Source organism: Acanthochromis polyacanthus, chromosome 16, assembly GCF_021347895.1.
Source record: "Acanthochromis polyacanthus isolate Apoly-LR-REF ecotype Palm Island chromosome 16, KAUST_Apoly_ChrSc, whole genome shotgun sequence".
Classification (NCBI taxonomy): domain Eukaryota; kingdom Metazoa; phylum Chordata; class Actinopteri; family Pomacentridae; genus Acanthochromis; species Acanthochromis polyacanthus.
In genome coordinates this window covers 26914623-26981065 of record NC_067128.1, presented here as the reverse complement: position 1 = coordinate 26981065, position 66443 = coordinate 26914623, and the positions used below count along the sequence as shown (strand labels likewise).

General features: G+C 39.9%; 1 pseudogene; it reads right to left on the bottom strand.

Moving 5' to 3' along the window:
• Positions 1 to 23441: 23441 nt before the first annotated feature.
• On the bottom strand, positions 23442 to 28136 carry LOC127530399 (putative nuclease HARBI1; annotated as a pseudogene).
• Between the last annotated feature and the right edge of the window lie 38307 nt (positions 28137 to 66443).

Below are 66443 nucleotides of genomic sequence, written 5' to 3'. Positions count from 1 at the left end.
AGGCAAGTACACAGCAAAACACAAAATACCTGGAATAATGATCACATGGCAATCTTCATGCAGACACAGGTGACTGGACATCACTGCAGTAAACTCATCTCCAGGTGAGCCAAAGCCAGTCTGCCCTTGAACTCTTAAGTCATGTCTGCATGATGCTGGAGTTAGAATGCAAATGCAACTAAAGTGCTTTATAGAGTGAAACTGCAGAACTGAAAGAATTTTGTGTGTTGCCACCAAATTAACGAACACTTACATGATTGATCAGTCGCCATCATTGTTATAGTTATTGTTGATATAGAAAATATTGACTAGTGCAGCTTTAAACTGTCAATTTTAAGCTCTTTGTGGTAATTAAAATTTTAAGACCTATTTCAGAAGTGTTCCACAATTGTCAATAATGTTACAAATCGAATCGAAGGCCCAGATGCAGGGCAACGAAGACACGGCAGGTAGGTGTAGGAGTACACAAAAATAGGAAGTACTATTACTCTGACCTGCAGCAAGGAAGCTGAAGCCTTGGAACGACAGAGTTCCCAAGAGGAGCGGAGTAACAAAAGCATGAAGGTGAGCACTAATAAACAGAGAAGCACGGAACTAACCTGAACACGGTACCAGCAAATCAGGAAAGCTAAGAAGAATAACAACAACTCTACAACACACAAGCTGTGGAAACAGCAAGGCTAGAAATACAAGCTACACAGAACCAGAATGACTATACTGCTCAGAAGCAAGCAGGGAACTTCACTGAGCAATGGTGTGTGGCAAAGTGGTGGGTGGTGCAGCTGGACAGGTGCTGCCAAAGAATGGAGGAAGACCAGTGATCCTTGTTGGTGCAACGTTGGGAAGAGCGATTTTGCAGGTGAGCAGGTAGGAATCGAGTACTGGAAGAAAGGAGAATGCGGTAAGTATGTTACATAAGCAGAGAGCTACATTGACTGGCAAACAATACTGACTGTGTATTGATAACGATCCGGCATCGAATGGTGGCAGCGTCTGACTTTTATGGGAGAAGAGAGTATTTAGAACATCGCTCCCACTTGCTCTTTGCGCTAGTTCGGCTGATAGCGATTGGCAGGACCTGTCCGCATGCCACACGCCAACACATATCAACCTGGGAGAGGGAGAGAGCGAGAGAGAGGAGGAAAAGGAAGGGAGGCTGCCACTCCCAGGCGTCAGGTGATGGCAGTGATGAGTAAAGCTTGTAGTATACCCACTAAATGAAAATTTTATCATTATCATTCTTACATTGTTTAATTTGTTACATAAGAACTTTTTCATCATATTTTATGATTTGAAGTAGAATGTTGGAGCAGTTTAGTGGAGGACTAACACCTTCGATGACCTTCCATCCCATTCTTGTTCAAAGGAGTCATTCAGTTCAAAGTGTTCTCTCTCATCTTCTTGCTCCTCTATTCACGCTAGTTTTTGCTATAGCTGCACATACATGAGTTACAGTAACTAAGCATAGACATAGCACAAAAGCTTGCCCATGTGCACCCACGCACGGACGAACAGATGGCATGTGAATGTGTTTGCATACCGTTGGTGAATATCTGTGAGAATATGCATGGGTTACCATGGTGACACACTATCTTCAGTCCCCCCAAACAAAGTCCTGATGTTGAGACTTGCAGTTAGATGAAGGGAATGTTCAGCTTACCATGAAGATGGAGCAAAGGAAACAAAGGAAGGAAAGAAAAAGAGAACAATAAAAAAAATCAAGGGAAGTTTTGCAGCCCACAACTGCTACAGGGCATAATATATTTGTGCAAATGCATGACATAATGTCTCCTTTTTCTAAATAATAACAATGATTTCTTAGACATAATCATAAAATAGCATCCATAATCAGCATTACTCATCTTGATTTTTTGCAGGGGATCTATCATCTGTGAAGGATCCCTGTGTAAAAGTCATTTTCTCTAACCTGGTGTTTGTCAAAATGGAGATCAAAGGGACTGCTGGAGAGTGAAGTTAAGCAGGCTGTTTATGGCATTAAAGAGAAGCAGCTTTCTGCAAGTCAGAGCTTAACACAGCAGGTCTACACGCTGACAGCTCTTGTCATTGTGGATCTTCGTGAAAAGCTGCGCATTTGTAAGCAGCAGGTTAAACTAAGGCAGGGATAATGGTACCTGTAAGCATCTACAAGTACAACAGCAGAAAAAAGACAACACATTAAAGGAATAAAGAAGTGGAGATCTGCAGCATGGGAGGTTGTTTGGCAATATGTCTGTTATATCTAAGCTGCTACGCTTTGTTAAAGGAGAAAATGGTGCCAGTAATTTTGGATCAAACCTGCCTGCTGTCTTGCTAAATTTTAGGGCTTTCTCAAGAGTGGAAAAGTTGTTGGTATCATGAACATATTATGTGCTACATCTGGACATCTGGACCACAGTCTCTGTAGGAGCGCAGGCAGCAGTAACATCGAAATGCAAAATGACTACAAAGAGACACAAAACGACAAAGATCCACAAAATGACGTTCCAAGTTCATATCCTGGACGAGCTCCTAAATATGATATATAATATACAAATTAAAGCAAAACTGAATCCGAGTTTTTTTAAGAAACAAAGTTGATCCAAGGTTTGCAAAACACACAGGCTATAGGTGCACCTGGCCACTCCTGCTGCTTTTCAGGGCAACACCTGGAAAGAGAAATAAAAAAAGAACCACACAACCTACCTACATACAAATGCAGCAATGAGGGCTGTAACACCACATAGAGATGTAAAATAACTCCGAGAGTCTTCAAGAGAGACAAAAGTTGACAAATTGATTCAAATGGATAAAGATACTGTAAAACCACTATAGAGGGAACCCGAATGAGCGCATAGAGACTCAACAAGCAAAACAATTTGTATAAATCTAAACACACTGAAGTCCTAGCATGTTTGGGTTAAGATTTAATGGAAAGCAACTGAACTCTTTTGATCACTGAAAACGTTAAATCTCGAATTGAAGATGGTAATCTTTGGCTTAACATGACCTGGATGACTGAGAATCTACACAGACATTAGTTTACTGTCTACTCATGGGTGTAGAAGAGTCCTTCAGCTGATGTTCCAAAGTCTTATTGCAAGAGAAGGGAAAAGAATGTCCCAAATGAGGCAACTGCCAACACCATAGCAAATTTCAAAGGGGGCTGAGATAGAGGCATTAAACCGGATGGTGCCTGGAATGTCAGTGTGGAAGGACTGGAGATTGTGGAAGACTTTTTGGGGGCAAACCTATCCATTCAAAAGAACTGCCACACAGATTTCAGTCAATGACCAGTTGATTGTTGAAAAGCAATGAAAAAAAAAACTTGAGGGAGTAAATATTTTTTATAGGCACTATAGAAAACCACACATGAAATATCACCATGCATTAGGTAGCAGTCATTCAGAAAATGTTGCAGGTTAAAAACTAGGACTGTCAGCAGTCCATTATCTCTCACATAACATGTTGAAAAAAACAACTAACACTGTCGTGCAGCAGTTTGACAAATCGCGAGGTTAGCAGTTTGCCTGAGATGCAGCTACCAGAGAGAGCCAATATCTTTGATGATATTTATTTGCAAGTCAAATCATCTTAATGGCTTTTGTTCATTTATTTATCTGTGCTTTATATAATGGCAGAGTGACTTCTCTGATGTATTAGCCAGCGCTGAGTGGGCAGCTCAGATCCATTACCCATCTACTAATGCAGGTCTTTCTTTTTTTATGCAGTCATTTATCTCAGCCTTCTTCTTCCACTGTATAACTCAACAGCATCCACGGCAAACCCGCCGCCAGCCTAAATGAGGAAAAGAGGGCATGCAGCAGATAATCTGACACAGCAACAGAGGGATGGGCACATTATGAGGAGCAGGGAGCCGTTTTATGAACTTTGCAATGTGCAAGCTGCGATTGAAACGCCAAATCAAATTCTCTCCTGTTATTTTGGAAGTTGTTTACTAGTCAAAACAAACGCCATACTGGTAATTCTCATGCATAAATGTGCAAGAGTCCTGTGGCACTGCCAAATTTATCTGCAATTTGCAAATGATTATTTTTGAAAAGTATACAGACACCATTTACAATGTAGTGTGCACAAACTGGTCTTGTGAAACAAGGACCTGTTCCTCCAAAACACTTAATATATATAGATCGAATAGTGTCAGTGTTCAATTGTACATTTGACTTTTACTTGCAAATTGCAGATAAACAATTCTTTGGTTTGCAGTGCAGCCATTGCAAATTTGGTGAAACAGGCCCCTTTATCCACCGCTGATGCCAAGATCTTAGAAATAACTCATTTATGAGATAAAACAACCCATAACTCAAAAAAGTCACTAAAAACTAAAACTTTTGCTATTATTAGTTGTTTAGAATTATCATATTTAGGCTTGTTTAGTTAAATGGATAGGTCACTATCATCAGGATATCTGTTTTATAAAGAAGGTTTGCAAAAGTGCCCTCTTTTTACATTAGAGGTCTTGATAATTGCTTGATAATTGAGACTTTTTTGAGTGGAAGGTACCAATGGAACAGTGATTTCTATAGATTATGCAAAATGAGGTCTTATGTGACTCGTTAACGTTACCGGGTTAGCAATTTTTTTCAATGTGTTCATGGCAAGTTTCTGAAACTGTTGCATGTTTTGTTGCCAGGGAGGAGATAAATGCATGACAGCTGGATAAGAGTTCATATTGTCTCCTTACGACTTCAGACATCATTATTCTTGTTGGGCAAATGATGTCACTTTTCCACTCATGTATATGTAGTTTCTTATTACAGATCTATATTTTAATTAGTTGTAATTCCAGTTTCATATGTCTGCAGTTTTATTCAAAATAATCCTGTTTGTAATTTAACAGATCTATATTTTTCCTCATTTCAAGACATTTAAATTGATATTTCGGTAGGAAACTAGTCAATAATGACATTGCTGATATCTCAGAACAGAATTCTGCCCCATCAAAATGTAATTACAGACATCTTGAAGTCACATTGTAGAAATAACAGAAGCTTTGGCAAGCATAATGCAAAAGCAGGGTGCTTTGCTTTTCAAACACCCTGAGGGTGAAGTTTTAGTAAATTTTGACTTCAAATATCCAAATGACCAAAGCCCGGCTTTTTAGCAGTAAAATAGTTTTCTGTACCAGTATGGAATACCTCCATGTACAAAAGTTTGGAAAAGTCAAAAGGCCATTTGAAAGATCTGCTACTATTAATTTACAGACATTTTTGTAGTTGTGACAAGTTGGTGTAGTTAGCTGTAGCTAGGTAGTCAAACAAAATGCTAATACATGTAGTGTTTATTCTGGATAAATAGCTTGGCAACAAATATTAAACTAGACCAGCCCTCAGTAGATGGCAAAACCACGCCCAGATATCTGAACGGACATACACACATACATACTTACCCAGCCAGCCAGATACCGAAGCGAATGCAGTAACCCCGCTGACGTGTACGTCAGGTGTGGTTAATAATTAGCCTTTATTTCTCACGAGTATATTACAGCACTGTGAAATGTTCCTTTTCGCCTTTCCCAATCAGGGTCGGCCATAGTGCAGCCCCCCTGGAGCAGGAAGGCTTAAGGGCCTTGCTCAAGGGCCCAAGAGCGGCCGCATCGAGGTTTGAATTTCTGACCTTCTGATCGGTAGTCTAGAGAATTAACCATTGCGCCACTACTGCCCATGCTATAAAGATGTGGCTTCATGTACTGTCAAAACTCAATCTGAAGACTCTTTTTCTTGGACTAGTGCTACTTTTACAACAGGAAGTGGTTTTCTTATAAACAGATGTGAGAAAAGGCAAAGATGTCATAAACTGAGGGTATTAAAGCCAATGTGTTAAATGCATAAGCTTCTTTTTAGGAAATGACACATTTGTGAATTAAAGTGCTTCCATTTTACATTGCAACATGAAGGTTCATATGGTGTTATCACATGCACACAACCCTTGAAGCACATAAAAAAAAATCCACAGCAGCGACATCAGTATCCTCAGTGGGGCTTGATGAGGAAGACCGAAGAAAATTGCTTCTGCAGAAAGTGACTTTGATTGGCAGCTGCCTCTGAGCACAGCACACATCGATTTAAAAAGTATGAATACTCTTCTCATTTCCATGCACTGATCAGGAAAGCTCTCAATCAGAGCCACATCACACAGCATGCCTTTCACTCTTATTTTGCACATTTTTCATCTGGAAGTTTGTAGTCGCAGCTGATTGCACCTGGTGCCCTGAAGCAGATACATGAAGAGCTTTAAAGTCAGTATGCTGCACTGGTGCCCAACAAAAAATTAAATAAATCAATATCAACATATCTGAATTACTGTAATGCCCTGCTCTCTGGTCTTCCCAAAAAAAGTATATCGAATCTTCAATTATTACAAAATTCAGCCGCACGAGTGCTGACGAGGGCCAGAGGGCGGGAGCATATTACACCAGTTTTAAAATCGCTGCATTGGCTCCCCGTGCACTTCAGGATCTATTTTAAGGTTCTTTTATTAGTTTATTACCTCCGCCAGGAGGTTATGTAATCATCGGAGTTTGTTTGTCTGTTAACAGCATAACTCAAAAAGTTATGGACGGATTTTCACCAAATTTTTACAGAATGTCCGGAAGAGCAAAAGTAACAATCAATTAGATTTTGGAGGTGATCTGGATCACCGTCTGGATCCAGGATTTTTTTGAAGGACTACGTACAATTGAGAGATGGCCGATCACCTCCAAAATCTAATCAATTGTTACTTTTACTCTTCCGGACATTCTGTAAAAATTTGGTGAAAATCCATCCATAACTTTTTGAATTATGCTGTTAACAGACAAACAGATGGCCTGGCGGAGGTCTGTGTTCTCCGAGTGCTTTTCTAGTTTATAAATGTTTTAATGGTCTTGGGCCTTCTTATTTATCAGACTTACTTTACCATGTCAACCCTCTCGAGCCCTGAGGTCCTCTGGCGCAGGCCTTTTATCTACACACGTGGACAAAATTGTTGGTACCCCTCAGTTAAAGAAGGAAAAACCCACAATTCTCACTGAAATCACTTGAAACTCACAAAAGTAACAATAAATAAAAATTTATTGAAAATTAAATAATCAAATCAGCCATCACTTTTGAATTGTTGATTAACATAATTATTTAAAAAAACAAACTAATGAAATAGGGCTGGACAAAAATGATGGTACCCATAACTTAATATTTTGTTGCCCAACCTTTTGAGGCAATCACTGCAATTAAACGATTTCTGTATTTGTCAATGAGCGTTCTGCAGCTGTCAACAGGTATTTTGGCCCACTCCTCATGAGCAAACAGCTCCAGTTGTCTCAGGTTTGATGGGTGTCTTCTCCAAATGGCATGTTTCAGCTCCTTCCACATATGTTCAATGGGATTCAGATCTGGGCTCATAGAAGGCCACTTTAGAATAGTCCAAGGCTTTTCTCTCAGCCATTCTTGGGTGTTTTTGGCTGTGTGTTTTGGATCGTTGTCCTGTTGGAAGACCCATGACCTGCGACTGAGACCAAGCTTTCTGACACTAGGCAGCACATTTCTCTCCAGAATGCCTTGATAGTCTTCAGATTTCATCGTACCTTGTACACTTTCAAGACACCCTGTGCCAGATGCAGCAAAGCAGCCCCAAAACATTACTGAGCCTCCTCCATGTTTCACCGTAGGGACAGTGTTCTTTTCTTCGTATGCTTGGTTTTTGAGTCTATGAACATAGAGTTGATGTGCCTTACCAAAAAGCTCCAGTTTGGTCTCATCTGTCCAAAGGACATTCTCCCAGAAGCTTTGTGGCTTGTCAACATGCATTTTTGCAAATTCCAGTCTCGCTTTTTTATGAGTTTTTTTCAGCAGTGGTGTCCTCCTTGGTCGTCTCCCATGAAGTCCACTTTGGCTCAAACAACGACGAATGGTGCGATCTGACACTGATGTACCTTGGCCTTGGAGTTCACCTTTAATTTCTTTGGAGGTTGCTCTGGGCTCTTTGGATACAATTCCAACGATCCGTCTCTTCAATTTGTCATCAATTTTCCTCTTGCGGCCACGTCCAGGGAGGTTGGCTACTGTCCCGTGGGTCTTGAACTTCTGAATAATATGAGCCACTGTTGTCACAGGAACTTCAAGCTGTTTAGAGATGGTCTTATAGCCTTTACCTTTAAGATGTTTGTCTATCATTTTTTTTCGGATGTCCTGGGACAATTCTCTCCTTCGCTTTCTGTTGTCCATGTTCAGTGTGGTACACACCTTTTCACCAAACAGCAGGGTGACTACTTGTCTCCCTTTAAATAGGCAGACTGACCGATTATGAGTTTGGAAACACCTGTGATGTCAATTAAATGACACACCTGAGTTAATCATGTCACTCTGGTCAAATAGTTTTCAATCTTTTATAGAGGTACCATCATTTTTGTCCAGGCCTGTTTCATTAGTTTGTTTTTTTAAATAATTATGTTAATCAACAATTCAAAAGTAATGGCTGTTTTTGATTATTTAATTTTCAATAAATTTTTATTTATTGTTACTTTTGTGAGTTTCAAGTGATTTCAGTGAGAATTGTGGGTTTTTCCTTCTTTAACTGAGGGGTACCAACAATTTTGTCCACGTGTGTATACCACAAGTTAGATCTAAAACACAACGGGGAGGCGGCATTTGGTTACTATGGTCCCCGTTTGTGGAACAGTCTGCCAGAGAACCTCAGGGCTGCAGAGACTGTCGATATTTTTAAGATTTTCAAGATTCATCTTTTTAACCAGGCTTTCAACTTGTTTTGATAATTCTTAACCCTTCTTCTTATGCTTTTATTATTATTATTATTATCATTATTATTATTTATTATTACTCGATCTTTAAACTTTTAGGGTTTTATGGTTTTATATATTTTAACCTTTATTTTAACTTATTTTTATATTTTTTTGTTTTATTTTATTCATTTATATCAGTTCTAGTGTTTTAATTCTCTAGTGTTTTCCCGGCGAGGGGCTCCCACACGGGGAGCTGTTCCTGTCCATGGGGGTGTTAACCCTTGGTCCCCATACCTCCTCACCCCCTTTTTTTTCTATCAATTTCATGTAACTGACTTCTTGTAATGTAGTCAATCTCTCACAAAAACATATAAGTAATTCAGTTGCAGCTGCTCGAAAACCAAAACTGTTTTTGTGAATTTACAAAACCTTCAGGACAAATGTGAAGACATTTGTTTTCTTAAAGACTGATTTAACTTTTGAAGTTCCTTCTTTTATTTCACCGTAAAATAATTTTTTTTTTTAAAAATCCCAATTTGTGTGACGTCATTGCTTATTTATTTCTATGCAATTACTGTTTAAAAATGATTGCTAAGCTACAATACACAATTCACAATTTCACTATTAATAAACATGATGAAAGATCATTCTGTTTTATTCCAAATGGGCCTTTATTTTTGTAATTTTGCCCATATTTCCTGTTGTAGTTATAACACTGCACACTTCACTTCTGAGATCTGGGACAATGGCACCATTGCTAAAATGAAGTCAATGTCATTGTGACCCCCATAAAAAATATGTTTTTTGCCCATACATCAAGAACATTTTCACAGCAAAATTTTGATAACTTTGATAAAATCAGGCTGACATTTAATAAGTAAAATCACATGGATCATTCAATCCATACTGAAACATACATGTAAAAACAGCTGCAGTTGTAGAGGTGCTGGTGGGTCATTTTTTAAAATTCTGAATAGATCAGGTTGAGCTGTTTCCCGCTGCTTTCAGTCGTAATACTAATCTAATATAATTTCCTGCGGGGTCTGTGTTCATATTTAATGTACTGAAATGAGAATGGAAAGAAAGGGAATAAGTGCAGTTCCAAAGATATTTCTTGTTTTAGACTATAACTCTACTTTTCCTCAAAATTCGGTAATTCACCTGATCTATCGCCCCTACTACGTGAGTGTGTCTTGTACTTATAGTGCTCCCAAACAAATCTTGAAATCACTACTGTCCTTAATGCACAGCTGGAGTTTGGGGCTCCTGAAGGACAATGGTCTAGGAGTAGATGCTGTTTTGCCTGTTTGAGAATCAAGCCTTGATGCCCTGATATCTCAGCTGGACATCTTTTCGCAATTTTGCAGTCAACTAGATGCTCAGAATGTTATCAATAATCCATCTTGGAAAAAAACTGGAGTAGCTCTTAATATATTTTCCTTTGATTAATGATTTATAGCTGCAGAATCTACTGTATGTGGAGCTGACAAAAAGTTTACAGTCTGTTTAAGCTTTAACCATCACACATGTGCAATGTATACAAGCAATTACTGTTACAAATGTTGCAAGATGTTGCAAGATGCCATACTGTCAATTTTGGGTTCTGGATAGACCAAATTTTTGATCACTGACTGATGTGCACAGAGGAAAAACATCATGTAGCTTGGATGTGTGTCTTTCAAGTTTGGGAACATCAGTGACGAATGGAGGTGGGTCTGCGGCTACCACTGAGAGAAGAAACAGCAGTTTTAACAGCTTTGACGGTGAAAAACTGCAGTTGCTAAGACTGGAGATTGTGCATCAGGATCACAGCAGAGACTTGCTTATCATTTTCTTCAATGTTCATGTGATTGTGCACCAGGAATTAGTCTCCCTATTTCAGGATGTCAACAATGAAAACTGAAAATACAAACTATCATCTTTAAATCTAAAAATAAGCATTGTATTCAGATATTACATCTCAGAGGACTTGGGCTGGACTGTGAACAACACCGACATCATCAAAAGGCCCAGCAGCGTCTCTTCTTTGTGAGAACTCTGAGGAGGAACAAACTCCCTTCACCTTCGCTGAAAACCTTCTACCACTGCACAACAGAGAGTGTCCTCACCTATGGCCTAGGCTGTCCAGTGTGGTACACCAGCTGCAGTGCATCTGAAAAGAAACAACTCCAGCGGGTGATCAACACGGCTCAGTGGATCATCGGCTCCCCATTTCCATGCATAGAGGATATCTATTCCAGCCGTCTCCTCCAGCAGTCCAAAAAGAACCGAGATAACTCTGCCCACTCTACAAGAGATGTCACCAAACGGAAATTCATTGTACCCCTTGCAATGACAATAAAGCTTCTTAATCATTAGAGTTTGTTCAGGCAAGTTATGATTCATATATACTTACTTGAGGTTACGACAAAAGGAGTAATTATATTTTCTTTATCTGTCATCCCTGCTGACAACAGCTGAATAAATTAAAACACCATGCATTCAAACAGTAATTATTGGCAACTCTTCCTTTTGGCCGCATATATTTCTGTCCTGCTGATTTGTGTGAAACTTCAAAAAGAGTCTATCAGTGTTTCTCACAGTGAAAGAGTTCTCTTCTCTGCTGTGCCTTTGAGCATTTCTTTTTGCTAAATGAACGAATCCTTCATGGTATGCTGCCTGTGATGAAAAATAATAGTAATCAAATTGGTAGGATGGTGAGTATTGGCCACAGGTGTCCTCATGGTGCACGGTAAGATTAAACTCTGTGTGTTGGCTCCATTTCATCATGTAGCCCAAAGCTTTTGTTTCCCTTGGTGTAGTTAAAACATCCTTCTTGACTTCAGCACAGGCGACAGAAAAGTAAGCAGTAACAGTCCTCCAGAAAGCATTAAACAGACTCATAGTCTTATTGTTGGCTGTGTGTGTGAGGCAAGAGCATTGTATCATTACATTTTCCCTGCATTCATTCTGCCCAGGATCTTGTGGTTTATAAAAGATGAGCACTTTGCTGCGGGTCCTCTGGAAGATGGAGATTAATCCTGCAGGTGTAATGACCTTTATTGTGTGGGGGACATCTGGTTTATAATTCTTACGTAATGTGGAGTGATGAGCCCTCACGTCTTTACAATAATTCCTCGTGGTCATTAGCAAAAAGGCAAAGCATCCTCCTTGGAGGTCACTCCCTACAATAAGAATGAATAGTGAGGGCTCGTCCTGGTGGGTCTTGTTGGTGGATGTGGCAAACCCAACATGAAAGGCAGAAAATTCTGATATATCTAAGTAGAAAATGGGATTTTTTCATTTGGCTGTGGGTTGATTAGACAGGAAGGGTTTTCCTTTAAGGCAATTCAGAAGCAAATATTTTCTGTTTGTTTTTTTTTTTTTAAACGAGAGTTGTTTGATTTACCCTCGTTATGAGTTATTTTACAGACACAAATTAATCATCTATCTATCTACCAAATACAACTGCTTTATTTTGTGGGAGGTTGTGGAATGTTGGAGCTTATTGCAGCTGACCTGACAAGAAGTGGACGACAGCTTCCATTACAATCCATAGCAGTCAATAGTGGAGCCAGTCAGTTTTTATAGTGGTGGCCAGGCTAAGACCATTGCTCACATTGCAGTGGTAGAATGTCTTATTAGATAATTTTTGAATAACTTGCTGGAGGCCAGATAGTCCTTTTTTGGAATGGAGACAAGACTGCCATATAGAAGTACATGAAAGCTAATGTACAGTAAAATAAGCTGTTTTTTTATATAACTCGCAGCTGATTTAAAGCTGGGGGGGCATAGCTCAGTGGGTAGAGAGGCCATCTCACAACCGGAGGGTTGCGGTTTGATCCCCGGCCCGTCAAGCTCATGTTGAGGTGTCCCTGAGCAAGACACCTAACCCCTAATTGCTCCTGATGGGTTGTGGTTAGTGCCTTGCATGGCAGCTTCCACCATCAGTGTGTGAATGGGTGAATGCGACGTATCATGTAAAGCACTTTGGATAAAAGTGCTATATAAATACAACCATTTACCATTTGGACTGCTTGCTGATGTTAAACAACAGCATTTTAAATCACAAAAGTACATGTAAGACCCTAAAGTGACCTTGTTCTGCACAAGACATCCTAATATCCTCGTAGAGGCATCGTTCTGTGACCATCCAGCTTTTCCTGTCTTACTGGCTCCAGGTTCTGGGTCAGTATTGCATTTTTCAGCAGTTTGTCGTTTTCAGAGCTCTTTGATGCAGTCTTTAAGAGTTTGGACAAGACCATCAATTAAATTTACTGCTAAACCTAAATCATACACACATTAACTAATGAAAACATGCACAGAGTTTTTCCATCCATCCATTCATTCTCTATACACCGCTTTATCCTCACTAGGGTTGCGGGGGGTGCTGGAGCCTATCCCAGCTGACTTGGGCGAAGGCAGGGGACACCCTGGACAGGTCGGCAGTCTGTCACAGGGCCACATATACAGATGAACAATCACACTCACATTCACCTACGGTCAATTTAGAGTACTCAGTTAACCTCAGCATATTTTTGGACTGTGGGAGGAAGCCGGAGTGCCCGGAGAAAACCAAACATGACAGCTAAATTCAGCAACCATGTACTTTTTACTCTTTAGTACTTTTTTTCTCTTATGATTTTTTCTTTTTAGTCTTGTACCATCGATGCCTGTCGAGTTCTCTCATATCTGTGTGAAATCGGTCAGCCCGATCTCACGAGGATTCGTGAAACTGTCACGTAAGTTTTAGTTTCGGTTTCGTGCGCACCAACACGATTTCGTCATGTTTTTCGTGCCGCTCACCACGAAATGCGCACCAATGTATTTTAAACGGCGGACTTTTCGTGCCACTCAGAACGTATTTCAAAAGAATGTGTATATTATATTTTTAATGTAAAACCGTGGCGAATCCAACGCTATATTTTGCATGACATCGTTCCTAAACATAACCCTAACCATAACCATAACCATAACCTAACCATAAGCCGGTGGTACACTTACCAATTTGCATAGGAATTTCAAGAATGTCCGGCGGCCGGCGGCCGCAAACGCGATCACACAAGCAGTATACGCCGATGAACAGCTTAGATCGTCATGAATCCGCCGGTATAAACCACTTTCAGATGTGATTACCACAGCGAAAAACATTTCGTGGTGAGCGGCACGAAAAACATGACGAAATCGTGTTGGTGCGCACGAAACCGAAACTAAAACTTACGTGACAGTTTCACGAATCCCCGTGAGACCGGGTTGAATCGGTAGGTGTTAAAAGACTAGAGTGATGAAAGTGTTCTTATTGTTCATACCTTCCTATTTTCCCATACAAAATGTCTGCACAAAAAGATTTAGACTCCCATAACCAACTTACATACACTCATGAAGAAATTTCACATTTTGAAATGCATCTTTTTCTTGCTTTCCACTGTATCTTCTCATTGCCCACTTTGCTTGTATTCATGAAGAGTACGACAATATAATTTTGTTATAGTAGGATTTTTCCATCTATCAGTTCCAGTATTTATAGAGAGAGGCCTACTATAGCAACATGTCTGCACACAGGAGAGTCCTTCTCTTTACATACTGTGCGCAGAGTTCAGCATGATCAATATCGTAATTTAGATCACAAACAAATCCAGTGGGTACTATTGGATTTACAAGTTGTGCTGTGACAGCCAAACTGCAATATCATGACATTTTCACTAAGGAAAGAAGACGACAACTAATAGAGAATTTAACAGAGATGGATGAGTGCTGGAACTGCTGAGCTCCAGCATTCACGAGGAGACATCCTCCACTCCGTTCCAACAATGAAATCAAAGTCGAGAAGATAAATGAGGGAGAAAGTGCCATGGGAGAGTCAGCCATTGATCCAACAGAGAAACAAATCTGTCTTCCTTTCTGTCTGCAGGGATCAGAATAATACAGTACAGATCACCTGCAGGTGATTGTCTGTTGCAGGGCGAGGTTTCTATAAACCTGCTGCCTTTTCATTTGTTCACATCACTCTTTATGCCTGTGTCAACTCGTGGACACTTCAATGGTGATTTAATTTATTTATTTATTTGTTGCTTGGCCAACTATATTCTTGATTAGTCTGACTTGCTGAATGTATACTGTGGGTAAAAGCCTGACAATAGTTTTTTATGTTACAAGGCATTTTCCTGGCCTTCTTCTCTCTGCGGGCATTCGCTTCAGAAAACAACTACAAGCAGCAACCTACACAATGAAAATTATGTCATTTAACAAAAATCTGGATCATGTAAAAAGGCAGGCCTTCTTGTTTTAATTCATAAACAGTAAACATCATTCCTGAAAGTAGCACAAACTATCAGAATAACTGCATGCAGAGCAGATTGGAAGATAAGAAGTTGAAGGGGGGTAGTAGGAATGCTGTGCTGAGGATTTAGGACAGTGAATGTAGAATGTTAAAACTTAAGAGAAAATGGTATCATGTGAGAAGTTTATTGTATGTGTACTGTTGTCCCTTCACTCTTGAGGCTTGAGTCCACTAGCTATAGATGTTAATGAAGTATGAGGGTATTTCAAAATGTTCTCAACTTCACCTAGAAACAAGCTGCGTGACCCCCATTTTGGGGCATAACTGTATACTCTGAAGCTTTATATCACTGTCCACAAAAACTCAAATGTTTGTCATCATTTCTTTGCAAGGAGAGGAAAACTTGAAGCTGGCATAATGTTGGGGCAACAGTTCAACGCCACTTTTGGCTGCTTCGGCCACATTGTCCTGGGGCAACAGTACATCAGCTAGGCTTGAGTTTTTGTGGACAGTGAAATAAGGCTTTATAGTATACAATTTTGCCCCAAAGTAGGAGGTAGACCACTTGTTTCCAGGTACCCTTGTACATTGAAGTATGTGTAGATGTGCAACCCATGAACACTATTTCCTCAATTGTTTCTTTCCAAGCTACAGGTGAATCTACTATGATGATTACTTCAGCCTAAAAATGTGAAAGGCCCTTTCTAGCATCATTGTGGTGGGTTTGTCTATTCTGAGGTACTGTAGAAACATCGCAGCTGGACTGACATGACAATATGTAGATGTTACGTGCTGATTCTAAGCAAACAAATGACACAGTTGGTTGTTGGATCTCATGAAAATCCAAAATCAAAGCAGAATTGTGAATATGATATTCCATTTCTGCTTATAGATCCCCTCCAAATCTACATCATCCCTTAAGATACAAGCAGTTATATAACTTTTGTATCCAAGCTGAGCATATCCCAGCTTCCTATGTTCTCTGTATTGCATACCTTATGGGAAAAAATAAGTTTGTTGATTTCTAGTTTAAAAGAAAAACAAAAATGAACAGAGGACAGGTATGTGAGTCTTCATTTTTTAAGAATTTAGTTAAGGCATGTGAACTGGTAGTATCTGACATATATGCCAGGATATTTTTACCATAATAATTCAGGAGACATGTTCTCTATGGACTGTTTATATATAATTCTGGCAGTATGTATTCAGTTGATGTCAGTCACTCCAGTGCATTTTTAGATTCCAAGTAAACTTGTTCTTTTCTGAAATTCACTGTTTTACTTGCAGCACATCAAGGACACGAGAAAGTCTGCAAACTAAGAAAGTCTGTCTTCCCATCTGTCTTCTTCTCTCCCAACATAAACTCATCCACACTGTCTTACTCACTAATCCTGTGTCTTTCTTGTTTTCAAATGTCTCTGGATACACTAAGAAGCATGCATCTTAATATCAGCGGCTAGCCGAAAGGAATTCATCTATCTGGTTTCCCTCTGCTCTGCATCTGGGCAGACACGAATCCACTGCTGAAGCCAATAAAGCAATTGGTTCTGCTGCAGCCTGAGGACAACAGGCAGAGGTATATCTGCTTCTAACAGGCGGCTGGACTGAGACTACAGTCCATTAACACTAGCAGCTCACACTGACAAATCACAATCAATTATATTTTGAAGTGAAACCTCATTCATCCAAACCTTGGACTTCAAAGCCTACTGTAATTCATGGTAAAGAAGCTCAGAGAGGGTCAGGATGCTCTGTATGCAAACCTGAAACTTTTAAATTAACAGTACTGCAGATTTAATTATAGTCCACTCACAGGAAAAACTCAGCCTCAGACTTCCAAACCTAATACATTACTGAATATATGGAAGATTTGGACTAACAGCATCACTACAGTCCATTAGCTGCTCAGAATCTAATTTATATAAATTTTATATATATAAAAGTTTCTATTAATAGTAGCTTGCTTATCTAAGCAGGCATTAGAGTGAAATCTTGCGTTACTGATAAGCCAGCCAAGTAGAATAATACAGTATTTACTAACATAATGAAGATGGGCTACAGTCATACTAAATAGCGCATTAACAACAAAACAATAATATGTTCTTTTAAAGTAAAAAAAACAATGAATCAGGACCTCAAATAATGTTTGATTAGATACATATCAGAACTCCTCATAAATGAATGAATAATGGGCATTGTCCCCTCAAAAATACTCAATATCTGAGATATATTAAACAGAAGGAAACCAATCAGCTGTCAAGTCAACATGGGGGATGTTGGATGGGAAGGTGTCAAGACTGAGCAACTTTGACAAAGTCCATATATTTACATGTCAGAGCTTCTTTGAAATGCTGGGGATTTGAGAGGCTCTGAGTTAGCAGTGGCTAGCACTTGTCATCAGTGGTCGGAGAGGGGACAAACCGTGAACTTGGCAAAAGGAAGGCATTTATGCAGCAGATCAATTCTAAACTAACCTTACAAAATGCAACTTACAGGATTTAAATCAACTTAAATTAATCATCTTGGTGCTGGATACCACAGAGCACATCTAGAGGTTTCATGTTTGTGTCTCGTAAGGTCTGAGTTATTTTGGCAGCAAGCAGGCTTAAGTTCTTTTTAATGTGCACCAATTTCCATTACTCTGACAGCATCTGAATGTGTTGACTTTTTGTCTAAAAGAGCAACCTGGTTGCTTTTCTGTTAAAGTGGTTATGTCAATGTTAGTTCAGACCTCGGCGTTCTGCATCATTTTCATTAAGTCTAAACAGCATATACAAACAAATTACTTCAAGTTATGTGTATAATTTCATCATAAATATTGATTGAAAAGTGCCAAAGACACATAGAATAGCGTTACTTTTAAAAACAATTAATAAATAAAGCATGGTTTTACCTTGCTGACATGTTTCGACTGCATCTGCAGTCTACCTCAGAGCGTTATCTGACGTGTGATAATGATGTGTCCTTTTTTATCAGGTGGCCAGTCTGACAGATCTGTCAGAATCTGTCAGACCGGCCATGCCCCATGCCTGGAATCCCAGGTATGCGAGAGGGTGTAGGCCCCCTTGTCCCGGTTCATGGAACTGCTTGCCTGCTTCCTGATCTCTATGACCTCCTTCATTCATCAGCTGGTCGATGGATTAAGGAGGCCTTGTTGACATTCGAAACATGTTAGCAAGGTAAAACCATACTTTCCTTATTTAGTTGTTGGTTTAAAAGTAGCACTATTCTATAGTAAGAAACAACAAAATGAACATAATCCAACAAACCAAAGATACAGTTGCATGCCATGAAAATATAACAGAACATGTCAGATTAATGAGACTCACCAGTTATAAATAGAAATCCAGACTGTTACAAGGAGCTGATGTTTAACTCGTTGTTGCCAGTTGTTTGTAGGAGACTTTTTTCTGAGTTTATTAAATACCTGCAGCAGTGGAATCCAAAAAAGTGTGTCTACAGTGAGAGAGTTGCAGGAACCTTCTTACAGTTTAAATTTTTGCCCAACATGGAAACATAATCATTGTCAATGACACAGAGTTGTAGTTTATAAGCGACAGTTAAATCATTTGTTGCATAACGGCTGTCATCCGTTGAGTTCTGAGCTCCACTGCAGCTGCAAGGATTTTTTTTACTGTTTTTAATAGTTGAGTTAGATTATCATCACACATTGATAAAACAAATCAGACACTTAGTGGGTTATTGGACCGGTTTCAAAAGTTAGTTTAGATTCAGTCTTTGTTCATTTTTATTTTACACAGTCCATTTAAGCTACTGTATAATCTTGCATGTATGACAAATATCTTGTGCATGCAGTGGTTCTCCCTGCTACTGCTGGGAGAATGAATCCTAGAGAAACAATTAATGTAAAAATGGGCTTCATCTGAATGACTTTATGCTGTCACTTTAACAGGCTGATGAAACAGCAATGTTACTTACCGCATGTCTAAAAAGGGCTATGGAAAGTGAGTTTACTGGTGTTTCAAGATTTTACATTTGCTAAAGTCTCCAACGAGGGAAAGAGCTGGGTCTTAGGAAAGTATCTAAGCAGAGGATAGACTGATCAGGGAACTTCTGCAAAGTATGTAAGATGCTTGAGCAGTGCTGTATTAAAGTCCAATGAGAAATAACAAAATTGTATTTATCATAAAAAGATGGAAATACTACTTTTAGGAGATGTTTCTGTGGTTATACGAGAAGGTATAAAACTTAGAAACAGATGGAAACAAACACCTTGGCAATGGCTGAATCATTTTTGTGTTTTTTTTCTGCATCCAACTACATCCTCAAAAGGAACTCTTTGTATTTCTGGCCACAAAAATTTACACGCAAGGTCTCATCCAAGTAGATGGAGCTTTAGGGCTTGGCATAACCTCACCCTTGTACACAAGACTCAAGAGATTTCGCTATGCCCCAAGGTTCCCATTCAGTTTTCTATCTCCGCAACTGTATCTTTTTAGATAAACACTCTCTCTGTTTCTTAATGTAAAAAGATTGTATCTAAAGTCAAATTAAGTTGATAGTAAAGGTGTGGAAAGGTGTTTTGCATAGCTGTCCTGAGAATATTCCACACTGCACCATGCAGTGATTGTAAACAACCCTGAATATATATTGTTTACAGCATATGAATATATCACAAGCTGCATCTTATCATCAAAACCACCTGCCTGAAAACCTTTTCATCCAAGTACATAAATTGTATATTGATTTTCCTTGTGCTTTACATCAGTGTGTTCCATGAAATGTTTTGTCAAACAGAGGAGCCATTTGATGTACTTACTCCACTCGTTCACCATAATTATGTGATTTATATCCAGGCGGGGGGCTGCAGCACAGGCCTGCATAATGTTCACAGAGCCTATTTATGGGACATGTGTGCAGTGTAATACTGAAACAAAATGAGAATGTAAATGCTGAGCAAAAGGCTGCTGCTGTTTTCTTTTAGTACTGAATATGCAGTAGAGTCTTTAAAGCTCAGCTACACTACTACCTGCAATCATTGCTTACTTTTCTGACTTCAAAGAAGACTTGCTCCACATATGCAGCTTACTGATGGGGATGAATTCATCATTTTTCCACTCAACGTCATCCCATCCTTTTGCGAGTTTATAACAGTGCATGCCTGGAGATTGAGCACTTGCAAGGAATTCAAACTTATCTGCCGTGAAGAATTAAGTGGTATCACAGTAGCAACTTATAAAACCACTCATTAAAAAGAAGTTGATGCTGCTTTATGGAACTGTGGATGGATGGTACCAATATCACAATTGCGATTTTAAGTTGATTACCTTACATGACAGCTGAGGCTGATGATACCCCCCGTATGGGACAGACCCAGATCTGGCGTGATCAAAAATGCTCTCATACTGCACCTATAAAAAGATTAGCCATTCCTGATTTAAATTAAGCGCTTTCAATGCTCTGTGAGCAGACATGTTGTCCTGATGGAGTGGTCAGCTACAATTGTGCCACAGTTAAAGTTCTCCCTCAGACATCCCTGGATGTTACAGTAGAACTCAACATGAACAATCTGACTCATGGGAGCAAATTCATGGTGCACAACCCTGTGAATGTTGAAGAACATGAGCATCATCTCGGTGTGCTCCTGCCCTGACGTGGCTTCTTCAGTCTTGGAGATTTGCAGCCATAGATCCAACACCTGTCATCAGTAATGATGCCAGACATAGACAAAGGTAGAGAACTTCTGCAGGTCTGTGTAGAAATTCCCAATGTGTATGTCCAAGTGTTCACAAAAATGCATGCCACAAAGGCCCCAATGTTGATGCCATGAAATCATGAGGGTTCTGGCTCAGCCATGTTGAATGTGCATGTCTGTGTTGTCCTTTGTACATCCACAACAGGAACAAATTTGAACTTTCTGACTGGACCTCATGTCTTTATCCGAAGTAAAGAAGTTTAGCAGAAGTGCCTATGCTAAACCAATCACTTAGTCTTTATCCTTGCATTCTTCACTCTTCTAAATTGAAAGAAGCTGTTTGACAGAACTTAGAAAAAGCACAAATCTAACTTTTGTTTGGCTTGTCCAAGTGAACACTTGAATTCAACTTCAAAAGTCATTATCACACAATCTACCCATGTATCCAAAGACATGGTGGATGTTGCCATTCTCCTTTATGAAACATGGACCAGTCAGCACGAAAGTAAGATTTATGCTTGGCCCATTTCTTCCAAAAAATATTGTCCAGGAACTTTGACAGTCTTAAAATTTCCTTCAGTGTATGGTATATTTCCAGACTAAGCAAATAAGTCCACTAATGTATCAAAGATGCAACAAATTCCTCCTGAATGTTCTCCTTTGCAAAAAGATACAAGTATTATTACTCTTGGGCGCCACAGACATCTTTAACAGTAGACATTTTGACTTGTGCCAGTAGGGAATGTATAGATACATTAACAGTGATATCCAACTTAAAGGAGGACCAGGTTTTCTGATTTCTAGTTCATGGATTTCAGGAACACTTAAAGGATCTTTAATACTTTTAATACTCTTACATACCCATTAAATGATCCCAAATGAAATCACAAATTTTAAAAAAATTATCACTGCATGACAACAAACAAGAGGAGATGTTGTGAGGAGATGTGTTCTTAGGACTGGAGAAGCAGCACATTAAAAGATGCATCAAGCGAAAACGGATCCAGGCTGATGAGGAGAAAGACAGTTTTCCTCCTCTCACTTTCCTCCCACACACATTCAGTCCATCATTATGAACAAAAAGAAACACTAACCAAGGCCTTGAATATTATTTCTCCCAAAAGAACATAATCAGTTATTCATTGGAGAGCTATATCTATGCCTGTGCAAATGCCCTTGTATGTTTAGAACTTTCGGTAACACACTCAGATTTTACGTTTGCATAAAAAATGCTCTATTAAACACTTCCAGAAGCTAAAATAATTCTCCACTTGCTGAAAGAGCAGAAGTCAGTGCTCCAGTTATTCCACAGAGAAATGGACAAAGACGGTTTGAGGCAGAGGTGAAAAAGAATGAAGAATCAGTGAAGTGAGCGAAGAAAAACAAATGAAAAGAAAGAAACTGAAAGAGACAGACAGTGATAGAAACAGTAACGCAAAAATCTGTCTCCCCCGTTAATTAGTTTCTTTGTGGAGACGAAAAGCAGTGAAGTGGATGACTAAGTCTGACCGAGGCTGTCAGGCAGCACTGAATCTTTTGATTTGTTGCTGTTCAGTGACAGAACCTTTGGCAGAGAAAACAAAAGGAGTAAATATAGTGGGAATCCAGAACATGTATTTTTCATCCAGGAAAATCACAGGAGTCTTCTTTTATCATATGTAGCAGATAAGAGTCCAACACAAAACCCTCACTCCTCACATGAAACAGTTTACGAATGACAGGCAGAGGCTATTGGTTACTTCAAGCCCACTTACAGAATAAAAATGTTTTTGTCATGGTTCATGGTTCAGTAATTCTGGGAGTTTGACCAAACCAAATAAACTGCAGGAAAGGTTTAAGGCTTTTCTGGTTTTCCCTTTGTGATCACACAAATTATATCACTCTTTACTGAGTAACGGTATGGTTTCTTTCCCCTCTTTTCTGTGACAATGTCAGAAACAGTGACAAACTGACGATTTGTGAGTGATTTATCATGTTTACAAGCACATTTGAATGAATCTAAAACCATTTTGTGCATAAATAAATAGTACCTTAATTTAATATCGATGTTTTTGAAGAAATGCAATAGTGTCAGTGGGATACAAAAGTCAGAGATCACTTCAAATGCTGAATTTGAGAATTTTGAATCTGGAGTTTGAGAATTTTGACATGTTTGAAAACGCAAGATGCTCTGACATCCCAAAATAGTCCCAATTCTGCTTCATTTCTAGGTCAGCAATGAAACTGAAACAGATTAGTGACAGTGACATATTTGTAAATGACAAAAATGTCAGATATCATCAAGTTGAGGCAGCTATAGTTACTGATTCTAACTATGGCTGTTCATCATGTTTCCAGCAGGGCATTGCTTACTAAGCAGAATTGCAATGGTGGGAAACATGGTATCACAAATAAGTAAAAGTGTCAGAAGTCAAATTGTTATTCTAAGCAAAGAGAGGCTTTCTCAGTGGAATTGAAGACTGATGATTTTTAAGGAGGCAGTGCATGGCCCTCCAAAACACTCAAACTAAATCAGCTGTATCCAAGCACAGTGAGACTAAAAGTGACCACACCATCAGAAGATCAATACATCAAGCTTTGTTCACTGAGAGATAGTGAACAAAGCTTGAGCAGTGGCTTCAGAGGACAACTACAGTAGTGTCTCTAAATCACTTCTGAGAACCAGAAACAAACTCTTGGAGTGGGTTCAGGAATCCAGCATTTCAGTTGATGACTAGAAAAAGTGGTGTTTACTGATGAATCCAAATGAAAGTTTAGTGGCAGTAGCAGAGAGGTATGTGTTGGTATATCAGACTTGGAATATTGACGTTGTCTCAGCCACTGCCATCTGGGGCCTGTTTCACAAAGCAGGTTTAACAAACTCTGAGTTTAATCCTCAATTCTGAGTTGATCTACTCTGAGATAGACAACTCTGAGTTTTCGGTTTCACAACGGCTGATTTGAGTTGGTTTAATCAACTCTGAGTGGATTCACCCGGAGTTAAGCGTGTGCACCACAACTATAAAAAGACAGCATTAGTGGATCCCCGATTCGACGAGTCACTATGGCAACGGGGAAGCGGAGAGCTACGTTTTTTACACGACTTGAACTGGATATCTTAATGCTGTCATATGGCGGCTTCGAACACGTTTTTCGAAAGAAGTGCAACACCGCTGCAATTGCAAAAGAGAGGGAGACGGCGTGGGAGAACAATGCTGCCCGGGTCTATGCGTAAGTTTAAATGTAGTCCTTTGAAATCACAATAATATTACAGGGAATAACTGTCTGAATGGTAGCCTATTAAGTTATTTCATTTAGGTGCAATCCCGTGGGGGAGAAGCGCACGGGGCAGCAGCTGAAGATGAAGTCCAAAAACATTGTTCAAACAGGTAAGACCTCGGCATAATCTCATAGAGGAAATTCTTTTTGATCATGTTTTACATTGTAAAGTAGCCCAAATATTAGGTACGTGGATGTTTGACTGTGCAGTTGTTTTATCCACACACAGCCTAAACGTCTGCATCCATATCATGTTCTGTTAAATAATTAAGCCTATTTAAACTAACACAGACTTCTACTAAGCCAACAGAAAGAAAGCAGATACCCGTAAAACAGGTGGTGGCCCTGCACCACCACCTCTAACGGAGGCAGAGGAGCTGGCCCTAAGCCAGAATTTGGGAAGGCCAGTGGCTCAGGGAATCCCTGGAAGGAGCTCATCTTCTGAGACCACCCCCCAAGACACAAGTGCGTTCATAAAATGTAATATACCTGTGTATGTGTGTGTGTGTATGTATGTATTTTTAAAGCATATTCATACAAATATTTATTTCTCTTTTGTGTCTTTTTCATTTGACCCAACAGATTCTGATGGTGCTATCTGCCTGGTGGAGCCTCTTCACGCCACAACAGACCTTGTAACTGTAAGTAGGGAATACTTCAAAGATTTTGCCAAATGATAATTTAAGTATATTGAAACATATCACTCATCCAGGATGAAGAGGATGAAACCATGTCTGCTGCCTTTACAGAGGTTGATTCAGAAAGGCAAATAGAGGTATGTTACTGATAGCTCTCTTCCCATTTACACACGTGGACAAAATTGTTGGTACCCCTCAGTTAAAGAAGGAAAAACCCACAATTCTCACTGAAATCACTTGAAACTCACAAAAGTAACAATAAATAAAAATTTATTGAAAATTAAATAATCAAAAACAGCCATTACTTTTGAATTGTTGATTAACATAATTATTTAAAAAAACAAACTAATGAAACAGGCCTGGACAAAAATGATGGTACCTCTATAAAAGATTGAAAACTATTTGACCAGAGTGACATGATTAACTCAGGTGTGTCATTTAATTGACATCACAGGTGTTTCCAAACTTATAATCAGTCAGTCTGCCTATTTAAAGGGAGACAAGTAGTCACCCTGCTGTTTGGTGAAAAGGTGTGTACCACACTGAACATGGACAACAGAAAGCGAAGGAGAGAATTGTCCCAGGACATCCGAAAAAAAATTATAGACAAACATCTTAAAGGTAAAGGCTATAAGACCATCTCTAAACAGCTTGAAGTTCCTGTGACAACAGTGGCTCATATTATTCAGAAGTTCAAGACCCACGGGACAGTAGCCAACCTCCCTGGACGTGGCCGCAAGAGGAAAATTGATGACAAATTGAAGAGACGGATCGTTCGAATTGTATCCAAAGAGCCCAGAGCAACCTCCAAAGAAATTAAAGGTGAACTCCAAGGCCAAGGTACATCAGTGTCAGATCGCACCATTCGTCGTTGTTTGAGCCAAAGTGGACTTCATGGGAGACGATCAAGGAGGACACCACTGCTGAAAAAAACTCATAAAAAAGCCAGACTGGAATTTGCAAAAATGCATGTTGACAAGCCACAAAGCTTCTGGGAGAATGTCCTTTGGACAGATGAGACCAAACTGGAGCTTTTTGGTAAGGCACATCAACTCTATGTTCATAGACTCAAAAACCAAGCATACGAAGAAAAGAACACTGTCCCTACGGTGAAACATGGAGGAGGCTCAGTAATGTTTTGGGGCTGCTTTGCTGCATCTGGCACAGGGTGTCTTGAAAGTGTGCAAGGTACGATGAAATCTGAAGACTATCAAGGCATTCTGGAGAGAAATGTGCTGCCTAGTGTCAGAAAGCTTGGTCTCAGTCGCAGGTCATGGGTCTTCCAACAGGACAACCATCCAAAACACACAGCCAAAAACACCCAAGAATGGCTGAGAGAAAAGCGTTGGACTATTCTAAAGTGGCCTTCTATGAGCCCAGATCTGAATCCCATTGAACATATGTGGAAGGAGCTGAAACATGCCATTTGGAGAAGACACCCATCAAACCTGAGACAACTGGAGCTGTTTGCTCATGAGGAGTGGGCCAAAATACCTGTTGACAGCTGCAGAACGCTCATTGACAAATACAGAAATCGTTTAATTGCAGTGATTGCCTCAAAAGGTTGTGCAACAAAATATTAAGTTATGGGTACCATCATTTTTGTCCAGCCCTATTTCATTAGTTTGTTTTTTTAAATAATTATGTTAATCAACAATTCAAAAGTGATGGCTGATTTTGATTATTTAATTTTCAATAAATTTTTATTTATTGTTACTTTTGTGACTTTCAAGTGATTTCAGTGAGAATTGTGGGTTTTTCCTTCTTTAACTGAGGGGTACCAACAATTTTGTCCACGTGTGTACATTTCTGAACATTCTGGTGGAATATAGTGTGACATTTAGCCCACACTGAAGTATTGCACATTCTTATCCTTTTTAACAGAACATGGCTGAACAACAGCAGGATGGTCCTTCAATGTTCACTGCACAGAATGACACAGTGAGATGGATGTTCAGTAAACATCAGAGCTTCATTCCATGGAATTCATATGCAACTGTGTAATTTAATGTCCTATGTATTCCCAGTTATCAGTTAAACAAATATACAAAATCCACTTACTGAGAAAAATACAAAAAAAAAAAAACGGATAAAGAAATGCAGTACTTGGACTGCCAGATTATGAGGGCAGATCTGGAAATTGAACTACAGGAGCACAAGTTAGAGGTGGGTGATGGTCACAGGTGAATTATGTTCACTATTGGAACATGAACTAAACTAGTTTTTATTTGTAGGAAGTAAAGAAGACCAAATGAAATGTGTATCATGTGTTTATTTCCTGTGGTGGTGTTGATGGTGATGATGGTGGCTTAAACTCCAAAGTGGTGATTGCATATGTTGTCTCTGATTGATCTGCTGTCCTGGATAGCTGCAGGTGGATGGGGTCATCATCTGGGTCTTCAAATTGTACGGCAGGGTGTTGCTCTCCTCTAATATAGCAATATTATGAAGAACAACATATGCCACTATAATATCACAGGCCCTCTCAGGTGTCACCCTGAGGTGACATAGGCGCTGGAAACGGGCTTTCAGCAGGCCTATGGTCATTTCCACCCGGGCTCTGGTCCTGCAGTGAGCCCGGTTGAAGTTCTGTTGGGGGCCTGGTTCAGGGTATGGGGTGATCAGCCTGGGTTGTCATGATAACCCCTGTCACCCAGCAGAAGACCGTCAAACTTTCCTGTAATGTATAGTGGATACATTAGAGTATATTAAAAGGAGAGAGACAAGTGAATTCTATTGTGAAAATCTTTAGGCTGCTGACCACGCTGCAGTCTGTTGCTCAGGTTAGACTCTCGAAAAATCCTTGAGTCGTAAACAGAGCCAGGTCACTTGGCCTCCACATTGGAAATGATGCATGAAGCATCACATATGATCTGGACAGTGCAGAGAATGACAGATGTTGAACTATGATGCAGTCTTTAACATTTAGAAACTGTAGTCGGTCTACCTGTAGCCTACCTGCACATTTATGCGGTGAATAGACTTCGTAGTCACATAGTCGCCTTCATTCTGTGATGGAGCTGTGATGGGGATATGGGTGCCATCAATGCATCCAATCACACTGGGAAATCCGAAAAGAAATCAAAATGACTAATCCCAGTCTGAGGTTGCAGCACAATGTCATGAACAGAATATGATTTAAAATGAATTTAACACATCTCTACATCATTCACCTGCAATCCTGTGGATCTTCTCCTGGATGGCTCTCAGAGGTTTGTGCCCAGGGAAAACGACAAAGATCTGTAGAAGTTGTTTCAGGGCCAGGCACACTTTTCTGACCACCCTGCAAACAGTGGCCTTACTGTAGTGCTCTGCATCTCCAATGTTATATAAAAAACTTCCACTTGCGAAGAACTGCAGTGCAACACACAATATCTGCTGGGATGTTAAAGCGCGACTGCGGTTGGTAATGCTTCGAATGTCAGGACAAATGAGGTGGTGGATGGAGGTTATGGATTGTGAGATGAAGCGGTACCGTTCAAAAAGATAACCGTCCGGAAATGACAAAACATCTATGCGCGATTTGAAAACAATCTCCCGACGTAGATTCAATTCTGTGCGCAGTAATGCTGCTCCTTCGTCAACTGGATCATTAATAAAAGGACATGCCATTTTAACACACGGAAGAACTATTTGACGCCAAAACTCGCTAGCTGACTGAATGAATAAATGAGGAAATCAAACAGCGTGTGTGGCTGAAAGAGGGCGGAGACAGAGAGAAACTCGAGGTTTTCTGAGATAAACCTGCTGGCGACCAGGTTAGAGTCATAGAGTCTGTTACTGCGGTAACTGACCAAGACTTTAAGTTACCCCTCTTTGTGAAACAGGCTAGAGTTACCCTTCTGTCTCAGGGTTGAGTTACCTCGCTTCGTGAAACGGAAAACTCTGAGTTTCCCTCATTTCAGGGTTAACAAACTCAGAGTTTTCACTAAACCTGCTTCGTGAAACAGGCCCCTGCTCCTCTGCCTGTCTGTGCCTCTCCCCTCTTGCTGCACTCTGCACTGCTGGCAATCAGCGTGAATGCAGAACAGCTGCTGGACCTCCACACCTGCAGCTCATCTGATCATCACCACTGCTATAAAGACCAGCTCTACACTCAGCTTAGTGTCAGATCCTTCAGACACTGCATTCGGCCGGCCACGGTGTGATCCTGATTCTTTTAACCACTGGAGCAGCCCAAATTTCCAGACCGCGAGCAAAGCACACCAAACACACTGCAAGCGTGAACAAAAGCGTCTTCATGCACTCACAGCATCCAAACAACTAAAGATCCACCCGTTAAAGTACGGCGGCCCGCGGGCGGGCCGTTTTTTTATCGGTATACGCTTTTTTTAAATAGAAGGACACTGCAAACACGATTATACAAACACTATACACACATAGAAAGCTGAGATTCTCATGAATCCGCCGGTATAAACCACTTTCAGATGTGATTACCACAGCGGGTAATATAAACACATTTATCCAACAAACAACAAGTCATGTAAACGTGCACAGCTCACCTGTCGACGCAGTTTGGACGCTCGTTTCTGGTCATAAAAGAAGATAATCCACAAAAACCGGCCAGAACCCAAGCTTAGCCATCCAGAGGAAACAATCCAGTATAATACTTTGGCCAAAACATGTCTCGAAATAGGTAAAAAAATCCAGAAAACGATCGCCTCCGTGCGCGTGCACGCGGCGCGTGGTGGCGCTGTGCGTTTCATATTCACTGCATCTTTCTTTTATAACTTTATCATACACGGTCCTATTTTCTTTGTTCGCGATTCAAAATGGATACTGAACGCTTCTCGACCGCTTCAAACCGGACTTCAACCAATCAGGTGACTCGTTTCCGCCTACTTCGGCGATATAGCCAACCATGGCCGAGTCTGACAGATATCGATTACATCACTTGATTGACTTGTTTCTCAGCAAATCACGCCGGAGGAAACGTTAGATTGACAGGCCTGGTAGCCAATGAGCTTGCTGAATGGCTTGAATATAAATCCCGCCTCTGCCAGCGGCTTTATATGATATTTCATTCGTGAGCTCCGGGCTCCACCTGCTGTTTCTCTGTATTCCTCTCAATCTGTGTGTGTGATCGACACTGAAGCCTATCTGAAGTGATTTTTGAGTTCTTTATGAGTTTTTGGAATGAAAATAATGTGAAAATTAAGTGAAAATGAATTTATACCATTCTGTAAAGAGTGTGCACAGTGTATAAAGAGTGTATCCAACATTGACAGGGGCGGAGCATATCAGTACAAATACATGTGTGAAACACTCATTTCTTGTAGTATTGCTCTGAAATTTTGACCTGAACTATGTAAGACCCAAGGCTTTTGCAATATTGTGTTTTCAAGCTCTTACAGTGCTGCCACACTGATTTTCAGGTGTTTTATTAGGGAAAAAATGTAGGCGAGAAAAAAAATTCATCCTAATTCAGTGTGTGCCAACATGAAATACTCTGTGCCAGTAGCACCTAGAGTAATTCTGACTGCACTGGGTGAAAATTCAGGTTGTCAGCTTTCAAATGAGACCCCAACCATGCATGTACTCCAAACAGTTCAAGAACAGCATTCAATTTACTTTCTGTAAATCTCAGTAGAAATTTCGGGCGGAAATTGCCCAGATGACATTGTAACCTCCACAATTGAAAAATCCTTAGTGTTAGCATGTTGTGTGGCTAATGTTACCATTCACTTTGAATAATGCTAAAGGTTATGCTAAGGGAGTGGAAACTTAATGTTTCCTTGTAAAATGATTGCTGAGAGACAGTGGTGTAGTGGTCCCTGGAGAAGTGGGTATACTCTTAATTTTCACCGTTTTTTTTAAAAAATTAGTCCAGAAAAACGTCCTGTTTTAGAAACAGTGACATAGAAGACTACTCTATTCAATTTATTCAGTCATTTCTACTTGCCCACTATTATAAAATCATCATGACTTGATTAGGAGCAGTTTGTAGTTATTACTGGTCACGCAAGCAAACTGGATTAATGTAACATGTATTTATCATGAGGCAAACATGGTGTTTCAGTTACTTTTGAACATTTATTTAAATAAACTACTTCAAATATGAAGTTGACAGTGCATCCTTGTTCATATTTCATCATGAATAAAATGTCAATATTGTTTTAGGTCGAATCTTAAACTACCTGTCCCCATTCTTGTGTTTTTACCTACTTTAAAATCAGCTACCAGCCTAGAGGTTTTCCCACATTATCCCAATCTAGCTAGCTTCAGACTTACGTTAGAATAACGTTAGCCTTTCAAAACGTTAGTCAGACTCGGCCCGACACTGAGTTTAACCCGTTGCGCTTCAGTTGCGCTTCAGTGTCCCGCCCGCGGTACACTTTGAGATCTGCATAAAGCAATTTGCTAAATGTCTGAAACTGCAAACGCGATTATACAAACACTATACGCCGATGGACAGCTTAGATTCTCATGAATCCACCGGTATAAACCACTTTCAGATGTGATTACCACAGCGGGTAATATAAACACATTTGTCCAACAAACAACGAATATCCATCCATCCGTTCTCTATACACGGCTTCAACGTACACAGCGCGACTCACATTTCCGGGTTCATTATTACACACAGGTGAAAATATTCCACAAAAAACGGCCATAATCCAACCTTAGACATCCAGACGACACAAGCCAGTAAACTATTTTGTCCAAAAAATGTCTTGAAAACGGTATATGATCCACGAATAGGTCGTTTTCGAGGAAATGCACCTCGCGATGCGCGTCCAATATTCCCTGTATTTCTCGTCATATTTTTATTTACAAATAGAACGTTAGCGATTTTTTTGTACTGAAAATGGCTGGAATTGACTGCAGCTTTAACCACTGGGGACAAAATATCCTCTCCTTGAAATGTGCAGTCATGTTGCCAGTAGTTTAAAACAATGATTCATTTGGAAACCACCTTAAAACTTACCTGAGAATTATATCGTCCATGAAAGTAGGTTCGCTCGATACGTGCCACTCACTTGAAAGGTGTTTATTCTGACTTTCTCGCATTTCCGCGCATCTTTCAAGCAGACCTGTCAATCAACTGGAGTGCCACAGAGGTGTTAGCAAAATTTTCCTCTGTATGACCCGCCCTACTCTGCCTCTGATTGGCTTATCCCTAAAGTTAACCAATTGAATCAGTGAAGGTAGCATGTACCAGCCAATTACAGGCAGAGGAGGGTTGTTCATGGCTTCATCAACCTTAAGGAAAAGAGGGCTACCTGGCACACAGATATTACTGAATGATGCGCACCAGGGAGCATTAGAAGTGGGTATACGCAATGCTAACTGAAAAATAAGTGGGTATACGCTGTATACCGCCGTATACCCTGGACTACATCAGTGCTGAGAGAGAAAGTTAAAAGCAAAAGAAAGTCTTAATCTTATACCCTAAGTTGTGTACGGCTGCACTGTCTAACACATATCCAGAGAGAGTCTTATTCCTGCAGGGGGAGTAGACAGCAGCAATAGCTCACCTGTATTTCTAAATGCAGACAGTAAATTATCTCATTTACATCAGGACTACAACTAGAACTTATACAGTAATGGTGAAAAAAAGGTATTTTAAGCTGAACAAGTTTAAAGACACATCACTACTGTCATTAATAATTGCAATGAATTAATTAAAAAAACAGCACAATATTGGACTTCAGGTGCTGGTCAAAACTTCTGATGTCTGAGTTGGACATCACAATCACATGACTTCACCTTACTGTTAAATTCCCAACAGTGCTCTTTATTCACATTTGCCAAAAGAAGAGAAAGATGCGTATGAGCTTCAGTGTTGCACATAAAAAAGTGTTCCAGATTACAGTAATTGACTGTTTCTGCAATGGTGGGATGAAAGCATGAAGTGAATTTCTACAGTGGTTAGACATTTACAAATTGTAAGGAAGTTTGAGATAGAAGTCAGTCACAGAATGTCCTCCTTTGCTGTTTGTTTTCCTTCTAAGTAATGCCCAGTTCACAGAAGCTCACAAAGCCACATCTTGCATTCTATGAATCGTTATTCAACAAGCAGTAGAGATAGTCAGCCGTCAGTGAGCTGAGTCTCAAAGACGTAAATCATGCCTTGTTTGTAGCCTTCATTATCAGCAATGTCTGTTTGTACCGTCTATGTCTTATATTCTTCCCAAAGCCTCAACTGCGCCTCAGAAATGCATAGACCAGGAGTATACACAGTCCTAGGGTGCTTATTTTTAGTCCCTCGATGACTTTTGCATGTTTAATTTATATACAGAAAATGATAGAGGTTACGATTAAGAATCAAATAAAAAACGAATACAAATCTGGCAAATAGTGTAAATACTTTCAAGACAGTATTTAGCGGACACACTTTGCAAGTAGTTGCAGCCCCCAGTTGGTTCTATTTTTGTCACATTTTGCTTTGGAAAGTTACTTCACACTTAGTCAGTTTGGGTTTAAAATGATACCTGGTCTTGATTTGAGTCACTTAGGTTGATTTTTCAGCTTGAACTGACAAGTATGACTGCTGAAGTGCAATGTGCTTTGAGGCACCTTAGACTTGAATTTCAGACAATAAATTCTTTTTATGAAGCTATGCGCATTTTGTGACTAATTTTAAGGTTACAGAAATTGGTGGAGTTGAGATTATAATACACCTATATTAAAATAGATAATGAATATTTTTGCCATTTATTTTCAAAAAATGTAAACATTCCAGGTGTCCAGTCGGTCATAATTCTTGTATCAGATACCACAGTTACATAGAAACATGCCACACTAACATATTAAGTCATGCTCACCACCCTTTCCATTTTTTTTTTTTCACACACCAAAGCACTTCGTTATGAACAGTATTCCTGTGTGCCTCTCAGACAAAAGTACTCTCATCAAGTCCTTCTGAATCCTTTAAAGGACGCAGGCTCTGATTTCCTCCCATTAAAGGGGGAGTTAAGTGTGAGGAAATACCTTCAAGTGAGGACACTATGAGATTTAATTTGCCTTTTTTGGAATTCATTATGCAATATTCTGAAGACATGCAAGGCTCGTTGTGATTTGGTGAGATTTTCTCAAAAAAATTACACTTTCGGAGGTTTTTTTTCTTGGGTGGATTTACAGTAAAACACTTTTTCATTTAGTAAGTAAGGTGAATTGAAACTGAGAAATGGTCAGGCTATAATGGTAGAAACTGTGTCATTAAAGGGAAAAATAAATAAATTTAAACCAGAAATGAAAAGGAGGACAACAACAAACGGTCGAATAAAGAAGAAAAAAATACTTTCAAGATGGGTGTAATGCTCTTTGTTAAGGGCTGTCTGTGTTTAATACTGTTAACTAGGTTTGTTTAAATCATAGACTGTACTGGATGTCTGCATACAGCACCCTCCATAATTATTGGCACCCCTGGTTAAGATGTGTTCCTTAGCGGCTGTGGCTCAGGTGGTAGAGTGGATCTTCCAATGATCGAAGGGTTGGCGGTTTGATTCCCGCTCTTGCCTAGTCATGTGCTGCATGCTGAAGTTTCCTTGGGCAAGATTCTGAACCCCAAATTGCCTACCAGTGACTGTTCCACTGGTGTATGAATGTATACTGACTGATGTTGCAGGTTGATTAGCAACCTGCACATTAATGTGTGTGTGTCTGGGTGAATGGGAGCAATTGTTGTAAAAGCACTTTGAGTACTCTGAGGAGTAGAAAAGTGCTATACAAGAGCAAGTCCATTTAGCTTCTAATAAATTCATTTTTTTCTAAATAATATAAGACCACAATGAAAAAAAGAGGAAAATCTGACCTTTAATTCAAGTGCATTTATTCAGTGGGGGAAAAAAAAATCACACGTTAAGAAATAATTCTTTTACATCAAATCATGTGTGCCACAGTTACTAGCACTCTTGATGTTGAAACTTTTTTACAACCCCCTTTTGCCAACAAAACAACACCTAATCTTCTCCTATAATACATTTTTCTACAAATTTCAGTGTGAGAGTATGCTTCTGCAAAGAAAATTGAATTTATTTTAAGGCTTTCAGCACATCTTAACTAGGGGTGCCAATAATTATGGAGGGCGCTGTATGTGCTGTCGCTTAATTTATGATTTAAAAGAAAGATGTAATTTTCAGAAGAATTAAAAAGTGTTAAAATGTTAATTCGTAAATGCTAAAAAGGTTTGTTTGTTGTAAAAAGGGAATATTTATATGTATATTTATTTCACTGAGGAAAAAAATGTATAGGGTTCAAATCGATAAAGAATTAATTTCATCACTATTGTGTTGAAAAGGGATGTTATAGATTTTGATATCATTTTAATTATGGCCATAGAGAACTGAGTTTCATGATTTTGTGGAGTAATAGCCATGCTTTTTTTTTTTTACAGGCTAGGTTTCTTAAATCCTTGGAAACCTTAGATTTTGGAACTGGATTCTCCTTGACGAAGGAGATGGCGAGCCCCAGTGAGTGAGATACCTTCTTAATTCAAAGAGAGGATCAAGATTATGCGTTGCTGAGGATGGTATTACCCTCTTCGTTTCATCGTTAAAATGCTTTGTGGTCGCATCGTCCATTTGCCACATCTGACCTTCTGACTTTTGACAGACTTACTGTACCTAAGAGCACCTTAAAACTGCACTGGACTTGACATTATCTCCTTTGACTAAAGCTAGCTAAACTGATCAAACCTGGAACTTAAGGAATAATTACACGAACATTTGAAAGAAGATACCAACCCAGTTTGGAACTTTTATTTTATTTTGCAACTTATTGAGGTTGAATGGTGTTTATGTTATGTGTTAAAGCACTGTGCACTGTGAACTGTGCAATTCAGGCACAGAACTACATTCATTTAATGTTTTCTTTTTATAAAGCCCGATACAGTTTAAGTCTAACCATCTTGTGGCTCCAGTTATTCATTGTGCTAATTTCTCTTTCTTGTAAACACTCTTACGAACCTAGTTTTGGTCCTTATCATGCGTATGTAATGTATCATTACATACTGTCAGATTAATTGCGTCAGATTAATTTCTTTCTGCATTTCCTCTCCATGGTGGTCGTCCAGGGCAGCGGCGGTGGTTCAGCAGCACTGCCAGAGTAGGAACAAAGCCACCATGTTGGTAGCTAGAGGAGGTATGTAATGTATCATTACATAGGCATTTCCCATCATGAGCAGAGGCTGAACAGTCACTAGAGAGAAATTGCTGCGTCTGGCTCCAAAAAACTTCAGCAACAGTCATCTTGATCATACGATTTCAATGTTGTCTATGTCATTGTGAAGACAGAGCCAGTCAGTTCAGACAGAAGTCGAACCAGCATTCATTGTGCATGGATCAGAAGTGCACAACTCATTTCTACCTGAGATCTCTACCTGCATTTATGTTTGTCTGCTATATTTCCTTATAACCGTTCATCCAGTGTGCCTTATACATTTTCTGCACCTGCTAAGTATGGATACTATCATGTCTTAAATGTTTTCACAGATCAAAAGCTCTGAATTTAATTACAGACTGTGACATCTACCTTTGTTTTTGCCTAAAGATAGTCACGCAACCTCTGGAGAAGATATGTGAAGAAGACATCTCACACTTGCAGCCGAGTTGAACAAAATGCATGCCAGCTTGGGAACAGTAAAACCATCAGCTGGACAAGCAGCACTGGGCATTAGGCAAACTGCCACTTCACAGTTTGGAAATAGATTTCTTAAAGCAAATATCAAAACAAGACTCCACAATGTTCCCACAGATCAAAGGCATCAGAACTCAACAGCGGTCTGTGACATTTACCTTCGTTGATGCTGACATGCCTCCAACAGCAGGCACTGCAAATTTATAACATAAATCAAAGTATTGTATATCTTTGTAGATTCTCAGTCTTTCAGGTCATGGTAATCCTAGGAGATTCAGAAAAAAGCAAAAACCTCAAAGACTTCTCTTGGAGGTTTTTGAAGACATTTTCCCTTTCATCTAAGAGGCTTCTTCTGCTCTGCAGAGCAGAAGAAGAGAAGCCCAGTTACTTTTTTCTTAAATCGTAACTGTAATAATGTCTTATTTGGAAGACTTGGTTCCTTTGATGACTTCCTCACTATAATGACAGTGCTCACTTTCTTGCCTGCAAATGTTCCACCACAACAAATCCACCATCAGTTTTAAGGGGACACTACCCCTGTACCCTTCGCTTAGATGACCATGATTGTTTCAAAGAAATACAAGCGAGCATTTTTTCATTCCAATATGTAAAGAATGGTCTGGATTTACAAGATGAGTCTGTTTCACGTCTGTCTGTAAATATCAGACTTAACCACTGTCAGCAAGCTCTGCACTACTAAATATATAAGTGAGCCAATAATCTGTCATTCAGAACAAATGGGACGACACCAGTAAGCATCATTAGCAGCTCATATGTCTACATTTAGAGTGGTAGGGTTTGTTATTTGTAGAGTAAATCATCTGAATAGATACATTGTGCACTGTAATGCATTCATTACCGTGCCATTTGAATGTACAGAGCATTTGCAATAAAAGAGCCATTTGAGCCTCACAGGCTTTGATAATTATAATATAACTCAGAAATATTTGACATAATTGATGTGAGGTGATCCCAGGGACAAAACCTTACTCCAAGCTGAGCTTGAAAGGAGCAGCTACAATCTCTGTTTGGTTATTTATTGTGGCTGACATTCATTTTATTGTTTACTTTATAATCAAATTAATTTCTTCTGCTGGTATATTTTCCAGCTCATATCAATTTCAGCAAAACAATATTACATTTATAGAATGCAAGGAACTCCAGTCCTTGAAATCCATTATTGCAGACTGAAGCCAAATAATGCATGAGTGAACACAGAATTTTACTTCTTTTGTCAGACTACCAGAACAATACAAGGTACAATGGGCAGCTTTATCAAAATGTGCTTTTGTTGAATTGATAAATTCCTTTTCACTGAAAAATCATGTTTTTTTCTTGCCTTTCAAATTTGCATTACTAGTTTCCAAGGAGACTGTTGAAATTATCAACTAAGGTTTAAAAAAATGACTTTCAGTTGAGATTAATTTGCCAAACTTCATGTCGAAGTCACTTCATTGACCTGTCATCCACCCCATCAGCCTCCCCCCTACATTATGCTACTTTTGCTGTTTTTTCTAACAAGCCCTCCAACTTAAACCATAAAATATAGTTTCTTCCTGCCAGAACTACACATGAAAACATTTTCTGATCTGTCACGTCTACTGACAGGGTGCCTTGTCAACAGTAAAACTGTGTTGCAATATCATGTGGTTTCACAAAGAATCTTAGCTACCATGCTAATGTTGCTGGCAGCTACTGAGACAGTGTTTGTTTTTGCTCAGCGATCATCTTCATATTTAAGGCCAGTTTATTCTTGTGCAGTACAATTATTGATGTTTTGTGTTATCAAGGTTTTAATCTAAAAAATATACTGTATAGGGTTACTATCAAGGGAAGTGGCATACACCCACATACAAGCAGAAGCTATAGATTAATATTTAATGAATTAATAGATGGAGAGCATTTTTCTTTAAATGAGTCCAATTGTTTTTACCAGGTAGTAGATATTCTCTCCAGTGAAATGTGTTCTGTGAGGAGGTTCAGCCAGTGGATGATGTTGAGGGCTTTCTTATCTTTCCAGTTAACTAAAATAGTTTTTTTGGCAATGGCGATAGCTGCAAGTGTGGGTTGGATATGAATGTCTGGTAAAACTGTTAGTGTTAGGTCACCAATTAGGCAAATGTTCGGGGAATGCAGAATCCCATAGTCCAAAATATCAGAGAGTTTCTGTGTGATTAATGCCCAGAGTTGGTAGACGGGTGTACATAGCCAAAGAGCGTGAAAGTAAGTGTCAGCCATGTTTGGGGTGCATTGAGTACATGTGTCTGAGTGTGAGAAGCCCATTTTATACAATTTATATTTGGTTATATGCGTTCTGTGAAGAACCTTAAATTGGATCAGTTGTAAGTTGGTGTTTTTTGTCATTTTAAATGTGTTTTCACAGATCTGGGTCCAAAAATCAGAGTCAAAAGAATTGGATAATTTATTTTCCCATTTTTGAGTTGGTAGGTGTATAGAGTCTGTCTTTGAAAGTAAACTATACATTTTTGAGAGGTTCTTCTTATTTTTTGGAGACAGAGTTTTGTTGTCGGTTTTAACCAATGCAGCTCAGTTTCTTTTGCCCCTGCAGTTAATTGTAGGAGATGGTCAACAGATGAATCACTACCACCGCATCTCTGTTCCTGCTGCTAAACACTCGACCAGAGACCAGAAACTAGGTCATGTTTTTATTCAGCCCTTGCTACAAAGAGTAAAGTGCTGATTGAGGGGTTATTGTCAGGATTCTGCCCTGTTGCTGCCTTTTTGTTCCCTCAGTGTTTGTTGCCCTTTGTGTGTTTTTTGGCTTGTGTGTCTCCGTCTCCCTCTGGCTGTGTCTTTCTATTCTGTCTCTCTTCCACTTGTTCGTCCCCTGGTTCAGTCATCTCATTAGTTCATCATTCCCACCTGTTGCAATCAGCTCCACTCAATTCACCTGGTCCCCTTCCCTGTTATTTAAGCTCTGCCATTTCCCCTCAGTCTTTGCTGGCGCATAGTTGGATCTCCATGCAGCTTTTCTCCTCACTCCCTACTTTCTCCTCCACTGCTGGATTATCAGTTTGTTGGACTTTGTCATTTTTCACCCTTTTCTGGATAACCTCTTTTGGACTCTACTTGTTACTTGGACTCTCGTTTGCTCCTGAGTTAGTTTTTGTTCCCCTTATGTAAGTACCTCTTAGTCTGCCGTTAGCCTTTGTCTAGTTGTTTCTGTCCACCCCTCTTAGTCAGCCGTTTTGCCTTTGTCTAGTTTAGTTTTTTTGTCCACTCAGTCTCGCTTTCAGTTTGTAAAGGTTTCTTTGATTTAGTTAAATTCTTTTAATTATGCCAAGCGTTCTCTCAGTGATGTCTGCGTCTGGGTTCTCCACATCCACCACTCCTGACAGTTATTAACCAAAGTTTATGACGGCAGACAAACACGTACACCAACAGACAGGCAGGCAGACTTGTTGGAAAAACACATTGGAAAGTCAAGGGCTTACCAGCTGTTAGTGTGCTGCTGGAGGACAGCTAGCCCACAGTGGAATTCACTGTAAAGCAGAGCATTGCAGGGCAGCCTCAATGCATTTCAATCAGCTCTGACTTCAGTGTGAGTGTGTGTGACTGTAGCGTTTGTAGGCATGTGTGAATTTCAAACTGTTAGTGTGTGTGTGTGTACCCACATCTCAGCATCTATGTGTTTGTGTGTCTCACTCTCTGTGCGGCACAAAAACACGCGACCCTGACTTCTCACAGCTCTTGTCTGCCACCTCAGCTCGCTCCTTTGGTAGAAATAAACAGTGTTTGTGAAGAGTGTGACAGTGTGTGTGCGTGCACACATCTGAGCCAAGCTTTTTTGTGTGTGCAGATATTCATAGAATTTGCAGCGTTTGAATGCTATACTTCAGTTCTGAAGGCACCTCGGTTTCGAAAATTGAGGGAGTAAAGAAGAGCTTCTGCAGTGTTGATGAAGCTGTTTCTTTTACTTGCAGCTTACTTTGCTGTTGCCAAACTAATCAAGAACTAAATGAGTTTCTAATTCAAAGAGAACCATCTGTATTTCCTTGCAGGGGACAGAACATTTCCCTGACTCCTCTCTCTGCAATGTGGCTGCAACATATTTTCCAAATTTAAAATTTCTCTTTTTATTTGCGAACAAACCCGAGCGCCCTCTATTGGCCAGCCACCACTGCTTGTAACATATTTGACTGACCGATATAGAGCAGAAAGGTCAGCATATGTATTTGCTCGGTGGTGTGTTTTAAGAAACCCCTCCTTGAACCTCTGACAGAACCATCCATCTATTCTCTATACACCGCTTTATCCTCACTAGGGTCACAGGAGGTGCTGGAGCCTATCTCAGCTGACTCGGGCGAAGGCAGGGGACACCCTGGACAGGTCGCCAGCCTGTCGCGGGGCTACATATACAGACAATCACATTCACACCTACGGGCAATTTAGAATACCCAATTAACCTCAGCATGTTTTTAGACTGTGGGAGGAAGCCGGAGTGCCCGGAGAAAAACCACGCATGCACAGGGAGAACATGCAAACTCCATGCAGAAAGATCCCAGGCCCAGATTTGAACCGGGGATCTTCTTGCTAAGGCGAAAGTGCTAACCACTATTCCACTGTGCAGCCCCTCTGACAGAACCACAACTAGCCAATGTAAATTAGTTCATAACTATTGATGTGTCAAAAACTACTACATTTAGACATTACTTGCAGGAGTTTCCTGGCTTCATCGTCATCCAGATAGACATTTTTATGGAAAGTCAGTAGAAGTTTGGAACTTGAAGGGAACAGACATCTCGTATCCATAATCATTTCTCCCTGTTGAGGGCATTGCTTGAAGATGTGTGGTCAACACATCCAGTGTACAGTTAAGGAACATAAGAGAAAAGGTGACTGTAGTGATGTTGCTCTTGCATGGTGTTTGAGATTTAGTGTACTGACAGTGTTGAAAGGGCTTGTGATTCACTTTCATTTTATGTTTATAACAGCTGTATAAACCCTGATTTAAATAAGTGTAAACTGTACAGTTTTATGTCCTTTTTCTCTTAAAAAAACATTGCTTGTGTGACAAGTCAACCACACACACACACACACACACACCACTGTGATTTGCATTTGCATAGCTCACAGCATTTTCAGTGACACTGGAAAGCTTCCCTCATCCTGGGGGCTGGGAGATCAGCTGTCCACTTCAATTCCTGGCAATTCTCAGTAGTTTTCTGTGCTGCCTGCGAATTGCCTTTTACTGCCGTTAACTTGAAATTCCACAGCAATTTTCAGTGCCGTTTACTGACGAAAATCCCTCCTTTCATGCAGTGTAATGATTTTAATTACTTTGATGTACTTGAAGTGTGTATTACCTAGGAAAATTGTTTTGGGGTGGGACTTGGTATGAGCAGACACTAAATTATACATGCTTTTAAAAAAATGTAATGGTTTGGGTTAAAATAGACCTGCAATAAAATATGTTTCCCTCATAACATAGTTAAAAATGCAGTTTAGCTGTACAGAAATGGAATTTATGGGAGACAGAACTTGTCTTTAGGTCATCAACGTTTGGCATCTTTCAATGACTGAATGGCCTTGTGAGGATGTTTAGCACAACAAAATATTTCATGGTAATAAATGCTGCATTAACCCCATAAATCAAGTCACATATACTCTTCCATTCTAAATAATCTGTCTTACGTTTTGGCTAATGCTGAGATCATATGATATTTAAAGTCCTTTACCAATAGAGATGCTGTCACGGTTTCAAAACAGCACAATGAGATTATAAAATATCTGGCATTTAATTACAAAAACTGAGAGAAAATATTGTAAACTGAAAACTCATTTAATCAAGATTGTCACTAATATCTCCTAGCTTTGTTGCTTTAATAGATTACTGTATGCTTTTGCAAAAATGACTTAATACAATCCAGCAATAACACATTGTCTCAATGGTCTGCAAAGAACATAATCAGTCACAAAATATTGTGTCAGCACTGAGATTTATGATGTGAGCAGTGTGCACAGATGGGCTTATTAAGGGGTTAATTGCTTTGTCACCTCCCTCTGCTGTGTTTTCCATTTTAAGCAACCTTTGATAGGAAAATTAACATGTCAGGGACAAACAAATAATCAGCTTCATAAAACAACAAATTATTACATCATCAGTCCGTTGTTGGACAAACCTAAACACAATCTATCAACATTTATTTTGTCCAAATGGATTGGAAGGGCTGGAGAGCGGCATGAAGGTTAGAGAAGTGCTAATGTGACCAGAATATTGATGTTCTGAATCCTTGGATCATCTCTACGTGAATCCACAGACCGAGACACACCCACACACAGCTCTATCTGTGCTCTACCTGTGTGTGTGAGCTGAGCTTTAAAGCCTAGCTACAGGGACTACTTGGTGCAAGTGATGTTTGGGGTTTGAGAAAAAAGTGAAGCGGGAACAGAGTACAAGCAGGAACAGCATATCAAAACAGGCCCCACGTGTGAAGCTCTGAAACATCACAGGTTGGGAAATCTTTTCATTAGGGAGCATTTACATTCTTAGACGCTCACTCAAACTGACACAAAGAAGACATCAGTCCCTTCAAAGGCATTTTAGGGCCTTTTAACACCTAAATCTTTGAACCGTTGTACATCATACACATTTGATCTGGTTAGTTTTGGTTCCACATTGCAATTATGCAAGTGTACTTGACATTGATTGGTTTGTGCGACAACTTTCTTCCGCCATTTAGATTAATGGGGAAAAAGTAATGAGCCGAATAATTTCATTGTCACTATGATTATATGATTATGACATTACTCACCATTTTATCAACCTTGCACTTTCTGTATAATTTCTACATTGGGTCTCAACATAGATTCAATATCGATTCACCCATAGTTTGCTATCTGGGGAGGACGGAGCAAAAGGACCAGGGTTTGCATTTCATGTGGTGCAATTATATCCAGAGGTAAGTTTAGTTTTCTTTTGTTCTTGGGATAAATTTTGGCACCAAACTGCATGGTAAATTTCAGAAAATACCAAGGTTGGGTTGACACTTTGATGAGTACATATTTGAAGGTTGGTTAAGTTCAGGCCTCATCACCATGAAAGCATCATGGTTTGAGTTAAAATATGGCATTTTCACTCTTTGTTTGAAGCCTTTCCTCCATTTTCTAGGTTTGCAAGGGGACAAGTCGCGCCCCATCTAATTTAAGAGTGGTTGGCTGAAAAGTAGAAACTTTAAAATAGTCAAAATACGGCAAACGATTCATTAGAAGCATATTTGTGATAGAAAACACTTGGAATCTATCAGCAAAAAATACATTTTCCCCAAAACATAACTAAGAATGCAGTTTAACTGTGTAAAAATGTCATTTTGTGGAGACTGGGTTGCTAGGTTATATTAGTGTAAGCCATATTAGTGTTTTTTGTGAGATAAACTTCATTCTGATGAAATAATGACTGCTGCATAAAATATATAGCTGCAATATGACAGTAGGAATGAAAAGCACAGGCAAAAAAACAAAAACCTGGCTAAATTTAAGTAGAGAGCAAATGTTTAGCTACTTACCATATTCTGAGTGTTTTCAGTGGCAGTGAGCCCATCGGAAGAAAAGTCCACATGAAATAAGTTCAGTGTGACAAAGTCCTAAGTGACTGGGTTCAGTGGTGAGACAAGAATCCAGTTATCATTTCAAAGCTCTGAAACACTCTCTCCACTGAAGAGCAGCAGGTCATTCAGGAGGTGACTCCCTCACTTGTTCACTTAAGTCCTGTTTACTGTCTGGGTCTAGCTTGAGAACAGACGCTAAATAGTTGGATAACATTCATACAGTTTTCCAACTCTAAATCTAGAAGGTGATTTACATAGAATGCCATCATTCCTTCCTCCTTGTTTCTGATTCTCTGAACAATACCTTGTCAAACAGTTTCTTTTTCTTGGTCAACAGTAACTTGCCTTGACATCTACAGGCTCCCATTCTGTGCTTAGATTTTCTGTGGATTGCTGTTTGACCCACCGACTGAAAACTGACTTCTGACAGTACTGCTGCTGCTGTTCAGGTAATCCCTGTAACAGCTTGCTTGTGGGATGGAGCAGTATCTTGGCCCAAGAGCGAGAACACTGTCACTCTCATAAGCTTCTCCACGCTTCAGGCAAAATCATGCCACTCTGCTCCGGCTACAGTGTCACCAACAAATCACCAGCATTGTTGCAAATCAGGGATATGAATGTCCTCAGGATAGGTGACCCAGAGAGTAATTATGGATAATGAAAAAGTAAGTAAGATAAGGAAATGAGAACTGGGGAAAAAAAGGTCACTTTTTTTTTTTCAATTATCCAGGAAAATTTAAGAATGCAACGGGAAAAAGATGGAGAAGAGACAGACATTATGCAGCTGAAATGCCAAGCATATGGGAAGATGCAATCTCCTGGAGCAATTCAATTTTGTCCTTGACTTAGCAGCAGCAGCACATGAAGGCTGCAGAGTGGCTGCATTAACATATGCTCAACTTTAATGAGAGAAGGACAGATGGTGGGCCATCGTTTGGGGTTTTAATCTCAACTGTAGCTGTAACTGGCACCTGTGACTTTGCAGCTGAGAAGGAAAATTGGCCAGAGGGGGATGGAGGGGAGAATGTAGAAATAGTGAGGGATGAGTGGTTGTGGGAAAGAAATGCTCTGCAGGAAAGCTACAAGAAGTGGCAGACATGGAGATTACACAGTTGGCTTAAAGGGTCTATAATATTACAGTGGAACACAGTGAATATTCATATCCAGTTTCAACATTCTGATGATGCTCTTTGATGTAAAATAGTAATGTTGAATAATGTTGAATCTATGTCTGCAAACATGTAATCTATGTAAGCAAACGTTGACTCAACATTTTGTCAACCTTGCGCTTTCTGTATAATTTCTACATTGGGTCTCAACATAGATTCAACATTGATTCACCCATAGTTTGCTATCTGGGCTGCCCACCTACAGGTAGTCAAGTTCTGCTGAGGAACTCCCTCTAAAACACCCCAAAAGTTAAGCCACCCTTTATCCAAAAGCCTTTAAACTTGACACTGCACTTCCTTAGATGCCCAGCAATACAACCACTAAGTTTGAAGTAAACCGGATGCACAGACACAGAGAAAAGCAAAGAACAGACACACAGACAGAATTTTTTTTCTTTGTAGTTGGATAAAATAGGCCTGTTTTGATACTAAAAGCCTTTGTTTACATGGCGGCTCAGCAAAATTTTAGCTCAATAATGCATGTAGCAGCCTTACTTTGAACAATCACTGCAATGAATAGGCTATTAATTTTACTTTCATATCCTCGTTTAGATCTTTTGGTAATCTTTAGACAACCACAAGCGTATGCTTTGTAGAACGAACACTAAATAGTTTTAAAGATAGGCGTATTGAATATTCTTTATGGCTATGACTGTTGTGCTTGGATGCAATGAACAGACTACAGTTTCTGATGATGGAAAAGGTGAGTAGTTAATGCATTTCCTAACATTTAATCTTGACATGGAAATCCACGTATGGAAATTATTAGATTTGGTGTGGTGGTCTTTTGTGTAATCTCAACTGGCATCTATCTGTCTTTTAGCCATTGTTTTAGTTTGTTTGTCTCTTTGTATGTTAAATGACTGAAACTCTTGTTACATTGAGGCCAACACTCAGTAGAGCTGAGACAAGCTAATTCTACTTTTCACATTACACTTTCATTTGATTCAGTGATTGCGTAAAAAAAGTTCATTAGGGCAGCTTTAATTAATCAAAAGAAATGCTAATTTCTTATGTCTGTGCATCTAACTTTTCAGTATACACTATAGCACATGGTGTTTAGTTAACTCAAGCAACCAAACTGAGCATTTTTAAAGAGGTGTTCTGTTTACTCTTTAAGGACTGTGATTTAATTGGGAGGAAATGCTTTGGTTGTTGTAATGTGATTGAATGTTGTAGTACTTCATGAATGCACCCTGCTGACACCAATGTGCAGGTAAATATAAGAGCAAATTGTGTATTCTAGCCTTTTAACCATCCTATTTTCATTTTGTGAATAATCCACAAAGACACTTTTTATTTAAACTCCAAAGCAAATCAAGCAAACCAATAACAAAGTCTGCATTCATGCATCATGCACTCTGTTGCAAATACAGAGAACTGCCTTTGAATGCAGGCTACAACCTGAGCTTTTAGCATGTATAGGAGTGTCAACTCATATTACCAATGGACTCTCAAAGTGCCCTTTTCAGGACAACTCTATATTGGTCTTTAGACTGGAGTGGTTGCTTATATGAATCACAGCGGCCGGGCCTCATCTGAAGGTCAGCCATACAGCAACTGGATCAGACACGAAGTCCACACAGCCTTATCATTATTCACTGCCGAGCCACCGGCAGAGCAGTGATGCTAAAACCCCAACATTTATTATGGCTGCCCTTGACGCTCCGCACGGCCGCGATAAAGTCATTGAGCATAATAAAAATGACACCCAGGAACAACAGACATCTGCAACTTTCTGGGCTCGGTGCACAGGAGCATATATGCATTTACATTTAGGACATCTGGGTGGCTCCTAATGCAGAGAAGCACTTAAATAATGAGGAAGAGGCCAGTTTTGATCAAGGACATGGAGGCAGCGAACAGAAAAAAACCTTCAACCCTCCACTTCCTGCCTGACATGCCGGCCACTGGGCTGCAGCCAGCAAACAAATGAGCACAAGAGCACACACATGCAGCAAATCACCTCCCTCTAATGTCCTCTTCATCCTCCTACTGTAATACTGTTTGTAATGAGCAATGAACCCAATTGCTTTGGTTAAAAAAAAAAATGCTTAAGAAAGATTAATGAAGAAAAAATCTATCAGGCTTCCACTGAGCAGAAGTAATCAAAGCCTTAGCCAAGAGATCTGATTCGTTTCATGGAGTGGAACTACAGCAGCAGTGTTTTCTCTTTCATTTAAGAAAATATTAGATGAGATTAAGTTCGGAACATTCGGCAACAGTAATCTGGAGTCTATGAAGATATCAGTTGTGGCATTTAATTTCCCTCACTGGAATGTCCTCTATTCTTTGAAAATTGCATCACATGGCAGATGTCCAATAAAAAATGTTGAGTGCCAGTACATACAGTGCCATCATCTTACCAAGGTGGAAAATAAATCGGATTTTCATTGTGGGGACCTTATAGTTTGTCTCCTATCATCCTGTCTTGCTTGTGATTTTACTGTAAGCTCTCGTTATTTCCCCAAACATTAACATAGAGTTTTTGTTTGCTAACCATAATAATGCTTCAATTTAATCTCAGAGTTGAAAAACATAGAATGCAGATGTATTGGTGACTCTAAATGAGCAGTCAAGATGATCCAACTTTCGCAAGAAGTGAGTTGAAAAACCTACAGGTCCACTGATAGACCCCAAAAATTGTTAACAGCTCACATCTAAACGACTTCACACTTGATATTACATTGCCTTAGGTCTCCAGTAATACACTACTCCAAAGAACATTAGTTCAATGAATGAAAGTTTAATGATACACAACTTGACTTAAGACCTCTGTGCTCATACATAAGTTTAGTGTTATCCAAGTTACAGCAATATCCTTATATCTCTTATTTCCATTCCAAGAACTACCATGTGAGCATTTGAACAATAAAAATGTGACGTCCTGCTCAGCATCTGTCTGTATTCACCATGAAGTTACTCTCAGAAAAAACATATGTATCACCATACCCAGCGAGGCTGTGAGTGACACGACGAGCTGAGTGTGTATTTCATGTTTCATTTGACTCCTTTGCACCATCCTCTGGTATCCACTCCCACTTGGCATCTGTAGGAATATTAGCAAAGTTAACTGTCATAGTCAGTGGTTAAACTCTGACGGCATTCTGTAATTGTAGTATTTACATTTCATGCATCCACCTTTCCATCCCATCTACAATCTTGCTGCAGTGCCTGTTGTCCGTGATTCAGTCTGTTTACAGGCGAAGGTGGTGGAAACACACTTATACACAGACAGTTTGTAGAAAGAGACTGTATTACTGTTCAGCACTGCCACAAAAGCAGACCACAAGGCAAACCCAACCACAAAGCAGACAAAACGAAATTAATACATTAACAAAAGAGGACAAATTGAACCAAAACTCAATCAAACCTCCATTGCTATCTTGCTCTAAACCATAAATATATATTGGCGAAATACGCCCTTGCTGTCAGAGACACAAAGAAGAGACCACAGTCTGGTCATAAAGAAATGGTGACAGAAGAAGTCTGGCACAAAAACTGGTGATCACTGCATGACAGGTAAGGTGGAGACACTTCCTTTTAAAATACGACAAATATAACTGGATATGAATGGAAATTTACGAAATTTGATCTGTTAATCCCAAACTTCAGAGCTAGATGACAATGAAAAGTAACACATTCAATATGGAGAGGAACATGCAGCAAGAGGGACACATGATTACATTGAACTAGCCGACGCATAAGACCCAAGCACACATTCATACTTGTTTTCTGGCCATTTTTCTTGCTTTCTACTTATTTTATTCAACAGTATGAATTGTATATACACAATTTTATTTTTCTCACCTAATTTTTGTATTCTACCGTCCTTCATTCTCTGGCTCTACTATTCGCCTGACATTCATGCAAATAAAGCAGATTAAAATGAATTGAATTCCTTCTAGAATCTTTGCCATCATGCATTTGCCTTTGATGATGTTGTCTGACAAAAGCGGCACAACTCACAAGCTGCCAAGGGCGAGTCTGAGGAGCCCAAAAATGCCTCCAGATTTATAAGAATTATTTATCTTTAAACTAGTCATTGCACTTCCTTAGATCACCAACATCACATCCACCAAGTTTAGAGCAAATTGGAAGTATAATTGTTGAGATATGTGAAGAACAGACACACACACTGACATATGGATTTCACTTATACTTAGATGCCCTCACTGTGGGCATTTAAATCCAAATGACCCGATAGTGACACTATTCACATTCTGCTATACCCGGTGTTTGTAGAAAAAAAATGCTTTTTGTGCAGATTAGCTTGAAAATTAGAGGCTTTCTCCTAGACATTTTCAGCAAACTACCACACTCTGTCTAACTAGTAATAACACTTTTAGTAGCAATGTTTCATTGTCAGACCTTCATCAGGCAAATGGTTTGGCAAAAAGGAGAAATCAGCTCTAGCTGTAACTCAATTACCAATAAACATGCTCCTCATAGCCTAGTTCAGCATGGATTATGCAATTACCAATACATTTTCAATAATCATGAATATATCACAAAAAATATTGACATACATGGCTAGCATGGGCCTGCCAAAGGCTGAAACTGCATTCTCAAGAAAAAACTGACTTCCAGGTTGCATAAGTAGAATAACTATCAGTTAGATATAAATATAGAAAATATATAGAAATATATATAATATAGAAAATCTCCCCAAAATCCGTTTTAACAGATAATGTTAAATACAGCAAAGAGGAAAAGTAAACACCAATTATGAACTAGCGAAAGGCTCTCCCTGGTGCTGGTGGAAACTTTTGGATGTGCTTGTCTCTCTCCTACGCACCTGCCTCATAAAATAGATGTGCAAAGAGGTCCATACACTTTTCTCTACACCAATCCGACAGTCAAAAGCCACTATTTACACAGCGACTCTGATTAAATGTGCTCTCCCACTCAGCACCTGGATCTGCTAATTTAGCTGGGTTAATTATAATAGCCATGGCGACTGCTCAGAGCGTATTTATTTGTGTGATATGTGGCTTTTTGAAAATAACACATGATAACGGAGGGTGAAACTGGAGAAGTTCTTTATCCAAAAGACAATTAAAAGTGTCCCATTTGGTTAGGGACACTACAAGACACACTCATCTATGGCACAAGCTTATTCTTGGGTAACAGGATTATTTTTAAAAATTATTGTCGAGAGTCACTTCCTGTCACTGTAACATGATATCACCTGTACAATTCCCTTGAAACCAGGTCAGCAAAATCATAGCTCCTGTATTATTATTATTATTATTTTTTTATTTTTTATTTTTTTATTTTTTTACATGATGTGAAAACAACAATAAAGTCCAAGTAGCTCAGCTGCATAAATCTTTACTCTTCTATGAAAGGTAAAAAGGTAATGACAGATTCACTGTCAGACAGTTTTTGTTCTTCTTCTTCTTCTTCTTTTTTCTAGTTTACAGCAAACTAAACTCTACCTCCCAGTATATTAGATGTGTGTTGTAGAGAGACTCCGGGCAACAGAAATGCGGTTCTTACGGAGAATACTAAAGATACCGTGGAGAGAAAGAGTAACCTAGGAAGGGGTGCTTACGAGAGCAAATACGAAAAGAACAATGATGGCAACCATCAAATCAAGGAAAACTAATTCCTAGGACATGTGATGAGGAGGAATAGTATAGAAAATCTTACAATAGCAGGCAAAATAGAAGGGAAAAAAGCTAGAGGATGCCAGAGAATGACATGCATTGAAAACATCAAAACTTGGACAAACATATCGAATGCAAACAATTTACTACACGCAACATATGAGAGAGAAAAGTGGAAAGGCGTGGTCGTCAACACAATTACGCACGACACCTAAGAAGAAGAAGAAGTTGTAGATCAGGCCTACATTTACTGCAACTTCTATCCCCAGAAAGCATCCGAAACTCATTAAATCTGTCGTCACAAAACTGGGGCAGGCACACATGACAACAGTTACAAGCACCTCTGTGCCAACTGAAAGGTAAGCGTGATTCCTGGGGGCTCCATAAAGTTAGCACCAACAGACACACAGAGCTCCTCTTCTCTCCTAACTTTCCACAGGCTATATTTAATGCAACACTTCTGCAGCTCCAAAGAGTGATATACAGGTAGATTCAGTCGCTGAGCAGGACTTGCTTTTACTTGATCAATGCACTTGTCGCTAGTAAAATTATGATGCTTGCAAAGGTATTGATTTTTTTTGTTTCTGCAGCCTTTGGTCCCTCAAGACCCCATGTTCTAAAAATCAGGGCAACGGAACAAAACCCCATAGAAAGCGAAACACCACAGTCCTGCAGGAAAACATGCACAATAATAAAAGATAGCAAGCAAACCAAAAGCAACACTTCCATGTAGCACAAGGAGACTGAATGTGCTCGTGCTGCAAAGATTTTCGTTTTTGGTGGCTGGGAAATGGCTTCTTTGGTTCTCCTCAGAGGCGTTGTGACAAAGCAGTTTCCATTTCCCGCTGTGATAATGTAGGAGCCCTTGTAATGATACGGAGCAGAAAAGGAGACCCCAAGGTGAGCAGAGGAAAGCCCATGTATCATAGCTCAGCTGCTATCTTCACACTCATTCATGAGCCATCAGGCCCCAGTAAAAATAAATTGCTGTACTTCACAGTTCAGTGGAGGGAAGCAGGCCTTTTGTGTGCAACAAAAATCAGCTGTGACCTAGAGTGATGCTGCATGCACTGGAGGGAGGGCAAACCCATGCATGATTACCTACAGTGGGTACAGAAAGTATTCAGACCCCTTGAAATTTTTCACTCTCTTTGTCATTGCAGCCATTTGCCAGAATCAAAAAAGCTCATTTTATTTCTCATTAATACACTCAGCACCCCATCTTGACAGAAAAAAACAGAAATGTAGAAATTTTTGCAAATTTATTAAAAAAGAAAAACTGAACTGAGCATGGCCCAGTAACTTCGCACAGCCATTGAAGAGGAGTGGACCCCCCCCCAATAAAACAAAACTGCACCTTTCAGAGTGGCCTTTTATTGTGGGCAGTCTAAGGCACACCTGTGCACTAATCATGGTGTCTAATCAGCATCTTGATATGGCACACCTGTGAGGTGGGATGGATTATCTCAGCAAAGGAGAAGTGCTCATTATCACAGATTTAGAGAGATTTGTGAACAATATTTGAGAGAAATGATGATATTATGTATTGTGAAAAAGTTTTAGATCTTTGAGTTCATCTCATAAAAAATGGGATCAAAAACAAACGTGTTGCATTTATATTTTTGTTGAGTGTACAACATATATTGTATAACTTACATTTTTAGTTTGTTTCCACAACTGTCTCTTAGCTCCATGTAAACACCCGCTACAGTTCAGCCCAGTTCACCTGAAAAGTCCAAGAATTTTCACCTTGTTACTGCTGGTCACAGCTGAGTCCAGAATGGCTGCTTGGTTGCACTGAGGCATGCAGATTTAGTAGATTTTGTAATAGTTCAAGGACAATTAGAAAGCTGAAAATCTGATATTTCTTTCTGTTTTCACTGCTTCTGGCTGAGATAGGGGCTGCACAGTGGAATAGTGGTTAGCCCTTTCGCCTTGCAGCAAGAAGATCCCCGGTTTGCATCCTGGCTTTCCTGGATTCTTTCTGCATGGAGTTTGCATGTTCTCCCTGTGCATACGTGGGTTTTCTCCGGGCACTCCGGCTTCCTCCCACAGTCCAAAAATATGCTGAGGTTAATTGGGTATTCTAAATTGCTCATAGATGTGGATGTGAGTGTGATTGTTTGTCTGTATAAGTAGCCCTGCGACAGACTGGCGACCTGTCCAGGGTGTTCCCTGTCTTCACCTGAGTCAGCTGGGATAGACTCCAGCCCCCCCCCCCCCCCCCGTGACCCTAATGAGGATTAAGCGGTGTATAGATAATGGATGGATGGCTGACATAAATAGTGTCATTTTCAGATTTTTGAGAAGATAATGCCGGTCGAGCCCACTGGTGGATTTTGGAATGCGGAGGCTTCAGATAGTTCTCATTTACTCTGAGAAATCTGTACTGTAGAGATCCTAAAACCAACATTACTGGAAAAAAAATACTCAAACATAAACAACAAGGTATAGAAACCTGCATCAGCCATGCCTGAACATCTGTACTGACCCTGCCAAATGGCCCACAGTCAAACCTAACTGCTGAGCCCTGATGTGTGTGTGTGTGTGTGTGTGTGTGTGTGTGTGTGTGTGTGTGTGTGTGTGAGTGGGGTGGGGGTGGGGGGGTGCGCATGTGTGCAACCACGTGTGTTCCATTGGATCGGAATATGTCTGTGTTTGAATCAGTGTTCTCAGCAAACGTGGATCATTATCATCAGCATTTTCATCCACAGACTCATTATCACTCTCATTATCGACGGATGGAAAATATCCTTCAAAAAAAAGAAAGCGTGAAGCATAAAATTAGAATGTATCATATCGGCCTCTTTACCCACTGACACACACACAAAGACGTTACTCTGCTGACTGACCCGACCTCCTGACTGTCCTCACCATAACAAGAAGTGATCCTTACTACTTGATCAGTTTCCTTCCACCCACAACGACTTCATCCAACATTTACTCTTTCTATTAGTGGACAGCCAAGAAAAAACACTGATTATGATCAAAGTTATGCATCACAACACATCTGTCCTAACTGCAAGATGTTGCCCTGAGGCTACAAATTAAAAAAGAAAAAAGAAAGCACAAATGATCTTTAAACACTCAAAAATATTTTGTCACATATTCATGCACAGATTTTTTTCAATAGTTATTTTGGTTTAAATGTGTAAAGGTGGCATTTATCATAGCAAACACTGGCATTGTGTCCTATGCAGCTCTTTGCTTCAGACAAAAACTTTTAAATCCATTTATTATTAATGGGGTAGTGTAAGTTCCAGAAACACAGTTTGGCCTTTTTTCAATAAGTATAATAATCAGTAATTAACCTAAAATTAAAAATGCCTTTGATTGCAGAGGAAAACTGAATTCCCTTAACTCAAGGCAGTTTTTTTGGCTGAACATAATTTCATTTGAAGTAATTATAACTAAAAAAAACAAAAAACAGATGCAAACTATTGTGTTTACATTTTTGAGGCTAAGTATTATTTTTTAGAGTGTAACACATCAGACAAGTCTGTCTGCTTAGAAAAATGCATACAGAAAGCTTTAATAGTAATCTCAGCCAGTTAATATTTCTGATGTCCATGACCATAGAAAACTGCATTATCTGCTTACATTTGCATTTGAATTTTCGGACAGATTAAATGCATTTTTGGTGCTGACATGCTTCTGCGCATGCGTGGCGTTTCTCAGTCTACCCGTCGGAGCTCTCTCAGGCAAACTTTCTAAAAACTGCCTTTTATCTGTCTTTTTTGTGATTCTGACTACACCTTTTACGTGATTTTAACTACATCTGGCAAGACGATAGAGGGATTTTTATCATCAGACTCCGATTTTATTGCTTTTATCGCTACTGTGCTACCACCTAGCATACCAGCTAGCATACCACCTAGCATACCGGCTTGTTTTTAGCCTGTTAGGCTAGCTAGACCTAGCAAAGCAGAAACGATGCCACCACTTACGTCACAACCTGGTCCCTGCGATGGCTGTCTCCAGCTGAGCCAGAAGGTCGCCGATCTGGAAAACAGAGTCTCGCTTCTTCACCAAATCATGGAAGATGAGCGCCTCATCGACACAGTGCTTGTGCAGTGTTCCAGCACCGCACCTGCAGCTGCTTCTGCCACTGAGGGAGACCTGGATAACACCGCGCCATGGACCGCTCACCTCCTACCGAGGACCAGTGGGCACGGCTGGGAGCCAAACCCAGAGCTCTCCGGTGTTCTACCCCAGACCAGACGACTCCATGGAGGACGGTACATCACCGTGGCAGAACCATGAGACTGTCACCGCCTTCTCTTCCTCCGACAGCTCAGGATCTTCGCCTGTCCAACCAGTTCAACATCCTGGACAAAATGAGTTTCCTCCACTGGATATAAATGAGCAACGCCCTACCGGACAAAAGGAGTACTCTCCCCGGCCAGTAACGCACCATAGCAGCGCTGGTGCATCGGGGTCCATGGCGGCTCGTCCCTACTTGCGAAAACCGGCAGCGCTCACTTTCACTCCACGGCCAAAGTCACCTGCACCAGGCCCACCTGGCCGCCGAGGCCCGGGCTCAAGAAAGTCTCCACCGGGCTGCGGGATGTCTACACAGTCTGCCACAGCGGCTGCCACCAGCGAAGGGTTACACCATATCCGTTGTCCCCCGCCACCTCCACCGAATGGTGCCCGGATCTCCCATCGGCCAGCTCCCACGACTGTGATCATCGGGGACTCCATCATCAGGCGTGTGAGGTCACGGCTATCCACAACTCTTTGCTTCCCCGGTGCCACAGTAAATGACATCGCTGCCAAAATCCCCGACATCCTGGAGGCACACCCCACAGTCACAACGGCTGTGATTCATGTCGGCACCAATGATGTGGCGAAACAGAAATCAGAAATCCTAAAAAAGGATTTTATACGACTCTTTCACAGTCTTTCCCAGAGCAACGTGAAGTCCTTCATGTCTGGTCCTGTGCCGACTCTCGGCCGTGGGATCGGGTGTTTCTCCAGGCTCCTGAGCCTCCACACCTGGCTCTCCACTGCCTCTCGAAATTATGGCATCGCTTTTATTGACAATTTCAATCTTTTATGGGAGCGCAAGGACGCCTTTTACCGGGACGGCATTCATTTAAATCCCTGGGGTTCATGGCTGCTCTCCTCAAACATTTTCTTCTTTCTCCGACATCACATGGACAATCAATATGCACCTGGTCGGCCCAGAACACAATCACCGACGTCATCACCACCTCCTCCTTCTTCTTCACATTCCTGACTACCGTCCACACAAAATCCAGGCTCTGTGCCTACTACTTCCTCTACGGAGTTCTCTAAGGACATTGCCTCCTACACCGCCCCCCGCTGGTCCCAGCCACCAACAGTCCCTGTTGAAAATCTGTTCTGCTCTCTCTTAACTCATACTATATCAATGAATCCCACATCACAGCCTGACTTACCTACCACACCAAAACAAATTGGCCTCTTGTATACACGGTCACGTCCTTACAGGTCTTTCAAGTCAGGTAGAGGGTCGGACCTGCGTCATCTAATAAGAATTAAACCTCAATCAATCCTTGTTTGCTCAAAACCAAAACTAATAAAATTAGCACTTCTCAATATAAGATCCCTCTCTAGGAAGAGCTTCTGTATTAACAATTTTATTTCACAGCATAATCTAAGTTTTTTATTTTTAACTGAGTGCTGGCTTTCATCAACTGCTTCTGCTATATTGTTGGAATCATCTCCCCTAAATTATGACTTTCTTTTCGCCAGTCGTCATGAAAAAAGAGGAGGAGGAGTCGCCAGTGTTTTTTTTCCAATAATTTCACCTGCCTGAGAAGTAACTTCGGTGAATTTTCTAGTTTTGAATACTTAGCTTTTGTCATTAAGGCTCAGCAGTCTATACTGACCATAACTATATATCGACTGCTTAGACACAACGCTAACTTCTTATCTGAGATTTCTGATTTTATGTCCATTGTTCTCACCAGATACGACAGGATAATTGTACTAGGGGATTTTAACTGTCATATTAACGAACCAACTAATCTCTTAACTAGCTTTGATTTTATACAGCATGTCAAAGGGCCCACTCACAATCGTGGAAATACACTTGATCTGGTCTTTACAAAGGGTATTGAAATAGGTGTTACTAATATTATGCCAGTTCCTGTTTCTGACCATTTCTGTGTATTTTTAGAGATCAGAATGTCAGTATCACCTTCTGTCTGTCAGACAGTTGTTAAAAGACGTCTTGACGACGAGGCTATAACAAGATTTTGTGAGATCATGAACAGTTTTTCTCCATCTAATGCCTGTTCTATTGATGATCTAGTGTAAGACTTTAATGAATCACTACCCAGATAGCAAACTATGGGTGAATCAATGTTGAATCTATGTTGAGACCTAACGTAGAAATTATACAGAAAGCGCAAGGTTGATAAAATGTTGAGTCAATGTTTGCTTACATAGATTACATGTTTGCAAACATAGATTCAACATTAATTAAACATTGACCTGTCAAACATTTAAATGAAACCAAAATACAATGTAGATTCAATGGCATCTTTTCAACACAAACTTCAGTGTTGACAAAATGTTGTTGAATCAACGTTGCTCCAACCATCAATCTTCAACCGTAACCAAAATTCAACCTTCTTAACCCTAATTCAACATTGATTTAACATCTTTTTCTATCTGGGTAAAGTGTGATTTATGGTTGAAAAGCAAATGTTGACTCAACATTTTATCAACCTTGCACTTTCAGTATAATTTCTATGTTAGGTCTCAACATAGATTCAACATTGATTCACCCATAGTTTGCTACACATGTGGACAAAATTGTTGGTACCCCTCAGTTAAAGAAGGAAAAACCCACAATTCTCACTGAAATCACTTGAAACTCACAAAAGTAACAATAAATAAAAATTTATTGAAAATTAAATAATCAAAATCAGCCATCACTTTTGAATTGTTGATTAACATAATTATTTAAAAAAACAAACTAATGAAATAGGGCTGGACAAAAATGATGGTACCCATAACTTAATATTTTGTTGCACAACCTTTTGAGGCAATCACTGCAATTAAACGATTTCTGCATTTGTCAATGAGCGTTCTGCAGCTGTCAACAGGTATTTTGGCCCACTCCTCATGAGCAAACAGCTCCAGTTGTCTCAGGTTTGATGGGTGTCTTCTCCAAATGGCATGTTTCAGCTCCTTCCACATATGTTCAATGGGATTGAGATCTGGGCTCATAGAAGGCCACTTTAGAATAGTCCAACGCTTTTCTCTCAGCCATTCTTGGGTGTTTTTGGCTGTGTGTTTTGGATGGTTGTCCTGTTGGAAGACCCATGACCTGCGACTGAGACCAAGCTTTCTGACACTAGGCAGCACATTTCTCTCCAGAATGCCTTGATAGTCTTCAGATTTCATCGTACCTTGCACACTTTCAAGACACCCTGTGCCAGATGCAGCAAAGCAGCCCCAAAACATTACTGAGCCTCCTCCATGTTTCACCGTAGGGACAGTGTTCTTTTCTTCGTATGCTTGGTTTTTGAGTCTATGAACATAGAGTTGATGTGCCTTACCAAAAAGCTCCAGTTTGGTCTCATCTGTCCAAAGGACATTCTCCCAGAAGCTTTGTGGCTTGTCAACATGCATTTTTGCAAATTCCAGTCTGGCTTTTTTATGAGTTTTTTTCAGCAGTGGTGTCCTCCTTGGTCGTCTCCCTTGAAGTCCACTTTGGCTCAAACAATGGTGCGATCTGACACTGATGTACCTTGGCCTTGGAGTTCACCTTTAATTTCTTTGGAGGTTGCTCTGGGCTCTTTGGATACAATTCGAACGATCCGTCTCTTCAATTTGTCATCAGTTTTCCTCTTGCGGCCACGTCCAGGGAGGTTGGCTACTGTCCCGTGGGTCTTGAACTTCTGAATAATATGAGCCACTGTTGTCACAGGAACTTCAAGCTGTTTAGAGATGGTCTTATAGCCTTTACCTTTAAGATGTTTGTCTATAATTTTTTTTCGGATGTCCTGGGACAATTCTCTCCTTCGCTTTCTGTTGTCCATGTTCAGTGTGGTACACACCTTTTCACCAAACAGCAGGGTGACTACTTGTCTCCCTTTAAATAGGCAGACTGACTGATTATGAGTTTGGAAACACCTGTGATGTCAATTAAATGACACACCTGAGTTAATCATGTCACTCTGGTCAAATAGTTTTCAATCTTTTATAGAGGTACCATCATTTTTGTCCAGGCCTGCTTCATTAGTTTGTTTTTTTTAAATAATTATGTTAATCAACAATTCAAAAGTAATGGCTGTTTTTGATTATTTAATTTTCAATAAATTTTTATTTATTGTTACTTTTGTGAGTTTCAAGTGATTTCAGTGAGAATTGTGGATTTTTCCTTCTTTAACTGAGGGGTACCAACAATTTTGTCCACGTGTGTATCTGGATAAGATCCTCCATAGACACTGCTGCCCCTCCAAGAGTTAAAATGAAACTAAGAACCCAAAAGATGCCTTGGAAAACTGACGTTATATGCCAGCTTAAAAAAAAACTGTCGCTGAGCTGAAAGGAAATGGAGAAAAAGTAAATTAAATGTGCACTTTGACATCTTTAAATATCATATTGCTGCTTATAATGATGCGGTTAAACGAGCAAGATGAGCTGACTTTTCTAAGATCATTACTGAAAACAAACACAACTCCAAAGTCCTCTTCTCCACAATTAATTCTCTTTTAAATCAAAGATCGACACCCTGCCCGAATGACCAAAACTTAGAAAGTAAATGTGAAGATTTTGCATTATTTTTCAAAATCGAAAATCGACCGCATCAGGTCAAGTATTCTATCCACAGACACATCGACAATTGGCGACATACCAGTTAGTGAGCCTCCATCTATGGCATCTTTTAATCTAGTGAGTGAGAGCGATATCAGTGCAACTCTGACAAAAATGAAATCCTCTACCTGCTCATTTGACCCTATTCCAACTCAACTTTTTAAATCTAGTTTCTCATGTCTTTCCAATTTCACTTCGAAAATCATAAACACCTCCTTACAGTCTGGTACTTTCCCTGCTGCTTTCAAAGTAGACATGGTGAAACCTTTACTCAAGAAACCCGACCTCGACAGTGGGGATCTAGCTAATTACAGGCCTATCTCAAATCTTCCTTTTACTGGAAAACTTTTAGAGAAAATCGTTTTTAATCAACTTTTTAGCCATCTTAACAGTAATAATCTACAAGACAAGTTTCAATCTGGATACCGCACAAACCACAGTACAGAAACCGCCTTATTAAAAGTTGTGAATGACCTTAGGATTGCAGCTGACTCAAACAATGTTGCTGTTTTGTTTTTGCTTGATTTGAGTGCTCCATTTGACACCGTCAACCATTCAATTTTAATTGAACGGCTGGAGAAATGGTTGGGTCTTTCCGGGACTGTGCTTGACTGGTTTCGTTCTTATCTGTCAAACAGGAAATTCTTTGTTAACATTGGTAACTCAGTATCAAAGACTTTTGATGTAGACTATGGTGTACCTCAGGGGAGCATCCTTGGTCCAATCCTCTTTTCAATATATATGCTTCCTCTCAGAAATATCATCAGCAGACACAATGTACACTATCATTGTTATGCCGATGATATGCAGTTATACATCGCCGCTTCATCAGGAGACCCAAATGCCCTAAAAAGGTCTTTTGGCGTGTCTTACAGACATTAACATCTGGATGAACAAAATCTTTTTAAAACTAAATGAGCAGAAAACTGAGATTTTACTTGTTGGTCCTCCTGAAGAAAAGAAAAAAAAATATCAATGTTTGGCAGTCTGTCCCAACAGATTAGACCTCCAGTAACAAGCCGAGGTGTGATTTTAGATTCTGATCTTAGTTTTACTTGCCATTTTAACAGAGTTGCCAAAACATTATTTTTTCATCTCAGAAACATTGCCAAAATCAGACCTTTTTTAAATCAACAAGATGCTGAAACACTTGTTCATGCTTTTATCACAAGTCGTTTGGACTATTGTAACTCCCTTTTTACAAATCTTCCGAAGAAAACACTTTAAAAAAACTACAAATTATTCAGAATGCGGCTGCCAGGATTTTAACAAACACAAGGAAGAGAGAGCACATCAGTCCTCAACTCAAATCACTGCACTGGTTACCTGTTTCTTTTAGGATTGATTTTAAGGTTCTTTTATTTGTCTACAAAGCTTTTAATAATTTATCGCCTGTTTATATCAGTGACTACCTTTCTTCTTATGTCCCAACCAGACCTCTCAGATCTTCTACTGCCTGTCTTTTAGCTGTCCCCAAGGTGTCCCACAAAAGAATGGGTGAAGCTGCTTTTTCTTTTTATGGCCCTAAATTATGGAACACTCTCCCTTCAGATCTGAGAATGGCAAAATCCTTGGCTATTTTTAAAAAGAAACTGAAAACCTATTTCTTTAATTTGGATTTTTATTCTAGTTGATTTTATTGTCACGGCTATTGTTTTGTTTTAGCATTTTTCTTGTTTTATGTTTTCATTGTTGTATTCCTTGTTTTACTCAGTTTTTTTTAACTGTTATATTTTATATCACTTTGTTCAAGCACTTTGGGCTGCATTTTGTGTATGAAAAGTGCTCTATAAATAAAATTTTATTATTATTATTATTATTATTTTATCTGTAGACTCACTAAACAGTAAGGGTCCCAACATGGAGGGACCCAAAGATAATTTGTGATCTTAAAGAAAAAAAATTGTGCTATTTTTTGTTTAGGAATGTGCAGTGTCTTGTCAGATAAAATCAAACATTGACTAAATGTATGTTCACTCTCAGCCCTGTGATTGGTGAGCTGGTTATAAATAGGATTTAGGTGCATCAAATTACTGAAATCAACGTTGTGCATTTCAGTCTGTCAAATATGAGTTTAAATTTAATCCTATTGATGACATGGATACATTTTAGCTCCACAGGGTGTTGAGTTGTGCAGCAGAAGCTTTTAACTGAAGCACAAATATAGAGTTGAAAAATGCCTTATACATTATTGAACTGGTATTAGAGCAGCACTCAATGGTTTTATTTTGAAGACTCACAAATTTACATATAGACTAAGATAAGTTTTCAAAGTGAGAAACAAATGGTGTTTGTTCTTACTTTGCAAAGACACAGAAAACCTAATTTTATAAATCAAGAGATTTTCATGTGTGTAAGTGCTCCGCATATATGGATTTATCATGCAATCCCTCTAATCTGAATTTGTATGATAGATTAAATTTGACCCTCACAGTAATCACTTCTGTCTGACATACAGTCATGGAAAAAAATGATTAGATCTCCCTTGTTTTCTTCAATTTCTTGTTCATTTTAATGCCTGATACATCTAAAGGTACATTTGTTTGGTCAAATATAATGATAACAACAAAAATAGCTGATAAGAGTTTAATTTAAGAGCTGACGCCTGGCCATTTTCCATAGTTTTCTTGATAACAACCAAAATCACTTAAGTTCTTACATCAGTAGCTATGACATTGTACTGCCAAAAACAGTGCTTTCAGGCATTCCGTTTTTTCTTTTCAGCCTGTTTTAGTCACATGAAACACAGGAGTTGGATATAGAGCTGGTGATTGAGCAGACCAAGGCATGGCTCGAATGTTCTAGTTCTCCGTCCAGGCTTTAACTGACCTTGCCGTGTGGAAAGGGCTTTGTCTTGTCGGAAAATCCAATCATTTGAGCCAGGAAAGAGTTTTCCAGCTGATGGAAGAAGACTGTATTCAAGAGTAGCCCTGTACATCACCTGGTTCATTCGCCCTCCACACAACTGCATTTGCCCTGTTCCACCCATACTGAAACAACCCCAGATCGTCACAGATCCACCCCCATGTTTTATTGTAGGTTTGTGTGCTTCTCCAGACTTCCTCCTAACCAGTAAGTTGGAGTGGGCATCAACTGAAAAATGGATTCATCACTGAAGAGAACCTTAGCCCAATCATCAACAGTCCTATCCTTGTGATCCCCAGCAAAGAGTAACCTGGCTTTCCTCTGCCTTTCGTTGATGAAGGGCTTCTTCTGTGCCCTGTATGACTTCAGACCAGCTTTAAGAAGTCAATTTTGAATTGTCCTTGCCGAACAAGTCACATTTCTCAACAGTGCTCACTCACTTTTAAGGTCCCTGGAGGTCTGATGACGATTCCTGACACAGGAACGAATGAATGCACGGTCATCTCATGGGGTAGAAAGACGTTTACTGCCGTGACCAGCTAGCAATTTGGTATTACCATGTTTCGGCTTGTTTTCTCTTTGTGTAATGAACGGCTGTCTTGAAGAGCTTCAGTTTTTAGTTTTAGGCACTATATGAGAGCTGACAACTTCTGAGTTGTGCTATGGCTTGAATGTAAGGAGGCATATGGGTTCTGTAAAGCATCTTGAGACAATTTGACACCTCCAATGCCTCTCTTTGACATGCTGAGCACATTTCACCTCTTACAAAACTGTCAAGGCCTGGCCTGGCCCACTCCGTCTTTCTGTCTTCTTCCCTCTCTTTCTCGTCTTTCTTTCCTCTCTCTCTCCTGTCTTCTCTCTCCTCTGTACCTGTGGCTGTTGGCACCGCCCCCTCGCTCCTGGCAATCTCTGAATGGAGAGCAGCTGCTGCATGAGCACACCTGGAGGGAATCGTCGGCTTCATCCTCCCAGTCTGCATCAGATCATAGCGTCAGCTTCAGTGTACAGTAAGCTGTCTGTTGATCAGGCTCAGGTTGCACATTTGTACTGATTCCCTGGTTGCTCTAGGTTTTTAATGCATGTTAGCTCTACCCACAGTTCTGTCCTCCTCTGCTGTGCTGCCACAGTGGCCTGCCTCCCCCAGCAGTCCACCGGATAGGACTGCTGGGGGAGGTGGGCCAGGCGGGCCAGGCGGGCCAGGCGGGCCAGGCGGCCGGGTGGACCCTTGTGTTCCAGCTGGCCGTACCTGCTGGGCATTTGGAAGTCCTCCCCCTGCCTCTGCCTGCAGTCTGTCTGCCCTCACTTTGGGTTAAGACCCATCTAAACTGTGACAAAACATCAGTAAAGCTGCTTCTGGTAAATCCCAAGAATTGTACATTGGTAACATTTCTCCTCTTCACTGCCTATTTTGGCCCTTTGCTATGTCTGTTGAAGCTTTGCAACCACTAACTGTCAATCAGGTGTCAAGGTGTAAATGTGTTTTTCTCATCTGCATGCACAATGCAAGCAAAACAACGGTCCACTTATCAAAACATTACTCCTCACCTCAAAAGCTCCAGAGGGTACTTTTAACTTATTCAGAAAATGAATTACATCATACTGATTTCATGTTATTTTTTAAAAATTCACTATTTCAACGAAAGAGTGAATAGTTTGGTGCAATCAAAATTGTGTGCTGGATTGTGGACTTGTGTTTAATAAAAAAAAACATGCATAATACATAAATTGCTACATTTAAAACCATAAAATCCAATTATTAGTGAAGCTGCACACAAAGAATGTAAAATTAATGACTGAAAAATCATAAATATTTTAAAGCAACAAGATGTTAACTGTAATAAGGTGAGAGAAGAACATTCTCATTTTTTGGTAATCTCACACACAGCAGCAATGCCTTTATCTCCATTACACCAACATCGCATGTTTCTCAGCAGCTGTCAGTGAAATGACGTGGAGGGAAAATACTTCCTTCTCCTATTCGAGGATCTGTGGGAGTCTTGGGTCCTGTTCCCTTTCCCACTCTCTCTCTGTGGGTTCCTCTGTGTGACAGACTGTTGCTGGACCATTACCCAAATCCATCTGCTCAACATAGCACGTCAGGCCTTGCAGACAGCGGGCGCCTGCATCTGAAAGCAGCATGTTTTTAAAGCCTTCGCCGCAGGGCAGAAGGGGCTTATGTACGCCGCCGAAGAGAGGCAGCGGGGTTCATGTGGCCGAGGAAGGAGATAGCATGGACGGAGAGTCTGACAAACACTATGACACAGTGTATAACTAATTCCACAAACTGCTGTCTTAGTTTTATGTATCCTTTTTCATTTCTTTTTAAACTCTCCAGAAACTGAAACAATACACCGCATCAAAACTGCACCTTCATGACGTCCTCAAAGCCTTGCGGTCTATATTTAGAGAGACCAAAGCCGCCAAGTGAGCAAACAGACACCGCTGAAATGACAGCGACGTCAGCTCGAGAGCAAAGCACTCGTTCTATTTGCTCGTACAAATGATCCTCATTAAGTCATACAGGGAAGAAAGCAAATGGATGAGAGTGTAAGATGGGACAACAAAAAGAAAAGACACGTCAAGATAATCTGATGAAAGTAAGCCGGCGACTTTAATCGCAATTTGTTTTATGGAAAGGAATTATGGCAAGTTGACAGCGCAATCAAAGCACAGTGCAATCGATGGAGAATGCAGCTATTACTGTGTGCGCTGAACCAAGCAAAACTGGTTATTTCAGTGACACTGTTTCTGAGGCAGGCGAAGGAAGTGCAATGCACATTATTAAAATAAAAACTTAGGTTTCCTCCTCAGCCACAATAAAATAAGGTTTGATTTCATACTAAGTCAGGACTTAAGCACATTCATAATTATACCAGTGTTAAATTTTAACCTATTTTGCACTTCCAGAAAACTGTGAAGGCCTGATTCACACAGTTGATAATGAGATGTGTCTGCTGCTTGAACTCTGGAAAGGACTGATGTGGGTTCTCATCTGACTTGCAGTTATAATTGGTGATTTTACTGGCTGCGAACTAATGAACTTCTCCTGTGGAGCAGAGGGAACTCCAGCTCTTCCTTTCCTGGGGCGGTTCTCATGAGAGCCAGTTTTATCACAGTGTTTGATGGTTTTTGAACTTGAAAAATTTTTCTTGAAATATTTCAGACCAACTGAGCTCCATATCTTCAAGTAAAGGCGGACTGTTGTTTCTCGTCATTTGGCTAACATTTGTACCATAATATGTAGATCAACAGCATCTTAATAGTGTTATTTGCTGTATACCAACTAACTAACTGAAAAGCATAGCAGGCAAAGGATGTGCAACACTGTCAATGAGGACAAAAGTGGCTATTTTGAGCACTCTAAAATGTAAAACATTAACATTTTAAAACATCACCCTCTACTTTATCTCATATTGTGCTTTCATCTGAATTCAAATAGATACAGCAGCTTAAAGAAATCAACATACTTTTTAAGAACTCTCTGTTTCCATTTAAGGGCTGCACAGTGGAATAGTTGTTAGCCCTTCCGCCTTGCAGCAAGAAGATCCCCGTTTCAAATCCCGGCCTGGGCCTGGGATCTTTCTGCATGGAGTTTGCATGTTCTCCCTGTGCATGCGTGGGTTTTCTCCGGGCACTCCAGCTTCCTCCCACAGTCCAAAAACATACTGAGGTTAATTGAATACTCTAAATTGCTCGTAGGTGTGAATGTGAGTGTGATTGTTTGTCTGTATATGTAGCCCTGTGACAGACTGGTGACCTGTCCAGGGTGTCCCCTGCCTTCGCCCGAGTCAGCTGGGATAGGCTCCAGCACCCCCCGTGACCCTAGTGAGGATAAAGCGGTGTATAGAGAATGGATGGATGGATGGATGTTTCCATTTACTCATTTAAACCAGTGGAACTTGAAAGCCCCATAGACACACCTCATGATGTGTTGAAAAATCCTCAACCCTCGTGTTGTCCTTACCAAAAAATGTTGTTGCCTTGTCTGAAAAAAGTCCAAAAATTCAAAAAGAATTTCCCCAAATGTATAAAAATTTGCAAAATCTTCAGGAGGAAAATTCCTGAAAAGTTTCACTCAAAAATTTTTTTTAAAAAAATAAAAAATCCCCAAATTTGACAGTGAAATTCACTGGATTTTGGTAGGTTTTTTTCTGAATGTTCTTAAACATTTTTAACTTGTTTTTTTCCATCAAAAAATGTTCAAAAATTTCCTAAAACAATTTTGAAAATGTGGAAGTTTTCACTGTGAATATATATATATATATATATATTTTCCGCATTTTTAAAACTTTAAAACAGGTCAATTTG